Source organism: Accipiter gentilis, unplaced genomic scaffold (genome assembly GCF_929443795.1).
Source record: "Accipiter gentilis unplaced genomic scaffold, bAccGen1.1, whole genome shotgun sequence".
NCBI lineage: Eukaryota > Metazoa > Chordata > Aves > Accipitriformes > Accipitridae > Astur > Astur gentilis.
In genome coordinates, this window is record NW_026060847.1 from 696,507 (window position 1) to 767,430 (window position 70,924).

At 52.3% G+C, this 70,924-nt stretch overlaps 1 protein-coding gene, 1 non-coding gene and 2 pseudogenes across 2 annotated transcripts; 2 read left to right on the forward strand and 2 right to left on the reverse strand.

The window, feature by feature from the left end:
- The first annotated feature begins 23,607 nt into the window (after nucleotides 1-23,607).
- LOC126036940 (olfactory receptor 14A16-like) lies at nucleotides 23,608-27,309 on the forward strand (annotated as a pseudogene).
- Nucleotides 27,310-29,728: 2,419 nt separating this feature from the next.
- On the forward strand, nucleotides 29,729-29,801 carry TRNAF-GAA (transfer RNA phenylalanine (anticodon GAA)). The gene has a single exon. It is a non-coding gene; the product is annotated as a tRNA-Phe (tRNA).
- A 4,770-nt stretch (nucleotides 29,802-34,571) lies between these two features.
- LOC126036941 (deleted in malignant brain tumors 1 protein-like) lies at nucleotides 34,572-44,085 on the reverse strand. Its single transcript, XM_049797172.1, is given in 15 exon segments — nucleotides 34,572-34,658; nucleotides 34,888-35,040; nucleotides 35,268-35,329; nucleotides 35,754-35,849; nucleotides 36,597-36,734; nucleotides 37,022-37,047; nucleotides 37,474-37,792; nucleotides 37,881-37,943; nucleotides 38,419-38,733; nucleotides 39,091-39,343; nucleotides 39,346-39,407; nucleotides 39,494-39,820; nucleotides 40,394-41,245; nucleotides 42,711-43,025; nucleotides 44,019-44,085. Coding segments are annotated over 15 exon segments (3,135 nt in total).
- Nucleotides 44,086-52,103: 8,018 nt separating this feature from the next.
- On the reverse strand, nucleotides 52,104-53,001 carry LOC126036956 (olfactory receptor 14J1-like; annotated as a pseudogene).
- Nucleotides 53,002-70,924: the final 17,923 nt, after the last annotated feature.

Here is a 70,924-nt window from a genome sequence, read left to right on the forward strand (position 1 = left end):
TCTGGAGGTTTCTTTGGCCAAATCCACAAGTGTCTCAAGGTCCCTCTGGGCTGAAAATACACCACCTCAACATGTAAGGTCTGTGGGCCACTGCCTCAAGCAGTGGATGAATATGGAGAATTACAGGACACTGCAGGTGATGAAAGACAACGATGTGCTTCATGGAGTCGCCTACCAAGGTGCAAAATGCCACAGGAACCCTCTCAAAAACACCAGAAGAGGCTACAAAAGAAGTCATGCATGGCCAACAGGGAAAAGATTAGCAGGGTAGGCTGTTGGTTTTGGATGGTGTTATGATAGTAAAACAGGAGCACTTGTAGTTTCAGGGAAGTAAAATGGAAGCAAAGAATGTGGTCAGGGCTGTTTAGGGTCACCTGAAAAGCAGCCCAGCACCTGATGTGAATGACTTCTGTGGCCAGGGAGAACCTGAGAGCTTTCCCTCGTTGGAAGACATGAAGGGGAGGGAAGGACAGCATCATTCATTCACACTGGAAGGGACCTTGGCAGGTGTCTTGACCAACCTCCTGCACAAAGCAGGGTCAGAGCAGGTTATTCAGGGCTTTATTCAAACATCTCTTCATCACTTTCAAGGATCAAGCCTTTGCATATTCTCCGGGAAACAGCTTCCAGCGCTTCAGTATCCTCGTGTTGGAAAAGTTTCTCCCTGTATGTGCCCTGACCCTCTCTTTTTCCAGCCCATTGCCTCTTGTCCTTGTGTCTTGTACCACGGACATAAGCCTGACTCAGCCTTACTAGGACCAGTGCCATGATGCTTGCATGTTCCCCCATGACCTTCCTTTCTCCCAGCTGAACAAGCCCAGCTCTTTTAGCTTCTTCTCACATGACAAGCGCTTCAGCCCTGATCGCCTTGGTGGCCCTCATCTCACCTGGATCCATTTTGCCAATGTCTCTTTGGCACTACAGGGGGCTCAAAGCCTCGGGAATTCTTCTGGATATGATGTAAAATGTTCTGAGGAGAGAGGGATAATCAGTTTCCTTGACTGTGATCCTGCTCCTGCAGCCCTTGATTCTGTTGGTCGTCTTTGCTGCTGGTTCATCTTTTGCCTCATGGCACCCAAGGACCACCAGAGCCTTTCCCACAGAGCTGCTATGCAGCCATGCAGCCCCTTTCCTCCCTCATTGCAGGGGCTTGGTCTGCTTTAGGGGCAGGAATTTGGATTTGTCCTTATTGGATAGCATGCAGTTCTCTTTTGGCCCATCCCTCCAACATGCCTATGTCCTTTGGGAAGGCAGCCCTGCCCTCCAGTGCAGTGTCTGCTCTCCTCTGTGGTGTCCTGGTTTGGTTGGGATTGATTTCTTTTTCCTAGCAGCTGGTACAGTGTTATGTTTTGGGTTCAGTATGACAAGAATGTTGGTAACACTGATGCTTTCACCTATTGCTAAGTAATGTTTAGTCCAAAGGCAAGGATTTTTCAGCTTCTCAAGCCCAGCCAGCAAGAAGGCTGGAGTGGCGCAAAAGTTGGGAGGGGACACAGCCATGGCAGCTGACCCAAACTGGCCAAAGGGTTATTCCATACCATGTGACATCATGCCCAGTATATAAACTGGGGGGAGTTGGCCTGGGTGGGTGTCACGGATGCACGACTAACCAAATCCAACAGGTGTTAAAACTCAGATTTATTCTTCAGCAAAAGTTAGTTAGAAGTCCAGTAACATTTTATAAAACCACAGGCTCAATGATGTAAAGAGAATTAGTACTACATAGCTGACTGAAGTATCCCCAAGATTTAAAGTGATGGCTCAAAATGCGCACCTAAAAGCTGAGGGCTCTCTCCCTTGCGGAGTTACCTCGGGCGGTGCCCTGACCCGAGAGGGAGTCCCCAGCTGCTGACCCGCTGCTCCAAGGAGGACTGCCATCGTGTCCTCTGGCACGTCCCCATTTATACCGCTGTTGAATCTGACCCGTGGTCATTTAATTCTATTGGCTAGGAGGGTCACCTCAGTGTACCTGGCGCACCTCGATTGGCCAGTTCAAATTTCAAACTGCAGCCTCCAGGGTTTCCTTCCCCTTCTCCCTTCCTGGAGTTTCGTTTCCTGCTGACAGGATGGGGGGCGGGATGTACTGCCACATCCTTAACTGCGCGAGTGGGCTAGACCAGGCCTCCCTAAATGTGCAGGCAGGGTAGAAATGGCCTCCTGACTAGCGCTAGTGGGGTAGACCTGGCCTCCCTGCATGTGCGGGCCAGGTAGCCAGGCCTCCCTAATGGTGCAGGTGGGGTAGACCTGGCCTCACTACCAGCAAGGGTGCGGTAGAAATGGCCTCCCTGCTGGCGCCAGTGGGGTAGACATTGCCTCCCTACCCGAGCGGGTGGGGAAGATTTGGCCTCCCTGCTGCACCGGTGGCTAGGCCTGGCCTCTCTAACCGTACAGGTGGGGTAGACGTGGCCTTCCTGCCGGCAAGGGTGTGGTAGACCTGGCCTCCCTACCAGCGACGGTGGGGTAGACCAGTCCTTCCTAAATGCGTGGGTGGCGTAGACCTGGCCTCCCTACTCACACCCATGGGGTATACCTGGTCTCCCTACCTGAGCGGCAACGTAGACCTGGACTCCCTACCAGTGCTGGTAGGGTAGACCTTGCCTTCCTGCTGCACCAGTGGGGTAAACCTGGCCTCCCTGCTGCACCGGTGTGGTAGACCTGGCCTCCCTGTCGGCACCGGCTGGGTAGACCTATCCTCCCTAGCCGAACGGGAAGGGTAGACCTGGCCTCCCTAACTGCATGGGCGTGGTAGACCTGGCCTCCCGGACAATGCTGGTGGGGTAGACCAGGCTTTCCTAAATGCGTGGGTGGGCTAGACCTGGCCTCCCTGCCGGCACTGATGGGGTAGACCTGGGCTGCCTAACCAAGTGGGCAGTGTAGACCTGGCCTCCATACCTGAGCAGCGGGTTAGACCAAGTCTCCTTAACTGCGCAGGTGGGGTGGTTCACACCTCCCAACAAGCACCAGTGGGGTAGACCAGGCATACCTAACCGCGCGTGTGTGGTAAACTTGGCCTCCCTACTGGCAACGTTAGGGCAGACATGGTCTCACTACCCACAGCGTCTGGGTAGACCAGGCCGCCGTACCAGCAAAGGCAGGGTACACCTGACCTCCCTAACACCACGGGTGGGGTAGACCGCCGTCCCTAACCACACAGGTGCAGTAGACCTGGCCTCCTGACTGGCGCCAGTGTGGTAGAACTGGCCTCCCTATCTGCGCAGGCCAGGTAGACCTGGCCTCCCTACGGGTAATGGCGGGGTAGACCTGGCCACCCTAATCATGCAAGTGGGGTTGACCTGGTCTCCCTAAGTGCGCGGGTGGGGTAGACATGGCCTCCCTACCAGCGACAGTGGGGTAGACATTGTCTCCCAACACAAGTGGGCAGGGTAGTCCTGGACTCCAGACTGACACTGGTTGGGTAGACCTGGCCTCTCTAACCGCGCAGGCGGGGTAGACCTGACTTCCTTGCGGGCCCTGGTGGGGTAGACATCATCTCCCTACCTGAGCGGGCGGGGTAGACCTGGCCTCCCTACCGGTGCCAATGGGGTAGACATGGTCTCCCTACCGGCTATGGCAGGGTAGACCTGGCCTCCCTACCGGCAAGGGCGGGGTAAATGTGCCCTCCCTAACTGCACGGGTGGTGTAGACATGGCCTCCCTAACCATGCGGGCAGTGTAGACCTGGCTATTCTACCCGCGTGGGCAGAGTAGACCAGGCCTCCCTAACCGCATGGGCGGGGTAGACCTGGCCTCCTTATGCTGCGCGGGTGGGGTAGTCTGGCCTCACTACCATTGCCGGTGGGATAGATGAGGCCTGCTGGCGCCTGTGGGGTAGACCTGGCCTCCCTAGCCGAGCGGGCAGTGTAGACCAGGAGTCCCTACCAGCAAGAGCGGGGTAGACCTCGACTCCCTAAATATGCAGGTGGCGTAGACCTGGCCTAACAAGTGGTGCCAGTGGGGTAGACCTGGCCTCCCTGCTCACGCGGGCTGGGTAGACCAGGCCTCCCTACCGGCAAGTGTGCGGTAGACCTTGCCTCACTAACTGCATGGGTGGGGTAGACATGGCCTCCCTAACCATGCAGGCAAGGTAGACCTGGCCTCCTGACCTGAGTGAGTGGGGGAGACCTGGCATCCCTAAATGCACGGGAGGGATAGACCTGGCCTCCCTTACATTGTGGACCAGGTAGACCATGCTTCCCGAACCATGCGGGCAGGGTAGACCTGGCCTCCGTACCCATGCAGCAGGGTATACAATGCTTCCTGAACCGTGCGGGCAGGATAGACCTGGCCTCACTAACTGTGTGGGCGGGGTAGACCTGGCCTCACTGTCAGTGCCAGCAGGGTAGACCTAGCCTCCCTACCCAAGCGGGTAGGGTAGACCAGGGCTCCCTAACCATGCAGGCAGGGTAGAACTGGCCTCCAAACCAGTGCCAGTGGGGTAGATGTGGCCTCCCTACTGGCGCCAATGGGGTAGACATGTCCTCTCTGCTTTGCCGGTGGGGTATACCTGGCCTCCCTACCTGTGTGGGCAGGGTAGACCAGGCCTCCTGACTGGCGCCGGTGTGGTAGACCTGGCCTCACTAACCATGTGGGCACCATAGACCCGGCCTCCCTAACCACATGAGCGGGATAGATCTGGCCTCCCAAACGGTGCTGGTGGGGTAGAAAAGGACTCCCGGTCTGCGTGGGTGTGGTTAACCTGGCCTCCTACCTGCGCCAGTGGGGTAGACCTGGCCTCCCTGCAGCACTGGTGGGGTAGACCTGGCCTCCCTAACGTCAAGGGTGCAGTAGACGAGGCCTCCCTAATTGCACGGGTGTGGTAGACCTGGCCCCCCTAACAGCAAGGACGGGGTAGACGTGGCCTCCCTAGCTGAGCGGATGGGGTATAACCAATCTCCCTACCAGCAAGGGTTGTGTAGACTTGCCCTCCCTACCCGCACAGGTGGGGTAGACCTGGCCTCCCTACCTGCATGGTCATGGTAGACCTGGCCTCCCTAACCTCAAAGGTAGGCTAGATCTGGCCTCCCTAACCTCAAAGATAGGGTAGACCTGGCCTCTATACTTGCACAGACCCAGTAGACCAGGCCTCCATAACCATGCAGGCGGGGTAGGCCTGGCATCCGTAGTCTATCGGGCAGGGTAAACATGGCCTCCTGACTGGCACCAATATGCCTCTCAATCATCCAGTGCCTCTTGCTGTTGGCAAGATGGACCCTGCCATAATGCTGGCATTCAGGCGCTGGCAAAATGGCACCAGCCCTTTTGGAAGGTCATGGTGTGTTTTCCCACCTCTGTCTCCAGTGGGACATGGCTTTCCTGGATGTTGTGTGCCATATTTGCCAAATGAATGCCATTGCAATAGGTAGCCCAGGCACAGCACTAGAGGCCATTCTTATGCCATTTAAAAGAGAGCCTTGACATTATATCGGTGCCTGCAATGCAGGGGTGTGCTCATGTCTGAGTTTTGCAGTGAGCTGAGCAATAATGAGTGCAGGAGGGAGTGCCTAGACAGGGATCTGACCATCCTTCTGGTACATGCTTCCTTTTGGTCAGCTGAAAGACCAGCATCTGCCATTGAAATATGAGTCTAACTGACATTCAGGTGCCCTAAAGTGTGGGTGTAATCTGAGATCACCAAGGGACCCCTCTCCACAACCACACAGCTGATACTCAGGAAGTTGTGGGTGTCCCAGGTATGCTCCATCAGAGCCTGAAGACACGTTTTTGTCTGCAAAACACAAGATTTTGACCGCCCCTGGTACCTCTAATGCTACCAGGTGTTTGTGTGTGAGCAGCTGACAGCCACCCTGCATCCCCATGGATCCCAGCAGGAGCTCAGGGCAGGGGCTGGCCTGCAGGCACCTCTTTTGCACAAACTGCACTAGAGCAAGGTTCTTTAAGACCTTTAAGATCCTTGAGTCTAACCATAAACCTAACCCTGCCAAGTCCGCCACTAAACCATGGCCTGAAGTGCCACTTCTAGATGTGTTTTAAATAACTCCAAGGATGGTGAATCAACCACTTCCCCAGGCAGCCTGTTCCAAAGTTTGATGTCCCTTCTGGTGAAGAAATTTTTCCTAATATCCAGTCTTGGAATATTGATTTTTGCCAGTAGGTCCTTTCTCATCCACACCAGCCTCCTGCACAATTGCTTGACTTCCTGCCTGTCTGGGTGTACGGTTCTGGTGCTTGAAGAGGAAAGCCTTGCCCATCAAAGAGCTCTCCCCTCTTCTCTGCAGGACCATATCCCATGGGATACCGTCAAGGACGTCCCTTGGCAGACTAAAACCTGCTCTCCTGAAGTCCTGCTCTTTGCCTTGTTCCTGAAGTCCTGCTCTTTGCCTCTCAGGAAACTCAACTCTACTTTCTCACCCCTGACTATTGCACCACTGACCAGCTCTTCTTTATTTCGAAGGATGACGTCCTGCAGGACACTCCCCTTCACTGGCTCCTCAGGCACCCTTGCCACGAGGATGCTGCCAATGAACTCCAAACACATCCTGGATGGCTTTCACCTCGCTATGTTGCCCCTTCAGCAAATTTCAGAGCAGTTTCAGTCTGCCATGAGGACCAGCGCCTGCGAACAGGAGGCTTCTTCCTGTTTTCTGAAGAAGGCCTCACCTGCTTTTCCTTCCTGATCAGGAGGTCTGCAGCACACAGCAACCCACCACAACATTGCTTATGTTGTTCTGGCCTCCCATGCGGACTGTCCATCTTGTCCCTATCCAGCAGTGCTCCATGCACGCCTGCTGCTCTCTCACATAAAGGGCAACTTCCCTTCCAGGTCCAGGCCGATGGATTTATCAGTACCTGACCTCCCCAAACCCTTCAGTTTCTCCAGGAGGTGGTTTGGGCCACATTATCCATCCAGAAGCCAACTCACAGACTCTCAGGGCTTTCCAATATCCAGTCCAGGCTTATGGTCTCTAAAATAACTTGCTGCCTGCTTTGGTTTGATGTTTGCTAGTGGTTTCACCCATTGACATACACACCAACATCATCTATTTTCCCCCACAACCACAGCAGGAAGCTGAGAGCACAGACCCCAGAAAGTACCTTTCCTCTCAAGTAGCCCTTGCCTTGATGTGCTTCTGGAAAAGTTCCCCTGGGCATGCCCTGGGGTGATCTGGAGCTGTGAGCAGCCCTGACCTAGGCAGCACCCTCTGAACAGCAGAAAGACCCTGCCTTGCTCTGTTGGCAGATTGCTCCATCCACCCACAGCTTCTCCCCATGGTGCCATGGAAAGATCCCTGGGAAGGATGAGTGCTGACCCTGGCAGGCGGCAGAGTCCCTGCCCCAGCAAACAGCCCCCCACGGTGCAGGGACCCTGCTCAGAAGGACAGCCCTGGGCACCCCTGGCTGCACACCCACCTTCACACTCTGCAGCCATCCCCAGGAGAGGGCAGCCTCATGCCCTGTCCCTCTGAGGGTACAGCAGGGAACCCCTGCTCTGGTGCATGTCCTCCTCCACACTAAAGAAACCCTGAGAGCTGTCCTGCCAGATCCTCGACACTGCAGCAAGGTGTGCCATTTCTGGGAAACCTAAAGTGAAAATTCAGATAGTGACTGCTCAGCAGTGGTAATTTGTGACCAAAGATTTATCTGGCATGGAGGGCAAGAAGTCCCAGCTGCAGAAGGGGTTAAACTGGCTGGAAGCAGGAATGCCAGAGAGAGAAGGACTCCCTGTCAGAGAGTGGTTTCCCTTGGAGATGAGATAAGGAGCAGCCACAGTATTGTCTTGTAGCCATCCTGAAATGGGAGGCTCAGGGGACACTTTGGGCAGCAGAGCTGGGCTGGGGCGGGGACCAAAAGCCAGGCTGAGGTGGTGTCCTGGTTTCAGCTGGGATAGAGTTAATTGTCTTCCTAGTAGCTGGTACAGTGCTATGTTATTGAGTTCTATATGAGAAAAATGTTGATAACACACTGATGTTTTCAGTTGTTGCTAAGGAATGTTAAGTTTCAATTCAAGGATTTTTCAGCTTCTCATGCCCAGCCAGCAGAAAAGCTGGAGGGGCACAAGAAGTTGGCACAGGACAAAGCCCGGGCAGCTGACCCAAAGTGGCCAACGGGGTATTCCATACCATGTGACATCACATCTAATATAGGAACTGGGGTCAACGGGGGGGGGGATCACTGCTCTGGGACTAACTGGGCATCAATTTGCAGGGTGTTAAGCAATTGCATTGTGCATCATTTGTATATTCCAATCCCTTTATTATTACAATTATTGTAATTTTATTAGTGTTATTATTATCATTATTAGTTTATTATTACAATTATTGTAATTTTATTAGTGTTATTATTATCATTATTAGTTTTTTCCTTTCTGTTCTATTAAACTGTTCTTATCCCAACCCACGTGTTTTACCTTTTTTCCCAATTCTCTCCCCGATCACACTGACTGGGGGCGGGGAGTGACTGAGCAGCTGCATGGTGCTTAGTTGCTGGGTGCGCTTAAACCATGACAGGTGTCCTGTGCTGACCCTCACAGTATTGGTGCTGGTGCAAGTGTATATGAGGAATCAGCTAGAGATGCATCTTTGCAGCCGCCTTGTATAACCGCTTACGGTGCTAGGACTCTGCCCAAAGTAGTGTTCATTAAGTTATGTTTTTAATATACTTAAACAAATACATGTTTTTAATTCACCTCAAGGGGTACACTAAAACTTCCCTAACTGTTCTTGACTTCTGTATATGTTCATCCTTCATGTACAACATCAATCAGAGACTGCTGATATCACTTCTTCTGTAAGCAGGAAAAATGGGAGCACTAGAAAAATCCTTACTTATTGTTCTTTATTTTTGAAATCTTTTCACTTTGACTGCACTCCTGAAACTGCTCTCAATAGCCACACAGGAACTGAGGAATTAAGAAAAACTTTGCCCAGAAACTTGGCTTGCTAGGGTGCTTTGCATATCAATGTGCCCTCTGGTGCTAAGTTCCTGAATTGCAGGTGCTGGGAGAATGAACAAACCTCTGGAGAAGTAAAAGTCAGCAGCAAGCCTCCAAGACTCTGAGGGTCTTAGCGGGCCCCACTGAGGACCATCAGTGAAGAGAGCAGCGAGGTAATGACCAGAAGAGGTGGCTGTCCCTGGGGGCTGGTGAAGGAGGAAATCAGAGGCACTGGTGACAGCTGTAAAATGTTGGGGGCGGGACAGGGACCCAGCCCCACCAAGCCCCTTGGTTGCCCTTGCCACAGACTCTCTTGCACTGCCCTATGCCTGTGCTGCTTCCCTGCACATTTTGACCACCCCCTGCTTCCATAACTCACTCTGACCCCATGACGCCCCAAGCTTTCCTGATGTCTCTCTGGTTGTTGCTTCAAACACAAATCAGTGGTGACCATAGGATTGGCCAATGCCTGGGACTTCCTCACAGCCTTCCCAGTTCTTCCAAAGCCTTGTGAATGCTCCTTTGCCATCCAAGATGTCCCAGCCCCAAACTCAAATCCTCACTCCTCTTCCCAGCACTGAAAGGCATGTCCTCCTTCTCCTGCTGCCTCAAAATCAAAACTCCACCTATTTCACTTTAGAATCACACCTCCCCCCCATTTCAGATCTTCTTTCTGCGTTTAACACACTCCCTGCTACACCCCACCCCACCCCTTCCCTGCAGTCCCGTGTGGCTCACAAACCTTTCCCTCTTCTCCGGCAGTGTCGGGACTTAACTCGAGGAGGTTCATCCCTCCTTCAGGATCCTGAGGCCCATCCAAGTTGGGGAGTGAAGGAGGGGAAGAGAGCAAGGTCAGCTCGTGGGGCATGACTGGGCACAGCTACCCTCAGCAGCGAGCATTCTCCATCTCCAAGGCATGCACACAACATGGAAAAATCTCTTCCATCCCTGACTTGCAGAAGAGGGGTCTTCCTTCATGACATCTTCCCAGGACACACCTCCTCCTCTTCCCCATCCACAGACATCCACTGCTTGCCATTTCTGTCCTCAGAGAGGGTTTCAGGATTTGCTAAAGCCATCAGCCACCTCCTTGTTTCTCACTGACATGCCTCGACACTCTCTCTGAGCCCTACACACGGACAATCAGTGCTTCTCAGAGCCACTTGCACTGCAGAAGAGGCCATGAGATTCCTGCATATTCCTGATGCTTATTAACTCTCTTCCTGGCTCTCTCCAGAGCTCATGGCAAACATTGTTGTCTACAACAAGGCCTTTATGACCATCATTTCTGAAATCATTGTCTTTTTAAGATATTCTCTGCAGAAAGAGTAGCCACAGATAAGCACCAAACACACCAAAACAGAGTCTGACTGAAGTGCCAGTAAGAAGCAGCTGAGCAACACCCAAGGTTCTGGCTTCCTGACAAGGAGTGTCTCCTGTTTGTCACCTTTTCTCATGAAAGGAGCAGGAAAACTGTCCATCCCATGGAGCTCTGCAGAAGGAAGATGGACTTGTATGTTGTATGAGGTGATACAAGCAGCATCAGCAGGTAGAAAAGACTTCTCTAGGGAAGGCTTTTATGAAGGAGTACCCTGACTTCACACAGATAAGAAAATGGAGAACAGGTAGTGTGCTGATGTGATGGTTAGAAGTGTCCTGGCGTAAAAGAGTGTGGATGAGAGAAGGTGGGAGAGATTTGCTTTGCAGAGATTTGAGTTAGTACTTTCAGTGTCTGAGACAAGGTTTGGAGCCGAGGAAAAATCTAGAAGCTCTCAAGGATGTTTTGCAATTAGTGGAAGTATCAGTAATGAGAATAGCAGGACAGTGCTGCAAGGGAAGTCGTCTGTATTCTCGCTGATGGACTAAAGCTATTTAATTTTTCTTTTTACATGACAAAAATAGCTATGAGTTCTCAGGGATTAGCCTGTGGTATACAGTTCTTAGAAGAAATGTCCATGATGGCACCTCCTGGCAGCTGCTTCATGGCCCCTGTCAGTGCCCTGTTCCTGTGCTGACCCAGCCCCACTGCCCCTACATGGACCCACGGCCCCACTGTGCAGGCACAGCATGGGAAAGGGGAGAGTCAGGGTTGAGGACCTTCCCCCCATTGTGATCCCAAAGATGGCCTTCAGATCACAGTTCCCCCATGACCTTCTTACATTTGCAGCTTCCCCAGCACCCAACCCTTACCCTGCCCCACCCTTGTCCTACATGGAGTTTGTAGACTACTCTGCTCTGCCAGGGTCTGGGGAAGGAGAGAAGATGGGCACGGCTGCTGCTGTGCCATGACTCTTTTCTTTTTCCCCTCTGCACACAGGCACTGCTCCCTGCAGCTGCAGAGAAGGTCTTGGAGGAAGGATCTCAGAAGAACAAGTCACTGCAGGGCCCTTTATTTTGCTTAAACACACAGAGGGTACGGTTCCTTATTTGCACAGCCTCCAGAGCTCACAAAAGCTGGATAGACTGTGAATTAGAAACCAGAGAAATAAAGAAACTGCTTTCTGGAAAGCATTCAGATAAGTAAATCAAAGAAAAAAAAAAAAAAAAAAGAAAGGAAAACCAAAAAAAGAATTCACCTTCAAAGTCCCACATAAAGACAGGAAGGGTCTGTAATGAGATATAAGTACTATGCAGAAGACAACAGGAACGTCATTGCTTCTGAAAGCATCCAGTGATTAGTTTTCTCAGGGCATCCTTGATCTCATGGTTTCTCATGCTGTAGATGAGGGGGTTCATGGCTGCAGGCACCACCGAGTACAGAACTGCCAACAGCAGGTCCAGGGATGGGGAGAAGATGGAGGGGGGCTTCAGGTAGGCAAAACTGCCAGTGTTTATAAACAAGGAGACCACAGCCAGGTGAGGGAGGCACGTGGAAAAGGCTTTGTGCCGTCCCTGCTCGGAGGGGATCCTCAGCACAGCCCTGAAGAGCTGCCCATAGAACAGCACAATGAAAACAAAATACCCAAATGCAAAACAGACAATTGCAAGTACCCCAACTTCCCTGAGGTAGGCATCTGAGCAGGAGAGGTTAAGGACCTGGGGGATTTCACAGAAGAACTGGTCCACAGTATTGCCTTGGCAGAGGGGTAGTGAAAATGTACTGGCAGTGTGCATGACAGCACTGAGAAACCCACAGCCCCAGGCAGCTGCTGCCCTGTGGACACAAGCTCTGCTGCCCAGGAGGGTTCCGTAGTGCAGGGGTTTGCAGATGGCAATGTAGCGGTCATAGGCCATGACAGTGAGAAGAAAATACTCTGCTGAGATCAAAAAGAGAAACAGAAACACCTGTGCAGCACATCCTGCATAGGAAATGGCCCTGTTGTTCCAGAGGGAACTGGCCATGCCTTTAGGGACAGTGGTGGAGATGGAGCCCACGTCAATAACAGACAGATCGAGGAGGAAGAAGTACATGGGTGTGTGGAGGCGGTGGTCACAGGCTACAGCGGTGATGATGAGGCCATGTCGCAGGAGGGCCACCAGAAAGATGCCCAGGAAGAGCCAGAAGTGCAAGAGCTGAAGCTCCCATGTGTTGCCAAATACCAGCAGGCAGAACTGAGTGTTGGAGCTGCTGTTGGACATCTGCTGCCTCTGGGTGTGGAGCACTAAACAAGGAGGAAAGGACAGTACCAGTTAGGGCATTATTGTCTGACAAAAATAAAAGCCATTTCTCATCATACACATTCACTGTACCTTTTTCTGTTGCAGTGAGATCTTCAGCTGTGTTGTTGGAGCTCTGGTTGTTGCCGGCTGCGTGTGCCATGAGGAGCAGGACCTTTGCCCGCTGGTTGCTAAGGAGTCAGCCCTGCTCTGCAGCAGTGGGTTTCTGGGAATGGTGTCAGTCAGGGGGTAAGTTCTGGTGTTTTAATTGGTCAGATAAAACTGCTCCTGATGTAAAAGTGCTTGTCAGCATCTGCACTCCCAGGACTGAGAAAGCACAATCAAAGCATTGTTTGAAAGATTGCAGGTTTTTTACAGCTCTCCCCCATCTCACCTGGAGATTTTCTTGGATTTCAGAAACTGTCATAATTTCTACTGCACTTGGAGAAAACCAAGTATGTCCTGTGAGGAAAGAGGATTGCCTGTGGCTTAGTGCAGAAAGAGGGGAGCTGGTCTGTCACTCTTGTGGCCAGCTACCCTGAGCTTGCACCTTTCTGAGATGAAGGGTAATCACACTCCCATGTTAATCTGAAAACACCCCAGGCACTAATGACAGCAGAGAAACCCACTGCATACCGTGAACTGTCTTCCCCCTATCTCAAAGTTTCAGCACCCCATCTCTTGCCAAGAACACACATGGCTCATATCACAAACCCAACAGCATTTCCTCATTCATAGCATCTCTTCGCTTCTCCATGGGGCATTCAGAAACACCAAGACGCTATGGGACAGATCTGCATCCTGGAGGGCAGCTCACAGCTTGGAAGGACACCCCAAGGAGGTAGCCAAGTGTCCTGATGAATGTATGTCAGGAAGGGAGACTCAGGTAATTTGCCAGGGAATGACACAGGCTGCATTGCCCAGAGCCCCACAGATTGGAGAAAAGCGTGGACACCTGTAACCTTGTTGCCATGGACACAGCTGCATGGGAGGACCCACAAGACCAGTGTGTTACTCTGCAGCTGAAACTCCCATCCCCAGAGAGCCTGACAACAAGAACAAGATAACAATAGCAATAACACGGACAGGTGGGGAAATCAAGGAAAAACACAGTGATGGTCTGGCTCAGAGAGGCAAGGGAGATGCAGCTGCAGTCTGAGGAAAGAGATACCCTCACCCAGCTGTGCATGCCACCTCCCAGACACCAGCACAGCCAGGCAGTTGGTCTCAGTCCCTGTGCTCTACTTCAGGAGGCTCCTCTCAGACTTACTGATCACTCCAAGTTACAGCTCAGGAGTCTCAGGGACTTGTTCAAGCATGACAGCTTTTTTTCCATTTCTCCCCCCAAATTCCCCCAGAGTAGGAAACTGAAAACAAAGACTCAGGAAAGCTCCTTAACTTTATAGCAATCCCTGCTTTGACCTTCCCCTTAAAAAGTGCCCTCAGAAATGTCCTGGGGGATGATCTGGAGCCGTGAGCATCACTGATCCACACAGCACCCTCTTGTCAGCAGAAGGACCCTGCCCTGCTGCAAACTGATTCTTCCACCCGTACTTCTCCCCACTCTGCTGTTGGAGTTCCCCAGGCAGGCTGAGTACTTCCCCTGACCAGTGGCAGTGTCCCTGCCCCAGCACACAGCTCCCCATGGTGCAGGGACCCTGCTCAGAAGGACAGCCCTGGGCACCCCTGGCTGCACACCCACCTTCACACTCTGCAGCCATCCCCAGCTGAAGGCAGCTGACATGCCCTGTCCCTCTGAGGGTGCAGCAGGGAAGCTGTGCTCCAAAGCACGGCCTTTTTCTCTACACTGCAGAAACTCTGAGTCCCTCTGACAGATCCCATAGGCTGTGGGATGTGCCAGCTTTAGGAGGTCATTCCAGGAACCACAGCTGCATTGCCCTGCTGCCAGAGACTTACCCTGTGAAGGGCAGTGAAGATTTTCCTCCAGGTCAGCTCTCCTCTCTCCTCCCACCCCAGACTGCCTTTAACATCCCTCTCCCTTCCCTCCTCTCCCCTCGGTGCCTGCAGGCAGTGCCCTCAGCCCTGCTGCGCTTTGCAGAGGAGCTGCTCCTGGGCAGAGCTGTCTCTCGGCAGTGTTGCCTGCTTGCCATGAGCTCCCTCCAGCCCAGGAGCCCAGCCCAGCTCAGCAGCAGAGGACCAGCCCAAGGCAGCCCTTTCTCTGCCCCCTCTGGGCTCCCTCCAGGTGTCCCTGGGGCTCCAGGGGAACCTGCTGGGAAACAGGCTGAGGCAATCAATGATGTTCCCTCCCTCAGCTACAGAGAGACTTATGTCCTGTGGCACTTCTTTTATTAGAAAAAGAGTTGGGAATGTGTTAAGCAGGCTCACACAATCAAATCCCAGTGGTGTTAAAACTCAGATTTGTTCTTCAGTAAAAAGTTAGTTAGAACTCCGGTAACATTTGTGAACCACAGGCCATGGATGTAAGGGGAATTAAGCCGACTTAAGAATTCAAATTCAGAATACAAATGCGCATACTTAAATATGGTCTCTAATTCAACACTGTGTAACTTAAGTATCTGATAAATAGTGCAGAAAGCAGTAGCTGTCAAATTAAAATCCTCCAGGTGACTGCCTGCCTGCTCTTTGGGCACTTTCCAAAGCAAATATTCAAGTCAGTTTCCTTAAAACTTTTCACAACTGATCCACAACACATCTCTTATTTATAGTCAGTGTCCCGTAAAGATAGAACCATCACCCATAAAAAATCACGCATATTGTCAATGAAGGATCTGAGCCATTTACAGTTCTCGTGTGCCACGTATCAGTGTATTTTTATTTATCTCTTTTCATGTAGATAAAATCAGACAGGCTTTCTTTGCAGCAGTGACAGGAGTCTCCATCATTATGGGAACAAAGGCCGGGACACCCTGGCTGCACTGAAACTCAGGCAAACCTCCCACTGACTTCAAAACCTAAACCAGATCTTTACCACCAGCCTTTGACTCCCAGCCTCTGTCTCATAGAAACAGATTTTCCTCGCAGCTGCATAGACAGAGGACTAAATTAGAGCACTATTTTACTTTGACACATGTGACGTGGGCTGCTGGATGGTTTTGGAAGTGACTGGTGATTGGGAAGCACAGCATGGTAGCTTGAATTACTGCGGTACATAACAGAGGATGAGTTTACAGAGGAACATGACAACCTTACAAAGTATTCATGGGTCTGCTGTCATAATGTTGATGTCCCACGAACTCTGGACAGGCAATGAGTCCAATGCCTTCAATGCTGACGTTGCACAGTGTGGCTAGTGGGTTTGCTGGTCATTACGTGTGGGTACTTCTGACTATCAGCTACCTACAAGTAAATATGTGCTGCGTCTCCTGGTTGAGAAATTACCGGCCCTATCTCCTCCCAGTGCTATTGCACACCACCAGTAATAACACTGGTCTTCTCCTTATGCAGAAATACATAAATATCTCTCCTGTTATCTATCTCTTCTGATAGCTGTGGGCACCTACAGGGAGGTAAAACAGGGGTGCGGGAGCCTGTTGATCCAAAATATGCCCATCTTCATTATGAGTATGTCCCTGCTAACAGAGGTACCAGCCATTCCCTCTGCTGTTTGGGGCACTTGCATCCTTGAAGACAGCAGCGATGGCAGATCGCGTGAGTCTCACTGCACCAGGACTGCTGTGCCACCAGGCTTTCCTAAAGGAGAGCAACACCCCGGTGGTCAGGCTGTTCCCTGGGAATGCCCCTGCCTCTGGGCTCCAGCTTGTCCCCAGGGCAGCGGCAGAGCCTCAGGTGTGCAGGGTGCCCCAGGACTTGCTCCTGCCCGGTCCCCCAGCACTGCCCGCCTCTGCCAGCTGCTGGGGCTGGAGGGCATCCAGGCTACTTTAACCCCCACCACAGTCTCCCTGATCGGGCACTCTCATGAAGACCAAGCTTGCAGAACGGGTTCCTGGTGCCACAGGCCCTGGGCAAACACGGCTTATCAGAGATGCTGCAGGGACAAACATCCCTCCTCTTGCCAGGCCAGCTCTGTCCCCACAATTAGCTCTGAGTGGCTGCCTGCGGACAAGTGTCCGCTTCTTCGTGTGCCTCTGGAGAGCCAAGTTCTGCTCAGGGACAGCACTGGCCTGGGCCAAGGATGAGGGCATTGAAGGGACACTTGGTGACCTGTGGCCACGTGCCAGCCAGGAACAGGTCTGGAGCCAGAGCCTTGTTGGGGACAGTGTTACTGGGACCCACCAGCTGGGGGGCAACTCTGCAGAAGTGGGACCCAGGTGGTCTGGGTGGGCACATTGGCCCCAGGCAGTGGCAGGGTGAGGGCCAGGGTGGGCGTTAGTCCCCTCTGATCTCTGCTCTGGGGTGGCCATGGCTGGCAACTGGACCAGTTTGGGGCCTGTAGTGCAAGGGAAATGGGGTGGGCTGGAGGTGGGAGCTGTGACCACCCCAGTGCTTCCCCCAAGCCTTACCCTCATCTCCCAGTGCCCAACATTCACCAGTGCTCCCCATTGCCTCCAGTAACTGAAGATCCCAGCCATCTGGCTGTCCCCATTGCCCATGCTCCCAGTTGTCCTCCCACCTCCCAGGGTCCCTGGTGCCCCCAGAAGAGGGGTCAATCCCAGCCCCCTGTTTATCCAAGGGGCTGGAGAGGGGTCAGACATGACTCTTAGAGAGCCCTGGTTTGAGGCTGACCTCATCTCTGGGGGAGTCCCATAAGGAAAGCCTGGCCTGGGAGGGGACCGGCACTGGGAGATGGCAGTGCTGGGAGGTGAGGGGCACTGGGAGATGGGGGGATCTGGCTTTGGGGGCTGTTGGGAGGATGGTTTTGTGCTGGAGCAGTGGGTCGTCACTGTAGGGTGTCCGGCTGTCAGAGGCTCACTGCATGCCCCCCCCTCAGTAGCCCCTGGTGCCTGGGCCCTTCCATGTGCAGCTGCCCCATGCGGGAAGCCGGACCGATGCCAAAGAAGGTGGCTGGATTAGGGCCGAAGCCGGGAGCAACTCTGTGCCAGGGGCAGGCTCCTTGCCAGGGCTGGTTTCTCTGCCAAGCCTGGCTTTGCCCTGGGGGCTCTCGGGGAGGGGGGAAAGGAGGAGTCCTGGGAGGGATAAATCTGCCCCTCACCTTCTGAAGCATCACCCAGCACTTGCCACACTGCAGAGGAAGATGAAGGTTGCCGTGCTCAGCCTGGCCCTGCTCTTCACCATCCTGCTGTGCATGCCAGAAGATGCTCAGGTGAGTCCTCAATGCCACGGGGAGAGGCTCAAGGCTGGGGAGGGGTCTTGGCTGCAGGACATCAGCTCTCCTGCAGAACAAAATTGTCGTGGTGAGCACGAAACCCCTTGACTTGGCGTCTCCCTCTCCCAAGCAAGGAGCATCCCAGGCTCCCCTCACCTCCAGCCCTGGGCAATGCGACTTTCTCCCTCCCACAATTCCATCTCTTCCCTCCACTTCCCCCGCAATTAATCTTCTTGTGCCCAGAGCCTGATTTCCTTGGGAAGGTTCACCACAAACTCCTGTGAGGACCCCAACCAGTTTCTTGACTTGGTGCCCCTCCATCTCTCCCTTTTGGGCCTCCGCATCCCATCCTTTTGGTGCCCTCAGACATCTCGTCCCTGGCATCTCCTCTGTGTCCTATCTAGGGTCCCCAAATGCCCTCCCATTGATTGTTCCCAATGCCTTTCTTTCAGTCTTTCCCCTCAGCCCTTTGACTTTCATCCTGTCTGTAGGGTTTAGGGATTAATCTGTGCGGGGCCTGGACGACGGAACACCAATGTGATGATTAAAGTCGTCAGTTTATTGAGCTTACCTAATCATTATTATATAATTCTCTAAGTTGTTGAGAGACTTTGATTGGCTACTACATGCAAGCACTTGGTGTCCACACGAACAAGCATAAGCGGTGATTGGTTACATCGGTACTGTCCATGCGCACAAACACAAGACATAATTGGTTGTGTTAATTAAAGCATACAAGACTTGTCTGAGTCTAATTGGTCAAGATAAGCCCCTGAATTGAGGTTGTTTGTGCCAAGTTCCCTTTATCGTGGAATGTGCACCTGTGTTTTCCTAATTGGGATCTTTCTTCTTCTATCTTCTTATTTATTCTGTTCAAGGCCTTCTAAAGGCGCCTGGAACAGTCTTGTGACCGTGAGCTATTTTCAGGCCCAATAACTAAGTTCCATATAACTGAACCCTACACCTGTCCACTGTGGTATCATACCCAGACCCCCTTCCTTGAACCCCCACTGCCAAACACGCTCCCAGTCCCCTTAATTTTCTACTCTGCAGCCCTCTTCCGTCTGCTCCCACCACCCATCCCCTTGAAGTCCCTGTGTCCCCCCCGCCGCTTGAAGTCCCTGTGTCCCCTCCACTTGAATTCCTTTACCCCTCACAGGCATCCCACACAGGCCTGCCTGTTCAGCACCCCCAGACCAGTCCCTTGGGGTCCACTGATTCACCCCAGTGCACTGTCTGGGGGCCCACCCTCACCCTCACCCTCACCCCCATCCTCTTTGGAGGCCCTGAATTCCCCACACTATCCTTGTCTCCATCCCCACCCCTGGTCCCTGCCTGAACAGATATCCCAGGTAAAACTTGGGGGAATGGGGCTGGGGGGAGCAGAAGGGATTTTCCCACTCAGACCAGGGGGAAGCCATGGTCCTGGGGGGGACTGGGGATACCTGTGCCCCACCTACAGCCCCATCAAGGTCCAATGCAGACCACTCCTTTGCTCTCCTTCCCTAGGCACTCCTGGAAGGAAGTGGAGATGTTAACCTGAGGGTAAGTAGTGGGGAGGACTTGGAGGGCCTCCAGTCTGGGGAACTGGAGGGCACTTTGGTGCTTCCATCCCTTGCTGGGACCGGGTCATCCCAGTGAGCTTTCAGGCTCTCTCTACAAGACAAGTCAGTCGGATTTAGGAACAAGGTTCACTGAACTGAAATAGATGACTTCCATTGGCTCCAGACCTTCTCCCTCTATGGCCACAACACTCCGGTGCATCCCAGTGTGCCCCAGTGCACCCCACTGCAACCCCAGAGAACAGCCCTGCACCACAGAGCTTCCCCAGGGAGGGCCCCTTCCCCAGGGCCCCCATTGCATTCCCATCCATCCCATTACAACCCAGTACACCCCAGTACACTGCCACACACCCAGGTGGGCCCCCTCCCCAGGACCCCCACTGCTTTCTGTGCACCACCATACGAGCTCATGTACCCCATTTCTCCCAGAGGAACCTTCCCCAAGGATCCCATTGCTTTTCCCTGCCTCCCAGCACACCCCAGTTTACCCAAGCATGTCCCTAACCCTCCCTTTCTCCCCAGCGTCCCTTGGAAGAGGAGGTAGAAAGACTTCTGCGTTACAAACGCGCGCCTGTAGCTGCTGATGTCCAGGTGAGCAACATCAGGGCGTCTGCAGCCCCACAAAGGATCCTGGGCTCTGGGGGATCCCTGAGCCCTCTGGGGTGGGCAGACCTTTCCAGAGGGAAAGAGAGGGGACTGTCCGTGATGCATGTCCCAGGGTGAGCTGCACAGAGTTGCCCCCATGCCTTTCCTTGCATGCAGTAGGGCTCTATGGAGCCAGAAGGTCACTGTGCAGGCCAGGCAGGGGGGCTGTGCCATACAGACCCCCCAGGATCACTGTGAGGTCTGGGCAGGCTTCTGGGAGATATAGGGGCATCCTGGGATAGATAGGGGGCTCTGGGTGCCATCTGGATCTCGGATGAGCCAAGTCCTGTCCTGGGTAGACAGAGGGCTCCAATTCCCTTCTCCTTCCCCAGGTCTCTGCAGAGAGAGGTGGTGGGGACAAGGCCCCTCTCATGTCCCAGCGGACGCTGGGGGGGGGGGGGGTGGGTGTCACAATTTGGGCTCTCTCTTGCAGGTCCTCAAGTGATGGTGACAGCCCTGTCCTGTCCCCCTCCAGCGGCATGAGGAGACGATCATCCCTGGATGACCCCCACCTGATCCCCTGGGAGCCCTGGGCCATTTCCCTCTCATGATCAATAAACCCCTTCAGCAAAGCTACGCTCTGTGTGTGTGTGTGTATGTGCCTGCATCCATATCCCGTCTCCTTGGCCAGCGCCCAGATTCCTGGGTCCTCTCTGGCTGCACCACCACGATGAGCAGAGTGGCTGAGGGAGCGCGGGTACCTGGGGTGTCCCCTTCCCACCCACCATGTGCCCCCAGATAAAGGCAACCTGGAGTGTCCCCCCAGGAGGCTGGGAGAGGTGAGGGGCAGACGGTGCCAACCCTTGGGGCAGCCAGTGTTTTGGAAGCACAGCGGGAAAGAGGTTCTTACGAGGGCTCTAGTGAGTGATACTGAAAAGCCGGTCGAAGACACTGTCAAGACTCATTTTGGAGTTTTAGAAAGCAGGCATTCTTTATTGCAGCACTGGATGCACGGGTAAGCTGTGCATACCACATTTTTAGCACTAACAGGTTATATAGAATAACTAATTGCATATTAATCAGATTAGTATACATATACATAAAAATAATTGCAACTGATTATATTAGTACTGCCTATATCCGATCACGTGCCATGAAGGATCCCTTTTAGTCGAAGGGCTGCTTTTGCGACCACCGACCCATTTGAAGTTCTTGCTGGCTGTCCTTGAAATCTTTACTTCTGTCCTTGTTCTTTGATCTTGAAGCTTAAGGCAGCATCAATGACATGTGGTCAGTTTCAACACCCTTCTCATCTAGTGTCCAGGAACATCTAGTCCTAAGAGCAAAGAACTGCAAAACTTAGGAGTAACTACCTCCTACTAGTTAATTGCTTGGCTATACTTTTGTCTATTGTTTCAATCATACTGTTAGCATAAGATTTGTAATAATTATTTACCAAATCTCCCTTTTACAGTCACCTAGCAGCAAACCAGTTTCCACGAATGGTGCAAAACATGAAAACCATCAAAATATTTAGACATACCATACACAATGTATGGAAATATGCTATCATGAGCACCATCCCCCAGGCAGCACAGTTTGGTGTCGGGGCAGGAGAGGATCATGAGCAGGCAGCCTGGACCCCTGGGTCCTCTGCCCTGCTCTGGGAGGGGTGGCAGTTCCCTGCCTCATGGCCTCAGCAGTCGTGGGTTCACAGGAGGTTTCAAAGCCTCATGCTGGACCCAAGTGCCTTCCTGGACCCCCAGCCCACAGCCTTCCCTGGGGCACCCCCCATCACAGACCAGGAAGGCAGGTCATTGTGAGTGACTGTCATCTCGAGGCATTTGTCTCAAAGATTGTTTGCTGTGGGAGACTGAACTGTGAACTATTTATCTTGAGCCATTTGTCTCTGGGATGGCTTGTTTAAAGAGGACACTCCTCTGGCCCACAAGGACGATAACCAGGCCACTGAGGCATCCAGGGGAGGAGGCAGGCTGGAGCTGGTGAAGCATGGAGGAATGTGGAGACTACCATTGTAATGGAAGCTGTAGTCTTTGAGAAAATATACTGGTTTCTCATGTCGATCATCCAAAGATCATGTGATAGACGAAACCTGCAGCGTGCTAACAGTACATATGTGCATGCATTAGACTATGCCCTGTAAAAAAAACGTGGAGACAAGCCATTGTGTGCACCCATAACTGAAGAATTGAAGACTGAGGACCAACAGGACAGTGCTTGATCCATGGTGGTGACTATTCTTGCAACTCTATCCCTACTGCTTGTTTGATTTCTGCCTTTTTCTTCCATTCTATCCTATTGCTCCTATTTTCTACATTTGCTACTTTTGATAATAAAAGCTGTTTTGGGTATATGGCATTTGACCTCGTTTGTGTCTTAATCTCGCTCTTGGGATCATATTGAAACTTTCCCTGACATTGGATCAGGACAGTCATGGGCTCCAGGTGCTCAATGGACCTCCCCTCCACCTTGCACGGCTGAGATGTGCAGGACTTTGTGTTCATGATGTCCTGGGGGCTGTTCATGGCTGTGGTTTCGTCTCTCCAGGCACACACTGAATTACCACTGACTTTTACATTAGGAATTTTTCCCTCACCCCACTGCACATGATGGTCTTAAGGGTCTTTTCCAACCTCAATGATTCCTTGACTCTCTGATTCTATGATTTCCTGTCTTCAGCAGGGTCAGCTGCAGGAGAATATTTCTCAGGGGGTGGAGGGACCTGAGAGTCCCCAGGGCAGCAGAATGGAAGCGGGGCTGACAGGCAGCACCATCCTGTGGCTTGTCCCTGGGCTGTGGGCTCGGGACAGGAGCTTTCAACTGGGAAACCAATAGAAAAAGGGGAATCCAGGAACCAAAATTTATCAAGGCACAGGCCTGACAGAGCAACCATGGAGACAACGGCAAGAAAGAAACTTCCCTTCTCACAGTAGTTGATGGGCCATTGAGAAACCACCAGCACCACTTCCAGGAGAATCAGCCTGGACTCTGCAAGACTGTGAACCAGGGGGATGCTGGACTGGGAGGGATGCGGGAATCCATAGAGATGTGCAAACCCGTGAAAGACATGCAGGGGAAGGTGGAGCAGGGAGAAATAAAGATAGGGGTTGGCAGAAAAGGATATCAAAGGGGCCAGTCCCATGTCAAATAACCGTCAATATCAATATGGGTTGGGTGGTGAAGGGATTGAGAGCAGCCATGCAAAGAAGGACATGGAGGTACTGGTGGGTGAAAAGCTGGGCATTAGCCAGCAATGTGCCCTCACAGCCCAGAAAGCCAACCATATTCTTGGCTGCATCAAAAGAAGTGTGACCAGCAGGTTGAGGGAGGTGATTCTGCCTCTCTGCTCTGCTCTTGTGAGACCCCACCTGGAGTACTGTGTCCAGCTCTGGGGTCCTCAGCACAGGAAAGACATGGACATGTTGGAGCAGGTCCAGAGGAGGGCCACAAAAATGATCAGAGGGATCAGTCTGCCCTCCTGGGAAACAGCCTCATCATCAACACCATAGCCTGTGACCACCGCCTCCACACACCCATGTACTTCTTCCTCCTCAACCTATCCCTCCTTGACCTTGACCCATCTCCACCACTGTCCCTAAAGCCATGGCCAACTTCCTCTGGAACAACAGGGCCATCTCCTACCCAGGGTGTGCTGCACAGGCATTTCTGTTTCTATTTCTGATCCCAGCAGAGTATTTCCTTCTCACTGTCATGGCCTATGACCACTACATTGCCATCTGCAAACCCCTGCACTACGGGACCCTCCTGGGCAGCAGAGCTTGTGTCCACATGGCAGCAGCTGCCTGGGGCTGTGGGTTCCTCAATGCTGTGCTGCACACTGCCAGTACATTTTCACTACCCCTCTGCCAAGGCAATGCTGTGGACCAGTTCTTCTGTGAAATCCCCCAGGTCCTCAAGCTCACCTGCTGAGATGCCTACCTCAGGGAAGTTGGGGTACTTGTGGTTAGTGCCTGTTTAGTCCTTGGGTGTTTTGTTTCCATTTTGCTGTCCTATGTTCAGATCCTCAGGGCTGTGCTGAGGGTTCCCTCCAAGCAGGGACAGCACAAAGGCTTTTCCACATGTCTCCCCCACCTGGCTGTGGTCTCCTTGTTTATAAGCACTGGTAGTTTTGCCTACCTGAAGCCCTCCTCCATCTCTTCCCCATCCCTGGACCTGCTGGTGGCAGTTCTGTACTCGGTGGTGCCTGCAGCCATGAACCCCCTCATCTACAGCATGAGAAACCATGAGATCAAGGATGCCCTGACAAAACTAATGACTGGATGCTTTTTAGAAGTAATAAACTGCCTCTTGTCTTCTGCATAGTACTTATATTTCATTATATACCCAACCTGTGTTTTGCTAGTCTTCTTATGGTGATTTTGGGTGTGGTTTTACTCTTACTATTTCGTTTTGTTTTACTTATCTGAATGCTTTCCACAAAGAAATACCTTTATTCCTCTGGTTTCTAATTCACAGTCTATACAGCTTTTTATGTGCCCTGGAGGCTGTGCCAAGGAGCTGTGCAAAAGACCTGTGCCCTTTTTTGGGTTTAAACAAAATAAAGGGCCCTGCAGTAACTTGTTCTTCTGAGATCTTTCCTCCAAGACCTTCTCTGCAGCTGCAGGGAGCAGTGCCTGTGTGCAGAGGGGAAGAAGAAAAGAGTCCTGGCACAGCAACAGTGCCAGGGATCACCAGCGCTTGGTCTTTCCCGAGCTGCTGTCTTCCCACTTCCATGCTTTCTTTCTGGACCCTTGGGTTGGTGGAAGGCCTGAGTGCTCTTGAAGCATGGTTAGAGTCCTGCTGTGTGTCAGGCCTGTGACCGCAGGCAAGGACAGGCAATGGGCACTTGTGTGACAGAGCTGGCCTGCATAGCAGCATTTCCATCATAGAAGGGAATCTCCTCAGGCCTGTGCCACAGATGCCCCCCCAGCCCTGGGGCTCAGCCCTCTCCACCCCTGAGGAGCTGCTGTGCCCTTCAGAGGGTCTGGGGCTGTGGGGTGAGTGCCCAGAGCTCTGCCGCACCCTGTGGTGGGCACTGCTGTGGGGACATGGCGGACTGGGCTGTGCTGGGGAGAGTTTAGGGGGAGTGGAGAGAGGTCAAGGGAAGTGGGGAGAGTTTAGGGGGAGCTGTGCTGGTCTGGAAAGTGCCCAGGAGAGAAAAAATGTCAGTGTAGAGTTTGCAGTGTGTGACCATGCATGGCAAGGACTGACACTGGGGGTTTGTGGTGCATTGACGGGTCTTGTGGAAAACAGTGAAGAGATGCAGGTGCAGAGGAGAGGAGGAGGAGGATGGTTTGTGCCCCTGGTGCCATGGACAATGAGGAAGGTGGCTTAGTGTCTTCGTCACCCCCAGTGTCTCTCGTTGGCCGTTTCCATCACTTGCTGGTCACCCTAGGTTTAAGGGTGAGATTTGCTTGGACGCCATCTCCACCTTCCCGCTGGGCCAAGGGCTGCCTTTGACTAATGGACAGCCCTGCCCAGCCTCTCTCCTTCCCCAGATCCTGGCAGACCCTGGAGCAGAGCTGTCTGCAATGTTCCACATGGGTCAAGGCTGCAGCAGGGCAGTGGTCGGGTGCTGGGGAAGCTTCAAAAGTAGGAGGGTTGTGGGGGAACTGTGATCTGAAGGCTGCCATTGGGATCACAATGGGGGGAACTTTCCCCATCCCCGACTCTACCTTTTCCTGTGCTTTGCCTGCAGAGTGGGGCTGTGGAATCTTGTTTGGGCAGTGGGGCTGGGACAGCACAAGGACAGAGGCCATGAAGCAGCTGCCAGGAGGTGTCAGCAAGGCCAGGTAGAAAAATAGAATTTCCCTATATTGCATTTGTTGTGGAGGCATGACTGTAGGAAAAAAAAAAATCACTTGGAGATGCTGGTGGCAAAGGAAGTCAAAAGTAAACAGAAGAGCTTTGGTGGCTTCTGAGAGACCAGGGTTGAACAAGGACTGCTGCTGAATGGGGAAGGTGATTTAATAACAGCAGACACAGCTGGGGCTGAAGGAGGGAATGCCTGCTGTGCCTGAGTCTTTCCTGAGATGGTCTCCAGGCCCCTGTGCTCAGGGAAAGGCTTCAAGGAAGAGGAGAGCATGCATTGGCATGAAAGTCAGGAAATCTCACAAGGACAGATGCCAGTTTCTGTCCCTGCAGGGGTCTAATGCTGGCAATGGCACAGGTTGGGGGGCTGCCTGGCTGGAAGGAGGTGCTTTGGAAAGGTCTTGGTGGACAGTGAGATGGACAGGATGCAGCTGTGTTCTTGGAAGCAAGGCAGGATGGGAGGACCCTGGGCCGTGCAACCAGAAGCACAGCCAGTTGATTGAGGGAAGGGATTATACGGAACACTGTGTCAAGATTTCAGATCCCAGTGCAAGAAAGCTGTTGGCAAGCTGGAGCAAGTTTAGCAAAGGGCTGCCATAATGGACAGATTCTGGAGCACTTTACCTGTGAGGAGAGGGTGAGGGAGCTGGGCTTGTCCAGCCTGGAGAAAGACAGATCTTGGGTGAAACATGTAGCAGCATTGCAGTGTTCCCAGGAAGACTGAGTCAGGCTCATGTCCCTGGTACAAGACACAAGGACAAGAGGCAATGGGCTGAAAGAAGGGCATTAGTGTACATATAGAGAAATACATTTCCAACATGAAGATAGTCAAATGCTGGAAGCTGTTTCACAGGGACTTTCTGCGGGCTCTATCCCAGAAAGTGACCAATGCGTCTTTGGATAAAGCCCCGAGTAATCTGGTCTGGCCCTGCTTTGAGCAAGAGATTGGCCGAGAAACTTCTGAGGTCCCTTCCAACCTAAATGATTCCGTCCTTCCTTCTCCTTCATCTTTTCAAATGAGAGAAATCTCTCAGGTTCTCCCTGACCACAGAAATTATTCGCATCAGGTGCAGAGCTGCTTCACAGTTGACACCAAACAACCTTTGCCATGTTATTTGTTTCTCTTTTTATTCCCCCCACCCAAGCTCTTCTCTTGTACTGGTGCAAAACCTGCCAAGAGGAACAGCCTACCCTCTTAAACCTTTCCACACTGGTCTTGCATTTCTTGTTTCGTATCCTATTTCTGAGTTGGTTGCTGTGGTATTTTCAACTTTGGGTAGCAGCTTGGGTTAACTTTCCTCACAGCAGCTCCTACAGTGCTTTGCATTGGTGGCCAAAACAGTGTTAATAACACTGCCATGTTTTAGTTATTGCTAAGCAGTGCTTGCACAGTGTCAAGGCCATTTTTGTTTCTCTCTATGCCCCCTCAACGAGTAGTTTGGATTGCTTGACACTAGAAGAGCAGGGGATGTCATTTATCAAGGCCAAGCTTCTTGCTCTCTATTGGTGTCTGTGTACCTGTTTTTGGTAGCGGATGGGCAGAAGGAGCGCCTGGGAGAAAAGACAATGGGTTATCCCATGCCGGACACAGCCAAGTCCAGCCAGCTCTGCAACAGACCTACTGCTGGCAAAAGCTAACCCATCAGCAAAGCTGGTGGCACCTCTGTGAAAGTGTATTTCAGAAAGGGCACAAATGCCAGAGTGGAACAGGAGTAAGGAAAAAAAAAGAGTGTGAGGAAAATTCCTGCAAACAGCAAGTTCAGAGAAGAAGAGAGGGAGGAGGAACTGCATATGATGCAGAAGAGATTCCCCTGCAGCCTATGGAGGATCAAATGCCAGAGAAGTTGGATATTTCCTGAAAGAACTGTAGCCTGTGGGAAGGATGCCACAGGAAAAGCGTAAGGGGGGAGCAGCAGAGGTGAACTGTTAGGAACTGACTGTAGTCCCCATTCCCCCTTTTACCACTCACAGGGAAAGGAGGTAGAGGAGTCAGCAATGAAGGAATGAAACTGACCCTGGGAAAAAAAGGGGAAAGGGGAGGTGCTGTTGTAGTATTTAACTTTTCTTCTCACTATCCAGCTGCCCTGGGTGCAGCTGGGGTAGAGTTAATTTTCACAGGAACCTGGGAGGGGGCACAGCCAGGACAGCTGACCTGAACTAGCCAAGGAGCTATTCCATACCATGTGTCATCATGCTCAGTATATAAATGGGGAGCGGGCTGGGGGGGGGTTCTTGGCTTTCCATGGGGAAGTGGTGGAGTGTCGGGTTCCTGATGCTGAGCAGTTGCACTGCGCATCACTCATTCTGTATATTCTTTTATTTGTACCGTTGTTGTTGTTGTTGTAACTTCTCTTTTTGTGTTGTCCCAGTAAATTGTCCTTATCTCAACGCACGAGGTTCCAGGGTTTTTTTTCTTTTCTCCTTTCTGGTTCTCCTCCTCATATCACCAGAGGGGAGCAGGGAGGAGTGAGTGAGTGGCTGCGTGGTCCTTTGTTACCAGCTGGGCTGAAACCATGACACCAACCCTATTTGAACTGGCAATAAGTTAATTCTCCTCCTTTTGAGCCTGTTTTGATCAGGACTAATTGGGAAGTGATGCCCCTGATTTCATAACAAGCAATTCAGCATTTCTTTTCCTTTTTTCTCCTTTTCTACTGTTGAGGAGGAGGAGTGAGAGAGTGGCTGGCGGGGCATCTGGCCGCTGGGCATCTGGCCACCAGCTAAGGCCAACCCACCACAGAGTCTCCCACAGTATTCTTATATCAATTCTAGGAAGCTACAGTCTTGACAGGTGGGCAAAGAGGTAAAAGACTGATTGGATGCATCAGGGTCTTTTCAGAGGCATAATGATGCTATCAGTGTCCTGGAGGAGCTGACAACGTTTTCGGATGACACAAACCTGAGGTGCAGACCAGTCTATACACGGGAGTGCTGACTTCTGGAGGAACCTTGACATGTTGGCAGAGTGGGCAAAAAAGAACCTTCTAGATTTCAGAGAGAAGAAATGCCAAGTCCTGCCCCTGGGGTGGCCTAATGCTGGGCAACAGCCCTGGGTAGGGTGCAGCTGAGCAGAAAAGGCCCTGGGGGTCACGGTGGACAAGCTGTGCATGAGTCAGCGGTGAGCCCCTGCAGCCAAGAAGGCCAAGAGCAGCCTGCCTGTATGATGAGAAGCATGGCCAGGAGATGAGGGGGAGGGACTCCCCCTCCATTCACATGCACAGCACTGCACTGAGCTTGGGGCCTCCTGCCCCCAGTACAGGAAAGACATTGATTAACTGGAGCAAGTTCAGTGAAGGGGCACCAACACAGTCAGGTGTGGGGGGGTGTGCACGGGGCTGGAGAACTTTCCACCTGAGGAAAGGCTGAGGAAACACTGTTCAGTATGGAGATGAGAAGGCTTTGGGAAATCTCATAGGATCATTTCAGTACCTACCAGGCAGTTAAGAAAACAGAGCCAGGCTCTTCATCGTGGTGCATGGTGGGAAAATGAGAGGCAAAGGACAAAAGTTGAAAGAACGTTCAGGCAGGAGATGAAGTCCATGAGGTCATGACCATAAGGTCACTTATGCACTGGAAGAGGTTGCCCTGAGAGGTTGTGCAGTCCAGGCCTTGGAGGTTTTCAAGGCTTCTCTCCTCGTATATATGGTCTCCAAACATTGAACAGAACACTCTTGCTCATGCAAGAACGAAGCAAAAGTCTATGGCACTGGAAAAGCTCTGCCTCCCCTGGGCCCTCTTTTCCCTATGAGAGAGGTCTTCCACCAACCCCACCCTTCTTCCACCTCCAGCTTTGGCAGCTGCCTGTGCCTGCACACTTGCCTTCACCACTCACCTTTGTAACTGAAGCCCAACACATATCTTGGCACTCCCAGTGTAAGCTGTCACCCACCCCACACTAGGAGTCTGCCTGGCCATGGAGGCAGGGAGAGGCCAGGTCCCCTCTGCCTGGTGCTGGGCACAGCTTTTCCCTGGGAATGTCCCCAAGGAGCTCTCTTCATGTGTATGTCAGCCTGTGGCCTGGTAGGGGTGGAACTGGGACAAGGGCTGTTGGGACAGGGCTGAAGTAGCTCAGCTGGGAGAGCGTTAGACTGAAGATCTAAAGGTCCCCGGTTCAACCCCGGGCTTCAGCACTGATTTGCTCCTGTAGATTTTTGCAGAGACTGCCTGCCTGCCTGCCTGCCTTCTTCCAGCCTGCCCTGGCCCTCCTTGCTCCTTCACCTCTTGCAAGCGCACTGCCCCTGCACTGTAGCCTATAGCATTGGGCAAGACAATTGCCCCAGCTTTATCACCATGACAATGCCATCCCTGCACATGGTTAAATTACCAACCTTTGAGTAAACCGCTAAACACATCACCCCCCTTTCGCAGAGACCCCAGACAGGGCTGTCCCAGGGCATTGTTCTGCTTTCAGGACAGTCCTCAGTGCTGAAGGAGTGGGAAGGTCCCTGAGCCCAGCCTACTCCCTCAGCCCCAGGCAGATGGAAGCTTGCTGTTCACCTCACCTCCAGGCATGCTGGGGGACAGAGGGTGCAGGGGGAGGCTCAGTGCCTAGAGGAGGGTGTGTAAGATTTCTGCCCCCATGTCCTCTCCACCACATACCCTGGGATGCCATAAGAGCCTGAGGACACCTCAACCCAGGGAGGGCATTTCCCTCACCCTGTTGCACAGCTCCTGCTGTGGAGTTGGGGACAGATGTGTCACAGAGGGGTGTTGCCCTGGGTGGCAGAGGAGGCTCAGGGGTTTTCTCCTCTCCATCAGCCCACCCCAGAGTGGGCCACAGCATGGGAGAAGTGCCAGCAGCAAGAGCCTCCTCCCGTCCCATTGCCCTGCAGAGACGTTGAAGAGCAGCGCTCTGCAGTGCAGCCCTGTGCAAGGATCAGACCCCAGCAGAGAGGCAGTCCCAACTTCCCCCTTCTCAGAAGGGTTCAAGTGCTCTTTTCTGCAGATGGTCCCTGGGCACCCAGGGGACAACAGGGCTGTGCTTGTCATAGACGCATCAAGGGAAGAGAGTGTCTCTCCTGCTGGCAGGCATCAAGGGGATGGAGCTCAGTAGAAGAGCGTCCACTTCGCATGTGGGAGGTCCTGGGTTCAATCCCTGGCATCTCCAGGGGCGGTGCTTTTGCCCTGACTGCCCAGCCTCAGGCAGCTGTGGGCTGGAGCTCGGGCACTGCTCCTCTCCAGGCCCTGTAGGCCTGCCCTGCCCACCCAGGGCTTGGCTGTGAGATGGGCAGGGCTGTGGGAGGCCTGTGTGTGCTGCCTCTGCTGAGTGCCTTCTTGGAGCAGAAGCAGGCAGCTGTGCTGGACATGAGCCCAGGTCACTGCCCTGCATCCTAGACCCACCCCACCCACTACCCAGGGACAATGCTTGGCAGCAGAGTGTGCCTGTGAAGAAACCTCAGGGAGGGGATAGACAGCAGCAGCACACTATGTAATCCCTTCTGGCTGCACTGGGAGATGTGGTGAGAAGGTGCTGGCCCAGCCCAGGTGTCTTTTTGGACCAAAGCCTGGTGGCTTTCCAGGGCTAAGGCTCTGGGATTGTCCTGTCTCCACTCCAGGTGGAGATCCCATACCACATGGGAAGCACTCTGTGCCAGCAGGTAAGGGTGTCTGGGCTGGACGAGCATGGGCAGGGCTGTGGGACTCCCAGCTGGAGTTTTCCTTCCACCATCCTTCCACCATTGCTGCTGGCTTGAGCAGAGTCTCAGCTCAGGGAACCTGGAACTGCTGACGTCAGGCACAGCCCTGCAGAGGTGGGACGTAGGGTTCAGTTATATGGAACTTAGTTATTGGGCCTGAAAATAGCTCATGGTCACAAGACTGTTCCAGGCGCCTTTAGAAGGCCTTGAACAGAATAAATAAGAAGATAGAAGAAGAAAGATCCCAATTAGGAAAACACAGGTGCACATTCCACGATAAAGGGAACTTGGCACAAACAACCTCAATTCAGGGGCTTATCTTGACCAATTAGACTCAGACAAGTCTTGTATGCTTTAATTAACACAACCAATTATGTCTTGTGTTTGTGCGCGTGGACAGTACCGATGTAACCAATCACCGCTTATGCTTGTGCGTGTGGACACCAAGTGCTTGCATGTAGTAGCCAATCAAAGTCTCTCAACAACTTAGAGAATTGTCTAAAAATTATTAGCTAAGCTCAATAAACTGGCGACTTTAATCATCATATTGGTGTTCCGTCATCCGGGCCCCACACGGATTAATCCCTAAACCCTACATGGGACTGGTGGGGCCGGTGCCCACCTCTCCTTCCTGGGATGTTTGGTGACTCCATCCACCCTGCGCTGGTAGGATCATGGAGTTGCAGGTCTGTCCACAGCCATGCACAGGCAGTGAGGGCCAGGAGATGGTGCCTCGGCTGCTCCCCTGGCAATAACACCCACAACCAAAATGGGGCATGAGACATGGACTTTCACTGCAGGGTGTCCAGCACCCTGGTGAGCCAAAACTCAGAGAAATAAGGCTGCTCTCCTATGGGCTTGAAACAGCCCAGCTCTGCCCAGTATGGGGGCTGCAGTGCTGAGACTTGGAGGTCTCTCTGTGACACCCCCTCAGGCAGGTCCTCGGGAGCTGCAGGAACAACCACAGATCTGGGGTACAGCAACAATCTTGCTTTGCTGCAGAGAATGGACCCAGCCTGCAGGGGCAGACTGTTCAGGTCCCCAAATGCCATGAAACAGGCTCTTCCTGCTCAGGTGTGCTGTCCCCCTCAAGCACACACAGGCCTGTGGCTCATCTCCCCCAGAAGGAAGAGGAAAATATCTGCCAGGTGCCAGAGTAAGGGAGAAATATTACACCTGTGGGAGGGCAGAGCTGGCAGTGAGGTGGCACAGGACAGGCGCTGGGTTCCTCTCCCCAGTGCCCACTTGGAGCACCTTGAGTCTGCACGTCAGTGTCCATACTGTCCATAGCCCCCACCATCCTGTGTTCAGAAGATAACACTCCTCCCTTCTTCTTTATTTCACTTTTATACCTTCCTTCTCTGAGGTGCAGGGCTGGAGCTTGCCCCCATGGGAGTTTTCCAGGGGATGGAGGCTGTGTTTGCAGTGCCCATTTCTGTCACCCATCACCGTGGGGGTCTCACCCTGGGAACGCTGCTCTCCCGTGGGGTCTGCCAGCAGGAAAGCTCTGGGGTATGGGGCAGAGGGATGTGTGTGCCTGGGCTTCTCCCAGATCCCTCGAGGATCACCACAAGGGTGGAGGAGCTCTCAGCAGGGAATGGGGCAATGCTGAAGTGGGAGAGGATGTTGGTGAAAGGCACCTGCTCTCTGCTTCCCCTCTAGGGCCAGACCCTGCTGCTTGCAGCAGTACTGAGCTCCAGCAACTTCCCACATGGAACCCTGCCACAGACAGCCAAGGCACCTTCCAGCCCGCAGCAGAGCCTTTTGGGGAAGTGCCAGAGGGGTGTTGAGACCCACCAGTGGGAGCAGAGAGGGTGGTTTTGGTGCCAGATCCTGCCCAGGTGTCAAACCCTTCTCCCCGCCTGGCTGCTACATAAGAAGTTCCTCTGCCCATGGGCCCTAGGAAGCTGAAAGCCACAGCCAAGGGAGAGGGACCCTGGCTCAGCTCCCAGCAGTGCCTCTTTTAGGGGAGGGACACAAAATCTCCTCTGCCATGGAAATGTGCCCATGTGAGCATCCTCCCAGATGAGCCCTTCTCCAGGCCAGGGACTGGACCATGGCTTTTGAATGTAGCACACATTCCCTGGGGATCTTCTCTTCTGCCCCTGGCCCTCCAACAGCGCTGGGGTAAAGGTGCTCCCATCCCCCCCGCTCCCATCCCTCTTGTACCTGCACACAAGCACCACCCTGACACAAACCCAAACTGACATCCCTTTCGAGGCAGCAGGAGGGCAGGGGTGGGGGCTGGAGGAGAGCAGGAGGAGGGGTCCCAGGTCTGCCGTGGCACCTTACAGCCTCTGCTCAGGAAGAAAGAAGCTCAGTGCCTTGACAAGAGTGCTCAGGGTCTGTGAGGGCCCAAGGCAGCAGGAGCAGCCCATGGAGACTGGGGTCCTGACAGAGCATGAGGAAAGGGAATCCCAGCCCCGTTTGTCCGAGAAAGCGGCTCTGCACCTTGTGCTGTGGCAGTGGGGAGCAGAGCTGCCTCCTAACCATTGTGGGAGGTAATCCATAGGCCATGTTGCCCCCTGGGGCTGGCTGGGATGTTCAGGGCACTGCAGCCACCTCAGGCCTCACTTCTGTGGGGCCACAGCCCAGGTCTTCCCCTGACATGGCAGTTCTGTCATGGCCTCTGCACTGTGGGACCAGCTTGGCCAAGGCCCTGCCTGGGGCAAAGAGCAGCTGGGAAACCCTAGGGCAAGGAAATGGCTGCTCTCACTGAGGTGCATCACAGAACCTATCAGAGAGCCATTTTGACTAGAAACTGCCTGTGGCCAGTAGGATGGAAATGTCTCTGTCAGCAGGATTATTACCCAGTGACCGTGGGCTCTCACAGCCCCACAGCCTGACCCCAAGCCTGCTGGCCCTGAGAAATGGCCATTTCCCCACCTCCATGCCTTTGTTCTCTGCTCCTCCTTCTCAGCCTCAGGAAGATGCCCTGACACTTGGGCAGGCAAGCACCAGCTCCGGGTCAAAGCTGAACACAGCTGTTCTATTTTGAACAAAGATGATGCACAGCATAAAAATGGGAATAAAAATAGAGGAAACTCTGGGCGGTTTCTGTTGCCCCTGAGCCAAGGGACATGGTTCCCTGGTGCTCACGGCTATCCCAGCTCCACAGACCTCTTCTACCTCCTGGCTGCACCCAGCTGCACAGCAGGGATGGGCTCTCATGACCTGGGGCTCCAGGACTGTTGTGCACAGAGATCTGGTGTCACAGCCATTGTGTCCTCAGGGAAATGTGCAGGAGACACCTCTTCAGCATCATCATAGCCCATGCTCCCCAGGGACGGGGCCACGTGCCTCCTTCAGCTCCAGGGACCCCAGCTCTTCTCCAGGAGTGCAGGCTGGTCCCTGCAAGCAGCAAGGCAGAACATTGCAATTTGGCCCCATGGGGTCTCTACATCACCTTCCTCCCTGCTCCTCACCACATTCAGCTCCTTCTCCCTCCCCTAGTACCTCCAAGGAAAACTCCTGGGACAGGTTCCCCCTTCCCAGGAGGCTGCGGTCTCAGGACAGCAGTGACTTGGGTAGCACCAGGGATGGCACCCCAGGAACCAGCAGTGCTAAATTTCCCTCTCACCTCCAGGTGCATCCCTGGGCTCTGATCTTTCCGCTGGCTCCCTGGGCATTTCCCTCTCTCCCTGCCCAGGGGCAACATCCTCCTCTGGACCAGAAACCTCCCTGGCATCATCATAACCATCTGCTGGGTCACCTCCAGGCAGGACAAGAACATCTGAAAAGAGAGGGGACCTGGTGACAGTCAGAAGATACATCCTGCAGAGCAGAGAGAAGATGTGCAGGGACACAGGGCTGAGACACTGCTATTGGCAGCACCACAGGAGACCCCCATGTCCTCCCCATCTCCAGAGGTGACACGGAGTGACACCTCTGTCCATCACATGTCTTCAGGGAGATCAACTCCTTCTTGCCTCTGTTACCTGCTGCTGATCCCAGACCAACCTCCTCCTCACTGACCCCAGGGTAGGGCTGCAGCTGGGTCAGGGTCTCCTCTGAATAGGAGCCTGGAGAGATGCACAGTGGGTATTATGAAGTGACCCCCACTGACCTGGCTCGTGGTCAGTGCTGCTGGGGCAGGGGGACCCACAGAGATGGGGCTGCAATGGGGAGGAGGGCTGGGAAATCCCCCTGCCTCCCTGGGGCAAACCCTGTCTCAAAGGTGCTCCCAGAGCTGCCCTAGGACAGCCCTTTCCTTCACTCCACGCATGTCACATGGGGTGCAGGGGCAGGAAGAGTGGGGCTGTCCAGCTGGGACAGGCAAAGCTGGTTGGGAGGAAGCTCCCCTCCCAGGCTATGACCTGGATGCTGTCCCCACAGACCACATGGTCCCAGCATCACAATGGGCTGGGGTCTTCAGGGAATCAGCCCTGGGTTGGGGCCAGTGGAAAGGGTCCTGCAGATGTACGTCCAGGGAGGACCCACACCCACCTGAGCAACCAAACCTCGCCTGCTTCTCCCACACTGGGCTGTAACCAATCTCCTCGTACACAGCCTCAGGGAACATCTCCTGAGCACTCCTGGAGCCTGGGGACCAGAGGTAGGGCTGGCACAAGGACAGGCAGAGGGGCAATGGGATCACACTGCGCTCCCCCAAACCTGTTCCTTGGGCCAGCCCAGCACTGGCCAGACAGCACAGTCCCACTGCACTGTACAGGCACAGCTGCCACATCCCCAGTGAGGGCAACATCGCTGTGGAGATTATCTGGGGCAGCCTCACCCTTGCATCATCCCATCAGAGACAGTGCTCATGCCCCTCTGGCCCCAGGGTCATGCACCCCTTGTCTGACCCTGGAGCAGCTCCCATGTTTCCTCTCCACCTGGAGCTTTCCCCTAACTGTCCCATGGGTCTAGGGTAGGTCCCATGTCCTGCCAGGGTCTGCACAGGGATGGGCAGAGGTGACAGCCTGGGAGCCTGACACCATGGGGACAGACCATACTACCCTGCACTCCTTCCATCATCTCCCTTGTCCCAGAGCATCCCCAGCACTACCCAGAGCACTGCCAGCCTTGGCCATCTCCTCTCTGCTCACATATATCCCAGCTCCACTCTGCCATTTCTCTCCTTGCCCCATCGCTATCTCCCCCCACCTCTGGGCTCTCTCCACCCCTTGCTGCTGGTGCCCCACGGCCAGCCAGTCAATGGTGTGGTGCATGGGACAGGTGGAAGCCCACAGTCTCATCCCCCCAGCTCTGCCTGTGCCCCTCACTGACACCCTGCAGCCCTTCCAGGAGGTATCTATCTTCCCCTGGGACCGCTGTGGAAAGACCAACCTCTGCGCCCAGCCCTGGTGCTTAGCGCTTGCCCAGCCAGGAGGGCCAGGAGCAGGCAAAGAAGGACCCCCAGGATGATGCAGATGATGACGGGCACTGAGACTCTCCCGCTGACAGTCGGACGGCCCTGGGGGGAATCTGTGTGGGCAAGAATATGGAAAGGCCAGCAGCACGCCTAGGTGAGGTGGAAAAAGCATCATTCCTGACCCCCATCAAACAAAGCAGCAGGGGGTGGAGGGCCCCAGGAATGAGCGATGGAGAAGCTCCTACCCTGATGAGTAAATTACAACTTTCCCTAGCCCCCTCACCACCAGACCAGTGCCTTCTCCTGGGAGTTTCACCCCTCAGCAAGGAGCCCCTTCCACCCAGCTGTGGGTCACAGTCTGGCCCTGGGGATACCCAGCCCCGGGGGGAAGACAAGTTACCTGCTTGGGGTGGGGATGCTGCTGTCCTGGGTGTAGCTGCAGAGGAGAAAAAGGAGAATTGGGCAGAGAGGGTGGGTGTGCGGGTACCAGGGAGCCTCCTCCCCAACACACCGTGTGTGTGTCTGTGGATGTCCCTGACACATCCTACCCAAATTGCCCCTCCTAGAGTGCTATAAAGAGAGGCTGGGAAAGGGCTCAGTGCCTCTGCTCTGGGTGGCAGGCAGGATGGCACAGGCAGCCCAGGGGATAAACCTGGGTCTGCAGGGCCCCGCGGGCAATGGCCAGAACACATCCAGTTCCACCAAGGCTGCTCCCCACCTGGCACCAGGCTCCTGCACTCTGCAGGAACCTTCTTGCTCTTGGGAGGTCAGGGGCCATGGCAGGACCAAGGTGGCAAAAGGCCTTCCCCAGCTCCCTGCCAATACCCGAGCAAGGGGTCCCAGGCCTGCCACTCACCTGAGCAGTTCACGGCAGCGTCCTCTTTATGCCGCCAAGCACTACCATCCCCAGGCCGAGCCCAGCAGTCCTGCAGAGACAGCTCTGTCCCACGGCACTCCACCTGCTCCAGCCAGATGGGGCCCGTTCCTATCCCAAACGCAGCCTCATGCAGGGCAGACACCGCCGGGCCACAGCCCAGCTGCCTGCAAGCCACCTCAGCATCCCGCATGTCCCAGGAGTCGTCGCACACCGTCCCCCAAGCGCCATGGTGCCAGACCTCCACTCTGCCCGAGCACCTTTCCTCACCTCCCACGGCACGAATCTTCTCCCTGTCTGGAGAAGGCAAAGACCTCCCATGGCACTGAGACAGCAGGCAGAGCCCTGCCAGACAAGAAGCATCCACAGAGGAGCAGCTCCCTACCTGTGCATGTCGTGGAGTTGGGGCACGGGGCCAGCGGGACCGAGGGCATTTCCGGGCGTCTCCCTGAAGAAGGAAACACTGTGGTGAAAGGGCTGGTTTGGGAGATCATGCAGAAGAGAGCAGGACTGATCTCTGCTTGTGCCTCCCTCTGCCATCTCGATCATGGCAGCAACTGAACCCTGGTCATTCATGGGACATGTCCAGGACTGTGGGGGGACTCCAACTGCTCAGCCCCAAAAGGTCCCTGTTTAACAGAGCAGCAGGAGTGTGTCTATGGAGGGGAGGCTCTTCTGAACCCTGTCTGGTCTCTTCTGAGACCTCACCTGGAGATGCCTCTGCCTCCCCCAGGCGCTGCTGGCAACCTGGGTGGCAACTGCTGCTGGACCTGTGTGGCTGTGATCACATTTCTGCCACCAGCAGCAGAAGGGACTGACATGGAAAGAAAAAGCCCCTCCAAGCTCTTTTTCTGCATTTGGCTGTGCTCAACAGGGAGCAGGAGCTAGAGTGACACTGGGGTGCCCAGGTGGCTCAGAGTTACCATTGCAGGTGATGTGGATCTCCTCTCGTGAGTCTTCACATAACTGTGGGTTCCAGGGAGCAGAGGGACACTGCCAGAAGGAGCTGTTTTTCTCACCACACTGCACGTTATCCAGCCATGTAGGGCCAGACACCCTTCCATAAGACAGGGGTGTTTCCAGGGTTCCTCCATCCCCACAGCCCAGCTCCTTGCATGCCAGCGACACCGTGTCAAGAGTCATTGAGTTGGAGCAAATGCTGCCCCACGTTCCATTGTAGAAAATCTGCAGGTGCCCGGAGCAGCCATCACTGTCCTCCAACCTCAGGGCCACGAACTCTGGGAGGAAAGGCACCAAGGGGAAACAGGCTGGTCTGGGGCTGTGGGAGCCAGGACACCTCTGCACCCCCCAGGCCCACAGCTGGGTAGGGCCATGGCCAGTACGTCCGCCTTGCACCCAAGTGTAGAGAGAAGCCCCTGATGGACAGACAACCCTGCCCTTCCTGCTAGTCCTCGGGGACGGCTGAGCTCCCCAGGGACCCACAATGGGACTGAGGGTACCCGTGCACGGGTGTCCACAGGACATGCTTGGGCAGGAGCTCAGAGGCAGCCAGGGACAGCCTTGGCCATGCCCGCCTCTCCTTGTGTCCTGGTCTCCACGGGAGCCAGGCTCCCACTACAGCTCCCGGCACAGACCTGAGCAGACGACTCCCGCATCCTCTTTGTGCCCGTAGTCGTGGTGCCCCCAGGGCCCGGCAGGGCAGTCCCAGAGAGCAGCTTCAGCCCCAGAGCAGTTCACGCCATCCAGCCAGATCTGCCCAGAGCCTTCCCCAAACTGAGTGGAGCCAGCTGCCTCCAGTGCCCCTCCACAGCCCAGCTGCTGGCAAACGACGGCGGCATCAGACAGGTCCCAGCCATTGTCACAGACAGTCCCCCAGATGCCCCCCTGCCCCAGATCTCCACTCTCCCAGCACAGCGCCCGGCCCCATTCACCAGCCGGACCCTTCGGCTCCCTGTAGTGGGTAGAAAACCCAGTTGCTGTCAGGGGTTGGCTGCCAACCCACCCCATCACCTGGGGGGCCCGTGCAGCGCCACTTACACCAGCAAATGACTCCCACATCCTCCACAACCCCTGCCGCCGGTGCACTCTCAGGCAGGGAGGTGTTGCAGAGGGCCAGGCTGGCCTCATGCCCTGTGCACTGGACCCCTCGCAGCCCCACGGGACCCGTCCTTCGCTCAGGTTTTGGGGGGTTGTAGGCTGTCCCTGCGTCTCCGCACCGCAGCTGCCGGCACACCACGCTGGCCTCCTGCACGTCCCACTGGTCATTCAGGACTCTGCCCCATGTCCCATGCTGGAAGATCTCCACTCGTCCATCGCACCGGCTCTCTCCACCAACCAGCCGCAGGGATGCAAAGCCGGCTGAGCCTGGGGAGAGCAGAGATGCCACTGCATTGGTTGCACCGGGGAGCATGGCATCCTTCAGGGATGAGGGCGAGGGCAGATTTTCCGACCAAACATGGCAAGATTGAGCCTTTTGCTGACAAGAAGCAAGGGCAAAATCCTCTCTGCAGCTCACACCCAGGTCTGCTGCTGCTGCGGGGCACCCAGGCACCTGCTTCCTGAGTGGTGGGATGAGGCTCTGCAGAGCTCTCTCTGGGGATGGGATGCAGTTGTCTGCAGCCAGAAGGATGGAGCACAGCCCTGCAGCCCTGCTCTGGGATTGACCCACAGTAGGAGAATGGAGGAGCCCAGGCCTGGTGGTGGTGCTGGAGCCTAAGCCACTGCCCTGGGGGCAGATGCCTGCCTCCGTTCAGCCCTCAGCTCTCCCAAAGTAGAGCGGTCACTCTGAGCAGGTAAAGCCCTCCAGATGGCTCCTGGGGAAGCCAGGGTTTCTCCAGGGAGAAATTCAGCCTTGCACAGCCACGGGACCCCTGCTTTGGGTGTCCATGTCACTCACAAAGGGCAAAAGGAGTTATGCAGCAATTTTCCAGCACTCACCTGAGCAAACGACAGCAGCGCTGTTCCCGTGGGAGCATGGTGAGGCCCCCAGGGTGATCACTGGGCACTGTCCCAGATGGGTTTCTGTCCCGTCACAGTAGAATGAGTCTCTCCAGACAGGGCCAGTCCCTCTCCCAAAATGCTCTCCTCCAGGAATGGACTCAGCAAACCCACAGTTGAGTTGACGACAGAGAACGTGGGCATCCGAGAGATCCCAGCGGGAGGCACAGAGGGTCCCCCAGGTCCCTGACACCTGGACCTCTACCCTCCCTGCACATGCTGTGCTGCCGTTCACCAGCTTGAATCCTGTGTATTCTGGGGACAGAGGAGGAGAAGAGAGGTTGGATTGGTGCTCATGTACCGTCAGTAGCTGGCGGAGACGCCAGAGTGACAGCATGTCTTTGTTCGCCTTCTGCACTATTTTCATGCTGCACACAATCCCATCTTCCCTCCTGTCCTCACACCTGGCCCAGCACGGTCCTTGCTCTGTTCCCCAACCCCTGGCACAGACCTGGTGTTCAATACCCCTCCCTGAGTCCTTACGTGTGCAGGTGACAACAGCACTGTTCACATGGGTGCAGGGCTGGTCCCTGGAGGACCCTCTGCAGCAGGAGATGAGGCAGGATTCACTTCCTACACACTGCAGCTCTCCATCCCAGAATGGACTGACCCCTTCTCCAAAGTGAGCTGGCCCAGTGACAGGCAGGGCCACGCCGCACTGCAACTCCCTGCAGACCACATCAGCAGCGTTGAGACTAAAATGTGAATCACAGACAGTTTTCCACTGGTCCTCATCATGGATCTCCACACGTCCTGAGCAGCGGCTCTTCCCTTCCACCAGCTGGACAAATCCTGGAAAAAAACAAAACAACTGGGAGTTCCCAGAGCCCTCTGGCAGTTAAATCCCCACATCCTGCATCATCTCCAAGCAAGCCATGACCAAACTGCCCATTGCACATTCCAGAGGAAGTTGTTGTGGGAGTGTTGGTGACACAGGCACATCCAGACCCCCATGCACCCCATCTCTACAGCATAAGAGCACTTGTGGGTATGTGTCTGTCGCAGACTCACAGCCACAGGTCCTGCTTAGACAAACTGCTCCCGCACAAGGTCCCCTGCGTTGCCTGGTGTGGTCTCCCCAGCACTGCAAAAGTGTGAGCAGTTTGGATCCAGGAGAACTGGCCCAGATGATAATGACTGCGGCAGCCTGCTCAGCCCCTGCAGAGCTTGGGACCAGGCAGGACCATCACCCAGATGCAACCAGAAGCACCCCTTGATCCCAGGGGTGTTCCTGGGGTGTTGGAAGGTTCATTTTAGGTGGAAGATGTCACAGAGCATGGAAATGGTGCAGCTGCCATCATGCCTGGTGCCTGTCCAGACCACTCTGATGTCTTCTCAAGGGGAGGGTATCCTCAGCCAGGGACACAGTGCTATGCCTGGAGGTGTCTACAACCCAGATAGATGGCCGGACAGAGGGGCAGGAAATTTGCATGACCCCTTGGGCCCATACTGCCTCTCAGAGAACAGCAGGCACAGATGAGGATCAGTAACTGCTGCCAAAGCCCCCATGTCATGGGGCAGTGTGGGGAGCCATGAGCAGGCAAGAGAGGTTGGGCAGTAGGTCAGCACTGCCTGCATGGTGTCATGTCCCCATGGGGCTGTCACAGCCCCAGGGATATCTCAGTGCCAGCCTGTCACTGTGGGGGTACAGGAGGGAGCAGCCAGGGTCAAGCAGCCACCAGGCCCTGAGGCCTCACAATGCTGGTCCACACAGCCGAGCCCTGGGCACAGGCAACAAAGGCATTTGTGGCCACCCTGCTCCATTCCCCAGGTCCCAGCACTCATCCTTTCTGAAAAGCCCATTTCATTCAGTTGAGGTACTCATGCCTGTGAAGGGGAATGACCCAGGAGGATCAGCCATCTCATGCCATTCCTCCAAAGCGTGGAGTGCCGAGCAAGTACCCCCGGGTGTCTCCAGCACAGGGACCCTCAACATTGCTGGCTGAAAACTGGCAGAATGGGTGGAGACCAGTGAAGCCCAATGGACACCCCAGGGCAGGGATGGAGGATTCATCTGCAGCCCAAGACACTGCCTGAGGGTGACTGAGACACTCTGGCAAGGACAGTTCACCCTATAGTAGGATCCCTCTGGGCCTTCCCGAAGGACTGGGGCAAACAGCAATGACAGTCCCAGCCTGGCAGTTAGACCAGCATCACTGGGCCCTACTCCGGTGTCCACTCGTTGCTCCCCAAGGGCACAGCCAAGGCCCCTTCCCCCATCCCAGTCCCAAAGGTAGGCAGCAGCTTGTCCCCTTACCTGAACACATCACACCAGCATCGAGAGCATGAATGCAGTAGTGTTTACCCCATCCTCTGTGTTTGCAGTCAGACAGGGCAGACTCGGTGCTTTTACAGTCAACAGCATCCATCCAAATGGGGCCAGATCCTGCTCCAAAGTATCCATACTGAGGAGCTCCAACAGCAGACCCACAGCCCAGCTGCTTACAAACCACCACTGCATCGTTCATGCTCCAGTAGTGACTACACACGGTCCCCCACTTGCCACCATGTTTCACCTCCACTCTTCCAGCACAGCGCCTGCCGCCATTCACCAGCCTCACCTCCGCAGCCCCTTCAAACACCAACATGGGATGGGTCAGGAGAGTGCTAAACCCCAGCACTGCAGGTCTGGGGGAACCCCAGACCTGGGCTGATTCAGAGGTACAGGGGCAGGAGCCCTCTCCCCTCCAGGCTGTCCCTGGTGCAGTGCAGGGGTCCCTTCTATCCCCATGGTCTGTGCAAGGCTGTGGGTGTACAGTTCCAGCCCAGTTGGGTCACTCTCCATCCCACTGCTCAAGGCCTCCCAGACACCTGCCCCCCCATCCACACCCACACACACACTGTCCAACGCTGCACTGAGAACCCACTACTCCCTAGCCCAGCACCCCCTCAACAGCTCCATGTATGCAGGCCTGCAGCTTCCAGCACCAGCCTGCTCCTGCCCCAGCACCATCCAAACTCACCCCCAACCCCAGGGCCTTCTGGGTTCCCAGGGAGCACTGAGATGATTCTGAGGATCCCCCAACCCATGTCCCTTCCTCGCCCCTGGTGTCAGCCCAGTCCCTACACTGGGCCAAGCTCCCCAGGAAGAATGTCTCTCTACTGTAGGTGCCCCGGTCCCCTTCTCTCTGTGGGGTCCAAACTGCTCTCAGGGGGTCAGGGGTCCCCTGGACCAAGGGGGCAGTGAGCAGCACACAATCCCTCTGAGGTACCCTAGAGCTCGGCAGTGCCCTGGGCATCTCTGGGTGCTGCCATCACCAGCTCGGCCACCACCATCTCCAGAGGTACAGTGCTGGGGAAGAGGGGATCCCAGAAGGGTACCCCAGGACAGGGTGTCTATCAATCAAGGCAGGCACAGGCTGCCCTGAACACTGGAGCCCTGGAAAAGGAGATATTCTCACCCACCCAGATGGGCACAGGGAAAGGCACAGGGTCCATGGACCTGAGCACCTTCTGCCCCTCATCTCAGTAGCAGCTGCAAAGAAACCTCATTCCCAGAGAAATGCCAATGACCACACTGGTAGCTGCAGGCCCTGGGCTGTGGGACAAAGGAGTCGGCACTTACCCCTGCACAGCTGCACCCAGAGGAGCAGCCACAGCATCTGAGGGGACAGAAGTCCCTCGGTGCCCATCCTGAGCTTCCTGCCCTGACAGAACATCCCTGATACGTTACATTCCCTTCCACGGCTCCTGGGGACTCATGGGGACAATGACGACGGGAAGGCAATATATCTCTGCAGATGCCAGCCCAGCTACAGGAGGAGCCAATCGAAGCAGCAGCACCTTTTTAGACATTATCGGGAGCGATCTCCCCTCCGACACAGCCCAGCCCTCCAATGAACTTCTCCAGCGCTGTTCATGACCATATATGAGAGATGGCTCCGCTACAGGTGTCACGTCACTGTGGCAGAGGGCCGTCACAAGACAGGGCCCGTTGTGGGGGGGAAACAGGCTTTTCACCCCCTGAACTGTGCCGTGTGGTCTAGGAGCACTGAGCATCTCCTATTCCAGGCACATCCAAGACCCCCAGGTGTGACTGTCCAGCCACCCCTGTGCCATGGGAATCACAGGGCTGAGACTGCAGTGGGGGCTGTGTCAGGAAGGGAAGGAGACAGCCCTGCTGGGAGAAGCAGCTGGGAAAGGGCCTTAGCCCAGGCCAGAGCCCCATCCCAGCAGTGCTGGCTTGCACGTCCCTCCCTGAAGAGCCCCACAGAAGGTCCCTTCCAATGAGCTGGAGCTGGGACATGTCTCTGTCCCAGCAGCAGACATGCAGCCCAGAGGCTCAGACACATCCCTGACTCTCGGCATGTCACAGAGGGGCCGTTATTCCCTGCAGGTGAGTCGGGAGCTGCAGCCTGCAGGTGCACAAACCACAGCCCACGTGGCCTCGCAGCACTCCCCGCGCTCCGGAAGAAGCCTATGGTTTCCTCCTGGCGCCGTGCCCAGGCACATCCCTGCGGTGCCCCTGAGCCAGCCCTACCCCGACTGCTCCAGCCAGGGCTACAGGGGCTGCTCCTTCAGCCTCGCAGAGACGGGGACAGGATCCTCTAATGCCCCTGTGACAGCACACGGACACCCTGCACCGAGCCCCGCAGCCATGGGGTGCCATCAGTGACGTCAACACTGCCATCCTCCTACGCCCACTGCTGTGTGCTCATGATTTATACTGATGGTGACCTCACACTCCTCCTACTGCCACCACTGCGTGTGCCTGAGTTACAGTGCCACATGTGTGGTCGCGGTGGATGGACTTCTGCTAATGATGGTTCTTCCAAAAAGCCGTGTTTGGTTGTGGTCTGAATATTATTTTGGTGACACCAGAAGCACCTACCCAAGCTATGTGCCAGCTCCTGGTCTATCAGATCTCCAGGCACCAGTGACATCACAAGTTCATCCATACACAGCCATGTGCCTACTCCTAGCCTATCTGCTACTCAGCCACAGGTGACGTCATAGTATCTGCATCTGACATGGGCCTGTTCCTGGCCTATCGGCTATTCAGACAACAATGACCTCAAAACAACCAACACAAACTAGGGGCCTGCTCCTGCCCTATCAGCTACTCAGGCAGCAGTGACAATAGAAGCACCTACACGTGCCATTGGCTTACTCCAGGCCTATGAGCTACTCAGGCAGGAGTGACCTCCTAAGCACAGACACAAGCCATGGGCCAGCTCCTGCTCTATCAGCTACTCAGGCACCAATGACCTCCCATGTACGTGTACACCCATTTGCCAGGTACTTTCTGGTGCAGTAATCTGTCTCCGGTGGCCTTACAAGAACCTATAAGGGCCATGCACTTGGTCCTGGCCTATCAGCTCTTCATCCGAGAGTCACAACACAAGTACATACCCAAGCCACATGTCTCCTCTTGCCTATCAGCTACTCAGGCACCAGTGAGCTGACCACCAAATATCCACCTAATTGCTATGTGCTTGCCTGAGAGATGCAAAGGCACAAGTGACCTCACAAGCTCTGACAGAAGGCACACCCCTACTCTTGGCCTATCAGCTACTCAGGTATCAGTAATCTCACAACCACTTAGACAAGCCTTGTGCCAGCTCCCAGCCTATGGTCTACTCAGGCACCAGTGATCTCATAAGCACATACCAACTTATTTCCTATGTGCTCGTCTGGTGGGGTGACCCCATGTGGCACTCTCCACCCAGTCACTTGCTCACTCCCCACCGGTGGGATGGCGGAGGAAAGTGGAAGGACAAAACCAAGAAAAATATCTCATGGGTTGAGGTAAAGACAATTTAATAAGTGGATTACCTCTTCTACTTTGAAGAATGCCCAGCACTCCCCTAGTTCTATTGCTGACTACGATGTCATATGGTGTGGAATATCCCTTTGGTCCATTGGGGTCAGCTGTCCTGACTTTGTCCCCTCCCAGCCTCTTGCCACCCCCAGCCTCCTTGCTGTCAAGAAGGGGCAGACTGAGAAACAGAGAAGGCCTTGATGCTGTGCAAACGCTGCTCAGCAGTAGCTACAATGTCAGTGTGTTATCCATCAACACTCTTTTGACCACCAAGGCAGAGCTCTGCACCATAGGGGCTGCTAACAAGAAAATTAACACCATCCCAGCCAGACCCAGTACAATTTTCACACCTTATTCCCTCCTGTTTACATCCTGCTCAGGTCCTACAGGATTCAATACATTTACATCCACTGCCACCACCCCCTTCCCCACCCTTTGACAGGACGTACACACAGCATACTGGATTTGGCTGGTGTGGCTCAGGTGGACCTGGACAAGTGTCAGCACACTCCTGACCTCTCCCGTCTCTCAGTCAGCCAGAGCTGTTTGAAACATTCAATCAGGTTGTCAACCTAAGGACAAGGAAATGTGTATAGCACCAGTCTGCACCCCATAGTGGTCTTACAGGTAGCTGTGAGATCCCCCACAACCCCATGGGGAAAGGGAGTTCCCCACTACAACCCTCCCTCTCTGCTTGGAACCTCAAAAGCCACTTTGTAGTTCCTGGGCTCACTGGCTAGTTCCTTTCATCCACATGGTCTCTTTTGAGATCCTCTTTGGGTCTTTTCCATATTGTCCCCATGCACGTATTCTTCTGAAGTTGGCATTTTGTCCTGCCTTTCCATGTTTGCAGATGGCGTTGCCTGTGTCTTGCATCTCTGAGGAAAGCTCAGAGTCTTCCCCAGTAACTCTGCATGGCCATCCTGCTGGGCTGGGCTGGGATGTGGTGGCCTCCCAGGCCGGGTCACAGGATACCAGCGTAACCATCAGCAGCATTCAGTCAGCGGTGAGGTCACCAGAGGCAATGGTAAGTCCGCGGCTAAGCAGTAGATTGAGGTGGACTGGGAGGTTCACTAGGCCCAGGACCCCCTGGGAAGAGCAGATGGACCCATCCAGAGCTGGCAGCTCTCGCGAGAGAGGTTGACGCAGTGTGGGCATTGCCAGGGGAGCTGTGGGAGATTTGAATGGCCCTGAAGAGCACCAGAGACCAGAAGTGTGGCTAACAGGGCATGGCACATCAGAAAGGGTGTGGCATGGCAGTTTGTGCACCTGTTTGTGCAGGCAGGGCGTGCAGGTGGGTCACAGCCCCGCCCTCTTCCCAGCTCGAGAATGCTACTCAAGCAGTGGGCGTCAGCCCAGAGGGAGACCCAGGTATGGTTGCCACTCAGATGAAAGCCACTGCTAGGAAAAATGTGGCAACGCAGAGCTCCCAAGCAAATGTGCAGCTGTCCAGGTCTCTGGCTGCAGAGAGTGCCTGAGTCTATCACTAATGACGGAGGGCAGCAGGGGCACCTCTCGTGTGAGGTGTGACCAGGTGAATGATCTGCTCAGCCTGGTGGCAGAGCTGAAGAAGGAAGTGGAAAGGTTGAGGAGTATCAGGGAGTGTGAGAGGGAGATAGATTGGTGGGCCCACACCCTACCATGCCTAAGGCAGAGGCAGCAGATGGAGGCTCCACAAGAAGTGGAGGAAGTGGAGCTGGAAGCCATCGTGCAGCAGGATAGATATGACTTAGTCTCTATCAGGGAAACATGGTGGGACGACTCCCATGGCTGGAGTGTTGCAATGGCTGGCTACAAGCTCTTCAGAAGCGATAGGCAAGGTAGAAGGGGTGGTGGGGTGCTATCTATGTTAGCAAATGTTTTGACTGTGCAGAGCTACACAATTCTGATGACAAGGTGGAGTGCTTATGGGTGAGGATGAGAGGGAAAGGCAATAAGGCAGATATTGTACTGGGAGTCTGTTGTAGATGACCCGACCAGGTTGAAGAGATGGATAAATCATTCTACAAGCTGCTGGCAGTAGTCTCAGAATCGTGTGCCCTTGTCCTCGTGGGGGATTTTAACTTTCCAGACGTCTGCAGGAAATACAACACAGCGGTGAGTAAACAATCTAGGAGGTTCCTGGAGTGTGTGGAAGATAACTTCCTGACACTGGTGGTAGGTGAGCCAACCAGGGGAGGATCCTTGCTAGATCTATTGTTTACGAACAGGGAAGGAGTGGTGGGAGATGTGATGGTCGGAGGCCGTCTTGGGCTTAGCGACCGTGAAATGATAGAATTCTCAATTCTTGGTGAGGCAAGGAAGGTGGTCAGCAAAACCACCGCTATGGACTTCCAGAGGGCAAACTTTGGCCTCTTCAAGGCACTGGTTGAGAGAGTCCCTTGGGAGACGGTCCTGAATGGCAAAGGGGTCCAGGAGGGATGGACATTTGTTAAGAAGGAAATCTTAATGGCTCAGGACCAGATTATTCCCATGTGCCGCAAGTCGACCCGCTGAGGAAAACGACCGTCCTGGCTGAACAGGGAGCTTTTGCTAAAAGTCAAGAAAAAAAGGAGAGTTTATCATCTCTGGGAGAAAGTCGGGCAACCTGGGAGGAGTATTGGGATCTTGTTAGATCATACAGGGAGAAAATTAGAAAGTCAAAAGCTCAGCTAGAACTCAATTTGGCCACTGTTGTAAGGGACAACTAAAAATGTTTTTTACAAATATGTTAACAGTAAAAGAATCCCAAGGAGAAGATCTATCCTTTAATGGATGCAGAAGGGAACATTGCTACCAGAGATGAGGAAGAGGCCGAGGTACTTAATGCCTTCTTTGCCTCAGTATTTAATTGGGAGACCAGTTATCCTCAGGGTACTCTGCCCCCTGAGCTGGAAGGTGAGGATGAAGAGCAGAATATACCCCCCTTAATCCAGGAGGAAATAGTTAGTGATCTGCTACGCCATCTGGACACTCACAAATCTATGGGACCTGATGGGTTCCATCCAAGAGTACTGAAGGAACTGGCAGAGGTCCTTGCCAAGCCACTCTCCATCATCTATCAGCATTCCTGGTCAACAGGGGAGGTCCCAGAGGACTGGAGGCTTGCCAGTGTGACTCCCATTTACAAGAGGGGTTGGAGGGAGGATCCGGGGACCTACAGGCCTGTCAGCCTGACCTCGGTACCGGGGAGGATTATGGAAAGGGGTTTTTTTGAGAGCACTCACATGGCAAGTCCAGGACAAGCAGGGGATCGGGCCCAGTCAGCATGGGTTTATGAAAGACAGGTCGTGCTTGGCCAACCTGATCTCCTTCTATGACCAGGTGACCTGCCTAGTGGATGAGCAGAAGGCTGTGGAGGTTGTCTTCCTTGACTTCAGCAAGGCCTTTGACACTGTCTTTCATGGCAAACTCCTTGAGAAGCTGGTGTCTCATGGCTTGGACAAGTGTACTCTTTGCTGGGTGAAAAACTGGCTGGATGGCCGAGCCCAGAGGGTTGTGGTGCATGGGGTGAAATCCAGCTGGCGGCGGGTCACAAGTGGTGTTCCCCAGGGCTCAGTGTTGGGCCCCATTCTGTTTAATATCTTTATCAGTGATTTGGATGAGAGGATTGAGTGCACCCTCAGCAAGTTTGCAGATGACACCATGTTGGGAGGCAGGGTCAATCTGCTTGAGGGTAAGGAGGCTCTACAGAGAGATCTGGACAGGCTGGATCGATGGGCCGAGGCCAACTGTATGAAGTCAACAAGGCCAAGTGCCGCGTCCTGCACTTCAGTCACAGCAACCCCAGGCAGCGCTACAGGCTTGGGGAAGAGTGGCTGGAAAGCTGCCCGGCAGAGAAAGACCTGGGGGTGTTGGTTGACAGCCAGCTGAATATGAGCCAGCAGTGTGTCCAGGGGGCCAAGAAGGCCAACGGCATCCTGGCCTGTATCAGAAATAGTGTGGCCAGCAGGAGCAGGGAGGTGATTGTTCCCCTGTATTCGGCACTGGTGAGGCCGCAACTTGAGTACTGGGTTCAGTTTTGGGCCCCTCACTACAGGAAGGACATTGAGTTGCTGGAGTGTGTTCAGAGGAGGGCAACCACGCTGGTGAGGGGTCTGGAGCGTAAGTCTTATGAGGAGAGGCTGAGGGAGCTGGGGCTGTTTAGTCTAGAGAAGAGGAGGCTGAGGGGAGACCTTATCATTCTGTACAACTACCGAAAGGGGGGTTGTAGTGAGGTGGGTGATGATCTCTTCTGTCAGGTGGCTGGAGATAGGATGAGAGGAAATGGCCTCAAGTTGCATCAAGGGAGATTTAGGTTAGATATTAGGAAAAATTTCGTTACTGAGAGGGTTGTCAGACGTCGGAATAGGCTGCCCAGGAAAGCGTTTGAATTACCATCCCTGGAGGTATTGAAAGAGCGCTTAGACGGGGTACTCCATAACATGGTTTAGTGGGCATGGATGATGGTTGGTTGGACTCGATGATCTTGAAGGTGTTTTCTAACCTAAATGATTCTAGAAATCTATGATTCTGTGATTCTATGTATAAGCAGAAAAATAACGTGGAGAAAAAGAAACCCTTTCTTTTTGGTGTTGTTTAGTGTTCATATCATTTCACTTTGATTACACTCCTGAAACTGCTCTAATTAACCACATCAGAATTGAAGACTGAAAGGAAAATGATGCACAGCGACTGGACTTGTCAGGGTGCTTTGCATGTTAATGAGCCCTCTGGTGCTGACTTCCCGAACTGCAGATCCTCAAAGATTGAAGAAGCCCCTAGAGAATTAAAAGTCAGCAGCAAGCCTCCAAGTTTCCGAGCATGTTAGTGGGCTCCAGTGAGGGCCATCCCTGAAAAGGCCATGAAGGGAATGACCAGAAAAGGGACCATCCCCTGGGGGCTGGTGAAGCAGGAAGTCAGAGGCACTGCTTAGAGGTGGAAAATCATGCTTGGAATGTGGCTCTGAAAACGCTTGTTGTATTTCACCAAGCAGGACAGCCAAGCCCTGACCCCCATCCTCTGGGAAAGGGGACCCGTTACCTCACAGAATGCTTGCGGGTCCTCAAAGAAGCAGTGGGATGTGGGGGTGTGCAATGCTGAGTGCAGGACAGGATCGACAGAAGGTGGGTGAGGAGGCAAGAATGTCCTGGCGCTGTAAGGACCTGGTGTCTTCTCATGGGCCTCAGTGAAAGAGACAGAAGCCAGGGTGGAGACGATAAGGATCTCAGTTGTGTTGGCTGGTGGCGGTCACAGCAGCTGCAATGCCCTTGATCATCCCCATTGCAGGCTGTCCTACACTGTCCTATGCCTGTGCTGGTTTCCCTGCAGAATTTAGCTACATCCCCATTTTCATAGGCCTGCCACACAGCAGGACTGTAACCATGCTTGAAGAGCACTGAGGCTTTACAAAAACCAAAGGGTTCAGAAGGAAAGCATGGAAGTGGGAAGAGAGCAGCTCGGGAAATACCAAGCTCTGCTGATCCCTGGCAGTGCTTCTGTGCCAGGACTCTTCTTCTTCATTCCCTCTGCATACAGGTACTGCTCCCTGCAGCTGTAGAGAAGGTCTTGGAGGAAGGATCTCAGAAAAACAAGTCACTGCAGGGCCCTCTATTTTGTTTAAACTCAGAGAGGGTACGGCACTTCATTTGCATAGCCTCCAGGTCACAGAAAAGCTGCATAGGTTGTGAATTAGAAACCAGAGACAGACAGACATTTCTTTGTGGAAAGCATTCAAATAAGTAAAACAAAGCAAAAAGAGCAAACAAATATCACATTCCAACCCCAAAATCACACTAAAAAAACATCACAAGAAAGGCTGGGCCTCTAATGAGATAAATACTATGCAGAAGACCACAGGCAGTTTATTTTTTCTGAAAATTGATTAGTGATTAGTGATTATTAGTGAAAATGGATTAGTGATTAGTTTTCTCAGGGCATCCTTGATCTCATAGTTTCTCAAGCTGTAGATGAGGGGGTTCAAGGCTGGAGGCACCACCGAGTATAGCAATTCCACTGCCAGGTCCAGGGATCGTGAGGAGATGGAGGGGGGCTTCAGGTAGGCAATCATGACTGTGCTTACAAACAAGGAGACCACAGTGAGATGAGGGAGGCAGCTGGAAAAGGATTTGTGTTGTCCCTGCTCAGAAGGGATCCTCAGCACAGCCCTGAAGATCTGCCCATAAGATAGCACAATGAAAACAAAACACCCAAATGCAAAAGAGACACTAACTGCAAGTACCCAAGCTTCCCTGAGGTAGGCATCTGAGCAGGCGAGCTTGAGGATCTGGGGGATTTCACAGAAGAACTGGTCCACAGCATTGCCTTTGCAGAGGGGTACTGAAAATGTATTGGCAGTGTTCAGCACAGCATGGAGAAACCCACAGCCCCAGGCAGCTGCTGCCATGTGGACACAAGCTCTGCTGCCCAGGAGGGTCCCGTAGTGCAGGGGTTTGCAGATGGCAACGTAGCGGTCATAGGCCATGACAGTGAGAAGGAAATACTCTGCTGACATCAAAAAGACAAACAGAAAGAGCTGTGCAGCACATCCTGGGTAGGAGATGGCCTTGATGTCCCAGAGGGAGTTGGCCATGGCTTTGGGGACAGTGGTGGAGATGGAGCCTAAATCGAGGAGGGAGAGGTTGAGGAGGAAGAAGTACATGGGTGTATGGAGGCGGTGGTCACAGGCTATGGCAGTGATGATGAGGACATTGGCCAGGATGGCAGCCAGGTAGATGCCCAGGATGAGCCAGAAGTGCAAGACCTGCAGCTCCTGTGTGTCTGCAAATGCCAGGAGGAAGAACTGGGTGATGGAGCTGCTGTTGGACATCTGCTGCCTCTGGGTGTGGAGCACTGAACAGGAAGGCAAGGGCAGTGAGAAGTTAGGCCATTATTCTCTGACCAAAATCAAAGCCATTTCTCACGCTACATGCTCACCGAACCATTTTCTTTTCAAACAGATCTATGTTCAGCTCCATTGCTGGAGCTCTGGCTGGTCCTGGCTCAGTGTGCCATGAGGAGGAGGACCTGTGCCTACTGGCTGTCAAGGAGTTAGCCCTGCTCTGTAGCAGTGGGTTTCTTGTCGATCAGGGGGCTCAGTCCTTGTGTTTGAATTGGTCAGATGAAACTGCTCCTAATGTAGAAGTGCTTGTCAGCATCTGCATTCCCAGGACTAAGAAACAACAATGAAAACAGTGTTTGAGTGAGAGGTGGAGGGGTTAGAACTCTCCACTATCTCACCGAGAGATTTTCTTGGATTTCAGAAACCCTCATCACTTCTGCTTCACTCAGAGAAAATAAAGTGGGTCCTGCGAGAAAAGAGTACGGCCATTGGCTTAGTGCAGAGTGAGGTGATCTGACGTGCGGAAAACAGACTCCACAATCAGTAAGATTGTGAAGTAGGTATTACACTCTTACACACACAGACCCTTTTCCTTTTCTAGGAGACCTTCCTTCAGGTCTGTGGCTGGAGCCCAGCTTGGTGCTGGCCGAGTGTGCAATGAAGAGCAGGGCCTCTGCCCATGGGCTCTTGAAAAGTCAGCCCTGCTTTGCAGCAGTGGGTTCATGGGATCGGTGGGGGAAAGGGCCAGTCTGGTGTTTGACTTTGTCAGCTGAAACCCCTCCTAACACAGAAGAGTTTGTCATCATCTGCACTCCCAGTGCTAAGGAATCAGGAAGTTAAAAGTAGTTTAAGAGTTCTAGCTTTTTTACAGCTGCCGACGTCACCCCTGGGGAGTTTTCTTAGATCTCTGGAACCTTCAGCATTTCTGCTGCACTCCAGGAGAACAGCATGGGACAGGCAAGTCAAGAGGATTGCCTGTGGCTTAGTGCAGAGAGAGGGGGAGCTGCTCTGTCCTTCTGTCTAGTTCCCACTTTCACTGTGCTTGCATCTTTCTAAGTTAATCACACTCCCATGTTTTACCCTGAAAAGCCACGAGACACTGCTGAGAGCAGAAACGTCCACTGCAGACCACCAAATGTCTCCTCCTTTCTCAAAGTCTCAGCACCCTGAATCTAGCTAAGGACGCACCTGGCCCAAGGGCATTTCCTCAGTCATAGCATCTCTGTCCTTCTCCATGGGGATTTCAGATCACAGAAAGCTGCTATGAGACAGGTTTGCATCCTGCAGGGCAGCTAACAGCTTGGAAGGACACTTGGAGGTGACAGACAAGTGACCTGATGTGATGGCATCTCTGTAAGGGAGAATCAGCTCATTCCCCAGCCCCACAGACAGCAGTGAGCATAACCCCTCAGATGATAGGAAAGCTGGGACACTTGTTCCCATGGACACAGCTGCATGGGAGGACCCACAAAATCAGTGTGTAACTCTGCAGCTGAAACTCCCACCCCAGAGAACCTGACAGCAGGAACAAGATAACAGTAACACAGACAAGTGGAGAACCAAGGAAAAAAGCAGTGATTGACTGGTTCAGAGAGGCAAGGGAAGAGGCAGCTGAAGTCTCAGGGAAGAGTAACCCTCGCCTAGTTGTGCATGCCACCTCCCAGACACCAGCACAGACAGGCAGTTGCTCTCAGTCCCTGTGCTCCTATCAGACTTACTGATCCCTCAGAGTTACAGCTCAGGAGTCTCAGTGAGCTGTCCAAGCATGACAAATCCATCTGCTTTTCTCCCCCCAAATTCCCCAAAGCTAGGACACAGAAAACACAGACTCTGGAAAGCTCCTTAACTTTATAGCAATCCCTGGTGTGATCTTCCCCTTGAAAAGTGCCCTCGGAAATGTCCTGGGGGTGATCTGGAGCTGTGAGCTGCCCTGGAGCTGTGAGCTGCCCTGATCCACACAACACCCCCTTGTCAGCAGAAGGACCCTGCCCTGCTGCAAGATGCTTCTTCCACCAACAGCTTCTCCGCTGTCTGCTGTTAGAGTTCCCCAGGCAGGCAGAGTACTTACCCTGACCAGTGGCAGAGTCCCTGCCCCAGCACACAGCCCCCCGGGGTGCAGGGACCCTGCTCAGAAGGACAGCCCTGGGCACCCCTGGCTGCACACCCACCTTCACACTCTGCAGCCATCCCCGGGTGAAGGCAGCTGACATGCCCTGTCCCTCTGAGGGTGCAGCAGGGAAGCTGTGCTCCAAAGAGCGTCCTTTTTCTCTGCACTGCAGAAACTGTGACAGTCCTCCTGACAGAACCCATAGGCTGTGGGATGTGCCAGCTTTAGGAGGTCATTCCAGGAACCACAGCTGCATTGCCCTGAAGCAAGACACGTAACCTGTTAAAGGCTGTGAAGATTTTTCTCCAAATGATCTCTTCTCTGTCCTCCCACCCCAGACTGCCTTTAACATCTCTCTCTGACTCACTTCTCTCCCTTTGGTGCCTGCAGCCACTGCCCTCAGCCCTGCTGCGCTTTGCAGAAGAGCTGCTCCTGGGCAGAGCTGTCTCTCTGCAGTGCTGCCTGCTTGCCATGAGCTCCCTCCAGCCCAGGAGCCCAGCCCAGCTCAGCAGCAGAGCACCAGCCCAAGGCACCCCTTTCTCTGCCCCCTCTGGTCTCCCTCCTGGTGTCCCTGGGGCTCCAGGGGAACCTGCTGGGAAAGAGGCTGAAGCAAACACTGATGTTGCCTCCCTCAGCTAGGGAGAGACACTTCTTTCCTGAAATAAAATTTTCCACTCAAAGTTACATCTACATGTGACCTGTTTTTTTCTTTCCAGAAATATAATCCTTCTCTCAAAGTTACTTTTAATACCACTTTTTTCGTGTTATATTTTAGACAGGATACGCAGTGACGGGCAGGGACCTCCTTTACACCTACAGATAGAAGGGATCCTTGGGTCAATGGTGGCGTTTCAATTAATGGCATTTGTATGAGACTCGGCTCCCTCCCATGCACACCACAAAGCCACAAGGAGGTGGGATTCCTCTTGACTCTCTTCAGGTGGGCACAAAATAGGCACCTACATGTGTGCTCATTCTCTCAGCTCCCATCTGAATTAATGGAGAGGAAAGGCAGGAGTCAGGTGTTCAGATGCAAATACCTGGTGACATTTGAACTGCCAGAGGTGGTCCAAGATACATGTTAGGTAACAGTAAACTGTAATGGAGAAGTTCATAGACACAGGGCAACATCTTGGGAATCCTGTATGAGCCTGGTGGGAAATTCCTTTGGCCAAGTGACATGGTAGCTTATGCCCAAATAAAGGCCAAAAGAACCTTTTCCTACTCCTTATCTTCATGGCAGTTGATACAGGTATTCATATGAACGATTGCAGTCATATGCCATATGGACAGTTAGGTCTCTCTCTTTTCCATCAGCTGAATTTACTATAGCTCCACTGACTGTAATAGCATGTGTTCCATGTTCATCCCCACACTGCCTAACAGAATTCAGGGCTTGTCCTCAGTTTCATGTCCAAATCCATGGCCACAGAGCTATACGAGATACCAAGGCTGGCAGGGACCTCACAGGAGCTGGAGGAAAGCAATTCCCATTCAGGGTGGTATATCACAAACACTCCAGATGGCATCACAGAGAGTGTGAATTGGTGCCTGTTTGCCATACACTAAAGCCATCAGTCAGAGGTATCAGTCATCAGATGCCATCAGAGGGGCAAGGTCTGCTCCTTCTCCACCCAAGAGCTGCAGGCAATGCATGAACAGGAAGCATGTCACACAGGGGTTTTTACTCACTCCCTTCATGATCCAATCAATGAAAAGATGAAGGATTTTCCGAGTGTGCCTGGATACATGTTGTCTTCAAGCACATCATCCTCCAAGCACAGCAATGGTCCATATCAAAACTCGGTGGAAACTCAAAAAGGATTTAAAGGACACCAGGATGAACTTCGGGAACTGTTACAGAAGAAAAAGTGATAAGGTAGGACCACTACTGAAATGAGGAAGAGTAGCTCTAGATAGATCTGAGGTACTTTACGTCACAGCCTCGGTTAATACCAGCCAGGTCTCCCAGGCCTTTGAGCTGTGAGGCAGGACTCTAGAGAAGAACAACCAGCAGTAGATGGGGATCAAGTGCGGGGTTACTCAAGCAAACTACACCCTTACCTGTCCCTGGGAACCATAGGGGCTGCATTCAAGGGTGCTGAGAGAGTGCTTTTTCTCAAGGAGGTGCTGTTTTCTTATGACCCCAGGAAGAAAGCAACTTGGATATGGTTAGCTACATTTTAAAATTATGGTTATTGTTAACACTATAAGGAGAGCACCATGCAGATCATCTCAGGCCCCTTTAGATGGTGGGAACCCCAGGTAGTGTAACATTGAACGTGCCTTCTACCTGAATGCAGCAAACCATGCAGACCCCATCCATAGAAGACAGTCTCCTGTTTTGGTCATTCAAGCTACTGTTATAAATAGAGTCTCTCAACCGTAATGATCAATTGAAGTTTTTATTAATTATAGTAAGCAGGATATGAGCAAAACCAGCGCTGGGCGACAGGGGAGTCTCCGCTCCGCCAACTGCCGCATCTCACATTTGAAACACTCCCTTTTTATCAGTCCTTCAGTTCCGCATTCGTGTTCTTGGTGGAGTACTCTGCGCATGTCCCAGTCGGTTACTTTTTGATAACCTTTCCCTTATATGGTCTTCGTTTTCCTTTCTTTTTGCTGTGTGGTGATTCTCAAAACAGTTTTGCAAGGGTCTTTGGCAAGTAGTCTCGTGGTTTGCCGTTGTCTCAGGGCGGTTTGTCGTTATCTCAGGGCGGTTTGTCGTTATCTCAGGGCGTATGCCCAACCGACATTTACACATTTTTTTAAGCAAAGCAGATTTTCGGGTGACGACTTACTCAAGCACATTTTTGCGGTTTACATTGTTTCATTAAGCATTGCCCATTCTAGTTTGATAAACAATTATTACTTTTAACAATCCCCCCTTCTTTTATTTATCATTTGTTTATCAAACACTATTTTCATGCTTTATATAGCTCTCACTTTCTTCATCACAAGTAGCTACAACTGGAATATAATTAGTTTTTAATAACAACAGTTTTGCTGTATCAAAGCGATCTTGAATTATTTTCAACAGATATTTAATAATAGATGGTCCAAAGGTTAATCCTAACACTAACATTATTATAGGACCTGTTAAAGTCCTGTAAATTATATAGTTTCCAGAGCATCGGTTCATGAGGATTTCCACTGGCTGATTAAAGGTGTTATAAGTGTACTGAGTATGTTGAGACAAAGGGTTATAAATTTTAATCATAATTTCTCATTACCAGTCTTGAGGTAGTTCACCCATTGCTTTTTGTGTATCCCATTGTTTAAGCTGTTCTCTCCACGATCCATTTCTCTTCTGCCTCGCTCGTCGACTCGGTTGCTTCGAGCCACGAGGTGTTCCATCTTCTCAGCAGCAAGAGAATTCTTCAGGAGAGTACTTGTCTTGCCTTGTGTGTTTGTTCACATAGGTGTTCCACCTTTTAGCTTTTACAAATGGGGTACAGCACGGTATTGTTTGAACTCCTCGTTGACACTGGACAGCCGTAATGTCAGTCACAAAAGGGACTGGTTTATTTGTATGATAACAATAATATTGGGGGTGTATGCCTTTAGCAAAAATGCCCACCATTGCGGGGATCCTTTTGTAACTTCCTGTTTTAGTTCTAATTGTTTTAATGTCCAATCAGTTAGTAGTCTTTCAAATCAGTAACACTGTTCGCAAACTCCATTAGGAGGGTATCCATCACGACAGTGTGTCCACCATTTGTCCCGGCATACTCTACACTTAAAACATACAAATGGGTAACATTCACACTGTTGATTGTTGCACCTCAATCGTATATTATGTATGTATGTATTATCTTTTTCTGTATACCTCCTATATTCTATATTAAGTTGCATGAATGATCAACAGTTTCTATGACCACACTTAGTATGTTTCCACAAATAATACACCAACAATGAAATTCCTATAGCAATTGAAAAGAATATTATACACCTCACACTAAAAGGTAACACTGAAGTATATTCTATTAGAGTTTTTGTCATCACTTATCTCCGTAAAGTTAGCTTCATGTCACCCGGTGTGCTAACTATTTTCCAATTCGGTGGAGTTACTGGTCCTTTAATTCGACTGGCATGGGTCCATCCTCATTCAGCAGTTCGGACAGCTGTTTCTGTAGTAAGCAGAGCAAGGTAAGGTCCTTCCCATTTAGGCTTTAAGTTTTCCTCTTTCCAAGCTTTCACCATCACCCATTCTCCTGGTTCAATATTGTGTATCTTCAGATCTAATGGCGGTCGTTGAACTAAAAGACCCTTTTTCCATAACATGTTCCTATGCTTAGACAATTGGGATATATATTCGTTTATCATATTGTCCCGTATTAACACATGATCTTGTGGTTCTTCTGTTCTATAAGGCATTCCATACATCATTTCAAAGGCTGAGATTCCTAGGTCTGCTCTAGGTCTTGTTCGTAATATTAATAAAGCCATGGGTAAACACTTTACCCATGATAGTTTAGTTTCAATGATTAATTTTGTTAATGTATTTTTCAATTCTCCATTCATCCGTTCTACTCTTCCTGAACTCTGGGGATGCCATGGAGTATGATGTTCCCACTTAATCCCCAGGATATTTGTTAAATCTTGTACGATTTTTGACACAAAATGAGGTCCTCTATCTGAATCTATTACCTCGATATTTCCATAAGTAACTCTCTAATACACACTGTTTCACATTCATTATTGACAAGTTAAGTAGTTTTGTGTATATATAAATTTTCATTTGTAATGAAATATTTTTAAAATATGTACTACAACAACTACCAAAGTATTTGGAAAAAGATGCTGTTATAAATACCTGTGAGACAACCTATAACAGTCATATGAATTGGTTTTTACCTTAATCGCTTACAGTCCTTTTTCAAATCAAGTAAGAAGCAAGTAACTAGTTTAAAAGTTATACATTTTTAACAACTTGAAATGAGTATTACTTTTCAGATAGTTTAGTAAAGTCTTTGAATTTTGCCTATAAACACAATTAGGTATTAACACAGGACTGTGTAGTGTTTATATTCTTATTAACCTGCCAACAGGAATAGTTTATTGGCAACTTTAAATATTCAGAGGCAAAACACAATTCCTTGTCACAGAAGTTTTACAGCAGAGTAACATATTTTACTCTTAGAACTACTATATAGGAACATAAAGAAGATTACTATGTTACTTTTGGTGATCTGAGTCCTCAGGGCTGTTTCCTGGGTCTCTCTATTTGACAAATTATTTTCTCTGATTCTTCTTTTTTTTTTTTTTTTTTTTTTTTTTTGTGAGGCTTAATACAGGTGTCTGTATTAATGCCCTTTTTATTTTCTGTAAATTTTGATCATCTTTTGTAGACCATTTAAGTTGGTTATTAGTTAATTTCACCTTTTCACTGTAGTTTTTAAGTCATGGTTTACAATATCTTAGTAATCCCAATATTTGTCGAATTTTCTTTTTAGTTTGTGGGGGTTTTACAATTTCATAGTTGTTTCTTGGGTTCCTTCTTTAGTTTCTCCTGTTATTAATAGATCATTTACATAATGTAATAACTTGACTTCTCTGGGTAGAAATGAAATCTTGTAAAATTTTCTCTAAAGTTTGTCTAAATAGATTTGGTGACTCTGTGAACCCTTGTGGTAGCACAGTCCATCTTAATTGTTGTCATCAATAGCGATACAGCAGTCGCACAGAAAGCCCCACTCTCTTTGGCTGTTTACAGAGTTGACCTTCATTACAGCCCCGCGGCGCGAGGAGAGGCGGCGGCCGTTGCCGGGGGGGGGGCGCTGCCGCTGCCGCCGCCGCTGCTGCCGCTGCAACAAAGGACGTTGTCCACTGCCACTGCAGCGCCAGCTCCACCGCGACCGCACGGAGCCGGACTCCTCTCCCTGACCCTAAACGCTCAAGTTCAGTTTCAAAACCAAACCCCTTTTTAACAAACCGTATTCCGCCCCAGGGAGCCAGAGTAAATCACCAAGGGCCTCAAGAGGTTTCCCTTTTGCACCTATAATATTCACAGTGTTCCCAGCAAGGGTGTAGCTGGAGGGCAGCCCTTGAACGGTGGATCCTTCGGCCCCTGCATCCATCAAAAACTGCACTCCCTCCCGTTGGGGACTCAACTTCAATTCCACTCGGGGCTCCGTAGATGTTCCAGTCCCCAATAAGCAGAGCCCCTGACTCCCCCATTCACCTCCAAACATTTGTTCATCCTACTGTTTCCTTCCACAACTCTGCTTCAAGTGCCCTCTCTTCTCACAACAATAGCATTCAACTCCTGTTTCTCTACTTTCCAGTCCAATCGGCTTTCCTCATCTCCACGTACATACACCCTCTGAGTCTCTCTCAACAACTCATCTAACCCTTTGTCCTGCCAGTCTTTTAACTTCTCTAATTTCTCTCTTATGTCCACTTACGATCCAGCCACAAACCGTGTCCTCAGCAGGGCTTGACCCATGGCTGCACCACGGCTAACTCCAGAACACAACTGCAAACCTCTCTCCAACCTTTCCAGCTAGTCAGTCAGAGCTTCATATCCCCTCTGACACTCACCGAAGGCTCCATTTACATCCTGACCTCCAGGAACCGTTTCCCGCACTCTTCAAATCACCATGTCTTTCAAATCACTCACACTCTGTCTATCTCCCGCAATCTGACGGTTCCAACTTGGTTTCTGTAGGGGCTATTTCACATCTCCCTGGGGCCTATGTTGATGTCTTTGGTCCCAGTGTCTCATCTGTGATCTCCTAATAATATCCCTTTCTTCAGATGTGAAGAATATTCTTAAGATAGCCTGAATTTTATCCCAGGTGTAAACACTAGGGTCTAAAAATTGATTTAGTCTTTCAGAGACCCTTAGAGGGTCCTCAAGTAAACTTCTCATTTCTTTCTTAAATTCTCGGATGTCCCCAGAATTTATGGGTACCAATACAAATCCTACTCCACCTTGATTTCACCCCATGGCAACTTCTCTTAGGGGCAATAAATGTGTCTTTTTTTTTTTTTTGGTCTTTCCGAGTCCTATTTTGATTTTTCATCCCCTCTGTTTTTACCGGGGCAGAAGGGGTTGGGTGAGTGGGTGATTATGGATATATTCAGGGTGATGGATTCGGGGATGGCAGGGGATTCGGAGCCGGGACATACGGGGGTGGGGAGGGTTGGTTAGTTGGGGCACACTGTTCGCGTGGGGGTCCCTTCGTCTTTTTCTTTTCGGTTAAGGCAAAAATATAATTTCTAGCCGGGGATATTATCCAGAGGCTGGCATATTCACTTTCTTCTAAACTAAAAGGTTCTTTTTGGTTCACATATACATTCAGAGCTTGACATATCCAATCCTCAGAAGACCTGAACACGGGCCAGAATACATGAGGATTGCTGAGAGGTTTCCCACCCCAATTCTCAATATAATAATTAATCATCTTCTATTTTTCTTTCTGTGATGGGTTAACCCTGGCTGAACACCAGGTGCCCACCAAAGCCGTTCTATCACTCCCCCATCCTGAGCTGGATAGGGGAGAGAAAATATAACAAAAGGCTCGCGGGTCGAGATAAGGACAGGAGAGATCATTCACTATTACCGTCACAGGCAAAACAGACTCAATTTGCAAAATTAACTCAATTTATTACAAATCAACCAGAGCAAGGTAATGAGAAGTAAAATGAAATCTCAGAACACCTTCCCACCACCCCTCCCTTCTTCCCGGGCACAACTACCCTCCCGGATTTCACCACCAAGCCCCCCCAGCGGCACAGGGGGACAGGGATGGGGTTTATGGTCATCACACGTTATTTTCTGCCGCTTCACCTCCTCAGGACGAGGGCTGATCACACTCTTCCCCTGCTCCAGCGTGGGGTCCCACCCACGGGAGACAGTCCTCCATGAACTCCTCCAACGTGGGCCATTCCCACAGGCTGCAGTTCTTCACGAACTGCTCCAGTATGGGTCCATTCCACGGTGTGCAGTCCTTCGGGAGCACACTGCTCCAGCGCGGGTCCCCCACGGGGTCACAAGTCCTGCCAGAAAACCTGCTCCGTGGGCTCCTCTCTCCACAGATCTGCAGGTCCTGCCAGGAACCTGCTCCAGCGCGGGGTTCCCACGGGGTCACAGCCTCCTTCGGGAACCCACCTGCTCCAGCGTGGGGTCCTCCACGGGCTACAGGTGGATATCTGCTCCACCGTGGACCTCCCTGGACTGCAGGGGGACAGCCTGCCTCACCAGGGTCTTCACCACGGGCTGCAGGGGAATCTTCGCTCCGGCGCCTGGAGCATCTCCTCCCCCTCCTTCTTCACTGACCTTGGTGTCCGCAGGCTTGTTTCTCTTACATGTTCTCACTCCTCACTCCGGCGGCAGTTTCTCTCCGTCCCAATTTTTTTTCCTTCTTAAAAATGTTATCACAGAGGCGTTACCACTATCACTGATTGGCTCGGCCTTGGCCAGCGGCGGGTCCGTCTTAGAGCCGGCTGGTATGGGCTCGCTCTCTCTCGAACACAGGGGAAGCTTCCAGCAGCTTCTTACAGAAGCCACCCCTGTAACCCCCCCCCCGCTACCAAAACCTTGCCAAACAAAACCAATACACTTTCCCAGACGTTCCGGGAAAGTTTTTCCAATTACTTAGAACATATCCTAAGGGCGTATCCTTAGGTACCTTGGGTAATCCACCCATGGGAATCGAAGGCTTACTATTCTTCGAACCCATCTTCTGGAATACCTTCTACCACACACACACTCGTTCCCCTTGTTCTTGGTCCAGTCCCTCGCGGGAGTTGGGAACTGCAGTACTTAAGGGTCCACACTCGCTTGGTTCAGTATATCGAACCTCTCGACTAGCGTATTCCAGGAAAACCCGACCCCGACCGAACGGAATCCCGCGTTATACTCACGCGTCCTCATGCCTCCTGCGTCTTCGTCCGGACTTTTGTGCACAAAATTTATGGGATCTTACCGGTTCCTTTTGCTCAATATCCTTTAATTTAGGTTCGTCGGTAAGGAGTTTAGTAAGGAGAAACAGCCTCCTCCAGGGCCGCAAAAATCTTGCGGGGCACCCCCCTGAAGGACTGTATCCCCACTCTTCCTTATCCGAGTCACGGCACCATAATTGTTATAAATAGAGTCTCTCAACCGTAATGATCAATTGAAGTTTTTATTAATTATAGTAAGCAGGATATGAGCAAAACCAGCGCTGGGTGACAGGGGAGATTCCACTCCGCCAACTGCCGCATCTCACATTTGAAACACTCCCTTTTTATCAGTCCTTCAGTTCCGCATTCGTGTTCTTGGTGGAGTACTCTGCGCATGTCCCAGTCGGTTACTTTTTGATAACCTTTCCCTTATATGGTCTTCGTTTTCCTTTCTTTTTGCTGTGTGGTGATTCTCAAAACAGTTTTGCAAGAGTCTTTGGCAAGTAGTCTCGTGGTTTGCCGTTGTCTCAGGGCGGTTTGTCGTTACCTCAGGGCGTATGCCCAACCGACATTTACACATTTTTTTAAGCAAAGCAGATTTTCGGGTGACGACTTACTCAAGCACATTTTTGCGGTTTACATTGTTTCATTAAGCATTGCCCATTCTAGTTTGATAAACAATTATTACTTTTAACACTACTATAGGATTTTCTTACAAGGAACAACTCTAATCATTGTCTCAACAGTCAAACAGAGATCATGTTTTCATGACAATGTTTTGCTGCCTGTAGGCAAGGCAACGCAGGAGGCATGATGTCCAGTACAGAGTGGGACCTGTCTGCAGGGTCCTGTGTGTTAATATGCTGCTGAGGTTGTCCTGTGGCCAAGGGATCTGTAAAGCATAACACAGGTTTGATGGCCGTGCTGTACATGCAGCAGCCCTAAGAACTCGATGTTCAATATTTTTCTGGTCAGGACCAGTGTTCATGTTTCCCTGTGAGAAGTCTGTGGTCCAGTACGCTGCCACAGCTGAGATGCCGTGGCCCAAATGTGCACTGACGGGAGGAGGTGGAGACCCATGACTTGTCACAGAACTGTGATGGTTTTGGATTAAACAAGACGTGGTGGGACAGCTTGCTGAGCTGTGGTACTGCAATGGAGGGATACAGGCTCTGCCCAGGGAGCAGCACGGAGGATGAGGACTATGCCCTCTGTATGAAGGGGAAGCTTGGATTTGTGGGCATCCTCTCTGTGACAGACAACAGGTTGGACTAGCTTTTGTCATTTAGGATCAGAGCAGGAATCAGCAGGGCTGTGACCTTGTGTTGGAAGTTGTAAACTGCTTGCTCAGGGAGAGGAAACAGAAAAAGTCTTTTGTCAGCAACCCCAGGAAGTCTCCAGGGTCATGAGCAGGCTCTGTGGAGAGTGGGTGAGGAGGTAACGAGGCACTGGAGCTGTAAGGACCTCATGTCCTTTTGCATGTACAGAGTGTTTACTGCTGGTGATGACATCCTACAATCAGTACTGGGCTGTGTGCCACCTCCTGCCCTCTACAAGACTCAGGAACTGCCAGGTCTTCTCCTTTGCTAAGGGGATTTCTGTCAGCTACAGTAATCATTTCAGTCATGTCCCAGATACCATTCTGTGGTCCCAGTGGAGTGGACCACTTCTTCTGTGATTTCACCCCATTGCTGGAGCTTTCACACGCTGGCACTGTGACACTCATGCTCTTTGCTGTCATGACCTCCTTTTTAGATCCCATCCTCCCCTTCCTGTTCACATGGTCATCCTGTGTGCATCAGAGCTGCCACCCTGAGGAACGTCTCCCATCCAGTCTGGGCAGGCAGAAAGACTTTTCTACCTGCTCCTGCCACCTCACTAGTGCCTCTCTTTTCTACGACACCCTCATCCTTGGGTGTGTGATGCCCAGAAGAACCCTCCTGAAAGAGGTTGACAAAGCCCCTTATCTACACCATCCTCACATCCCTGTTCAATCCTCTTATTTATAGCCTGTGGACTAGAAAGGTTGGAGGAGGGGGACACTGAGAAAAATGCTCAGGGAAGCTGTGAGCTGCACGGAGAGCCTGTGGGAGTTGTGGGCCTGCAGGAAGAGATCACTTCTGGTTCTCTTTTGAACCAGCCCAGAGGACCTGGACTGCCATGTGAACTGTCCTGGGCACTCCGCTGTAAGTGTGGGATATGAAGACGGCTTCTGGTGTGCAACGCAGCAGACAGGTGCTGGTGGAGCTGGCTGGTGTCTTCATGAGGCCTCTCTCAAACATCTGGGAAGGGGCAGAGAGATCAGGGTGGTTCCAAGATCCTCAGAGAAGGCAAATCTCAAACCCACCTTCAAGAAAAAAAGTAGGATTGGGGGTGTTACAGGTTGGCCACCTTCACCTCAGTCCCTAGCAAGGTGACAGGGAAAATGCTCTTGCAGCCATCTCCATCACTTGAAGGACAAGAAAAGGATTGCTGAAGCCATGTGGAAGGGGAATGAAGGGCATGCTGTGTACCTGGACTTCTGCAAATACTTGGACGTGGTTTCCCATAGTCTCCTTAGAGCAGATTGTTGACATCTGGACTGAGATGTGGAAGATGCAGTGAGTAGGAAGTTGGCTGGATGATCAGGAACGAATCCCATCAGTAGTACAAAGTCATCTGAGAACCCAGCAGCATCCCTCCATGATGAGCAAAATTTCGTAAAAGATCATTAAAGGCCTGAAATTAAGACTTTTTCTGCTATTACATAGATTTCCTTTTCTGCATAGGCTTCCACATTGTTCTAAAATTTACATTCTGGACTTGATTCAGTTGTCTGCACAGAGGTTGCCATGGCATCCAAACAGCCCTGTGGTAACTGCATCAGCCGTGTGGGACAAGTGATGCAGGAATCCTTTAGATGTATAAGTGGGTTTGCAGGCATGGAAGCTCTGGGGTGGTGCAGGGCATCACCTTCATCCAGTGCAGCTGTGTAGGATGTGAAGAGGCCTCTCAAGCACAGCAGACAGTATGTCCCCTTGGATGGTGGCTGTGAGGTCACTTCTGACTGGTCAGCAGCAACAGGGAAAGAAATACTCTGAGGTCATGAAGGTCATCAGGAAGATGGGCCCTCAACAAGATGACACATTTGGGGAGGGCAGGAGGAGCCTGGGCAAAAGAAATGGGAGATTTGGGGGAGGAAGGAGGGGCTTGACCAAGAGACATGAGAGATTTTGAAGAGGTAAAATGGGTTAAAGGGACGTTGTTGTGAAAACACTGACTGTGAAAACATTCCTGTTAAGCCATTACACTATCTCTAACTAGTAATCTTAGGCGTTAAACCTACCCCTAAATACTACTTCTCCCCCTGACAGTAATCTGCTGTTACTAACCATGCTGAGCTTAGGCTATCCCTAACCTCAAATCTTACATCTAAGCCAAATCCCAAACCCATAAACCCTTACCCTTATACTTACCCGGCTGCTCACCTGAGCCCGTAGCCTCTACCACTAATACTAACATGTTGGCCTTAATCCTAGCCCTCACCCCAGCCCTAAACAAAACCCTAACCCACCAAGCTAGCCCACACCTTAAACACTAGACAAGGAACCTCAGCAGAACACCAAACTCTCTCCCTAAGCCTTTGCCTAATCCTCAACCCTGAAAGGTGAGCTCTCATCCATAAGCTCCAACCTGAACACTGAATCCCTGAAGCTCTCTTTCCCATGCTCTACTGCCCTCATCTTGGTAACCTCTGCTCAACCTCACTTAAGCTGCTTGGCCTCTTGGGACTGGGGCAGGGATCGTGAGGTCCCAGAAAGATAGCATGGCACTGGGAGAGGAATGTGAGGTGACCTGTATCTGATGAGCTCATAGGCCACAAGGAGGAGATGGGTGGGAATGCTATGGTGAGGTCAGCTGTGCCTCAGGATCTCATGGGACAGCAGGAGGCACAAGGCTGGGAAGGTGGCTGGGAGGTCCCTTCTGTCCTTGGAGTTAATAGGCCAGCAGCAGGAACGTGGCTGGGAAAGGGACTGTGAGGTCACTTCTTTCTGAAGGAGCTGATAGGTCAGCCCTTGACTCATGGCTGGGATATGTGCTTTTATGCTCACATCTGCCAGTGTCTCTGGCAGGCCAGCAAAAGCGTGTTGATTGGGAGAATCCCTTTCCCCAAGTACCAGGTATGCCTGTCCAGGACAAGGCCTCGGATATGGGTTCTCACATCTCTTCTGCCTAAGTACGTGACGGGACAGCAGCAGGCACGTGGCTTGGAAGATCACGGTGAGGTTACATCTGGCTGGTCAGTTGACATGCCACAAGAAGGCTGATGGGTTACGCTATCACTCCGACACCAATTATGTCTGAGAAGCTCATAGGCCAGTAGGAGGCACATGGCCACAAAGGTGAGTGTGAGGTCATTGGAATCTCCAGTCTCTTGGGGTCATTGGCCATCAGCAGGCACATGGCTGGCATGTTGACTATGACATCACTTCTGCCTGAGAATCTGATAGCCAGCAGCAGGCACATGACTTGGTGGTTGTTCTGTACCTGGAGGTTCTGGTTTCTTACGTCCCCAGTAAGAAAGGCACACAGCCTCTGTGCAGTATCATTTAAAATGCCATTTGATAGAGCAAACACTACAAACAGTAAATAAGGCCAACTGCATACAGGGCTGTATTAGGAGTGTGGCCACCCAGGCAAGGGTGTTCTCATTCCTCGATGAGATGTGGCCACATCTGCACTAGTGTATCTGCGTGTGGGGTTCTTACCCACTCTGGAGGAGCGGGGATGAACTGGAGTGGTCCCAGAGGACAGCTGCCAGGATGGGGCCTCTTTGGAGAGGCTGAGGGACTTGGGCTTCTTCAGCCTGGTGAAGTGAAGGCTCAGGGCACTATAGTAGTAGAGTGCACTGGCTTGAAGGGTGGCTTCAGAGATGATGGAGCTTTTCCTGGTAGTGGGAAGAGAAGGAAACCTGCATAAATTGCAGCTTGGAAGGTTCAGACTGGATGTGTTAAGAAAGAAATGTCACTCAAAGGGTAGCCTTGTGGTGCAAGAGGTCACCCAGAGAGAGCCCGGCTCAGCCCATGGTGTTGTGTTCAAGGAAAATCCAGCCAGGCTGGAGATACGTCCGTGAAGGAACAGAAATGCTGGAGTGAGAGCTAGGTGGGAAAGCAAGATGGACATCAACAACCCGAAAGGAAGGAGATAAGGCATGGGACAGGTTATGACAGCCTGCAGGAGAGATGGCCAAGTGCTCTGGCAAGGCTGAGAAGCCAAACAGGTCCAAGGGATTTGTCACCTTGGATTTGACAGTAGCTTCTGCCCCAGAGGCCTACCAGGCAAAACTTGTTTTGAGGCTCTGGACTTAGTTTCTTCCTCACCCCTTCTTGGGGAATCCAGGATGCACTGTACAGTTCTCCTACACTAGGCATTGCTCACCCTCACATCTTGCTGCCCCCAGGAAGAGCCCTGACTCAACTGTGAGGGACAGGATCTGTTTTCGCAAGGCCTGGAGATCAGGGCTTGCCCTTTCTGCTTCATGAAACAAAGCAAATATTTTCTCAGCATTGTAGCCACCTTCACAGTGCTTTTGCCTACCTGCAATCACAGCCTCTGAGTATCTGCTCTAACGAGTCCCTGGGGAGGCTTTGTCAGGAATGGCCCTCAGTGGGGCCTATTAATGCTTCAAGGTACTTTGTTTCTGGCTTTGACTTCTTGAGAAGTTTCTTTCAGTCTGCTGTCAGTATCTGAGGTTCATGGACTCAGCCTCAAATACACCATGGGGCTCATTAGGATACAGAAAGCCCTAACGAGCCTTGTGTCTTCCTGCAATTATCTCCAAGTCTTCAAGACTTGTACAGCTAATTAGAAAAATGTCATAATGTAGTTAATGAGGAAGATTTCAAACTGCACCTATACCCATGGTTTTGGTTTTTTCTTTTAAAGAACAGTTTTTGTTACTCTTCAGTTTAGAGAAGAGGTGATAGAAGCATTCTCCAAGTGATAATGATCCAGAGTGTCTCCTCAGGAGGTCTGGACAGCTAGGAAAAGTAGTCCCTTGAGGTCTGACACTGTATGGACACCCTTGCTCCTCACCTCTCAAACCTCAGCACTTCTGACATTGGCCACCTGGGGCTTACATCTCTGTTCCTTGCCTCAGACTTCTCCACTGATCTCTACAGCTGGAGGTTACAGCTCCATTGCACCATCTCCCCCCTGCTCTCCTTAGAGAACTGGCTGCACACAGGCCCAGAATAAATATTCCTATTTGCAAGCAAAGCAAAGAAAATCATGAAGAACTTTCATAAACAATAAGTTGCACTCCTCAACAACTTGCGAAGTACAAGCTGCCCCTAATGAGGCTGCCTTTCTACAAGGGATTTATGAAAAATGTTTGTGATAGATACAAAAAAGATAGATATAAACACAAAGAATTGGCTAAAGAGACTATTAGATTACTGGAAGACAGGCAAGTGTTTAACTCCCTGAAGCTCAAAGCAGCTGCATAGAGGAAAGGTATCTGAATGAACAAAGAGCAAGGGAAGGAGAAAAGTGGAGCATAGTGGAAAGGGCCTTTGCCTAGGCAGTCTGCATCTGAAAAGATGACTTTCACAAACGGTCGTTTTGTCAGGACAGGTGCAACTACATGAAAGACTAGAGAAACTAAATAGACTGTAGAACAGGCAGAATAGTGTTAACAAAGTTACAGGGAAAGACTGATATTTCTTTGGAATGTCCTCTGTAAAGGGTCATGGAATTGATAGAGGTCTCTTGAGAGTGAAGAAAAACCAATGTTGCGCCCATCTCCTAAAGCGGCCAGAAGTGCAACCCAGGGAACCACAGGCTGTACAAGGTCACTTTGACGAGGAGTGTGCCATTGAATGACTCCTCATGGGTGACATTTCTGGGCACCTAAAAAAGGAGAACATCAGCATG